Source organism: Ceratotherium simum, chromosome 8 (assembly GCF_057802395.1).
Source record: "Ceratotherium simum simum isolate JZ-2026a chromosome 8, ASM5780239v1, whole genome shotgun sequence".
Taxonomy (NCBI): Eukaryota; Metazoa; Chordata; class Mammalia; order Perissodactyla; family Rhinocerotidae; genus Ceratotherium; species Ceratotherium simum.
The window spans coordinates 75,677,592-75,749,680 of NC_141907.1; positions in this window are offsets into that span (position 1 = coordinate 75,677,592).

Consider the following 72,089-nt stretch of genomic DNA (forward strand, 5'->3'; position numbering starts at 1 on the left):
ATCAGGGAAATGCAAATCAAGACTACAATGAGGTATCACCTCATGCCCGTCAGAATGGCTATAATTAACAAGACAGGAAACAACAAGTGTTTGAGAGGATGTGGAGAGAAGGGAACTCTCATACACTGCTGGTGGGAGTGCAAACTGGTGCAGCCACTATGGAAAACAGTATGGAGATTCCTCAAAAAATCAAGGATAGAACTACCATATGATCCAGCTATTCCACTGTTGGGTATTTATCCAAAGAACTTGAAAACACCAATTTGTAAAGGTACATGCACCCCTGTTCATTGCAGCGTTATTCACAATAGCCAAGACTTGGAAGCAGCGTAAGTGCCCATCAAGGGACGAATGGATAAAGAAGATGTGGTATATATACACAATGGAATACTACTCAGCCATAAGAAACGATGAAATCCAGCCATTTGTGACAACATGGATGGACATTGAGGGTATAATACAAAGTGAAATAAGTCAGCGGGAGAAGGTCAAATACCGTATGATTTCCTTCATTAAGTAGTAGATAATAACAACAATAAACAAACACATAGGGACAGAGATTGGATTGGTGGTTACCAGAGGGGAAGGGGGGAGGGAGGAGGGTGAAAGGGATAATTCGGTACATGTGTGTGGTGATGGGTTGTAATTAGTATTTTGGTGGTGAACATGATGTAATCTATGCAGAAATAGAAGTATAATGATGTACACCCGAAATTTTTACAATGTTATAAACCAATGTTACTGCAATAAACAAAAAATTAAAAAAAAAAAAAGTTCTGCTTACTGCTTATAACACCCTCTTGATGATTAGGCACATGTGTGTGGTGATGGATTGTAATGTCTTTGGGTGGTGAACACGATGTAATCTACACAGAAATTGAAATATAGTGATGTACACCTGAAATTTATACACTGTTATAAATCAATGTTACTACATAAAAAAATAACAAATTTTTTAAAAATTTTAAAAAACACCCTCTTGAATAATAAAACATGATTTTTATTAATATGTATTTAATGTTAATGTACAAAATATATATATTAACATATTAACAGCTTTGAAAGGTCATATTGCAAAATCACTATTTAACTTTGTTTAACCCAGCATTGTCCAAATTTATTTGACCATAGAGTGTTTTTATGATGTGTTTCAATTATTAACTCTGTGCAACACACTTTGGGAGATATTGTTCCCAAATTATTGTTTTTTATTATTTTTTCGAGTACATGGAATAGGATAACTTTCACCAAGGCTCAGTCTTAGAACATGGTTTTGTATCCTCCCTTTGGAGAAATGAACTAGTACAATTAAACTGTGTAATTTTTATTGATATAACTATTCTGAATTTAGAATCTTAATTTGTCTTTTGAGTATTCTGTTATACTGAGACATTCCTATATGAAATTGATCAAAATTCCCAAGACCGTAATTGTAGAAATTTTGCATTGCACAGCTGTTGGAAGAAACTGAATCCTCTACAAATGGAAGATGAGGTAAGCTTGTTTTTTTCCTAACATGTGACAGATAAAGATTCAGATTCAGCAATAGATTTAACAAGTAATTTGGGGGCACAAATTATGTGTAAAACATGATATTAGTAGGTTCCTCCATGCCTCCAATTATCAGAAATTATTATAACACAAAAGTAGCAGGAAACATTGTTCTAAGAAGCAAGTCACACCACATAACTGAATCTGACTTCCCAGTTTACTAGATTGTCCCAGAAAGAAAAGCGTGTGCTGCTTTCATTCCATTGTAACATCGTCTATAAGATGCCACATATATCTGTGGGTTTTTTTTTTTTGTCCCATCTTTCCAGGAAAATTCAATCCTTTAAATTATGGCCCCTCTCCTAACTTACATCGGTCACTAGCGAGAAGACCTCAAAGCTATAAATGACTATACTGAGAGATTTATACACTGGTATCCATAATCTAAGACCCGTTTTTAAAAACAAACATAGATTTATGCAGGTGGGTCCATTTAAATGTTCTTGATAAACATATCCTCCTAGAACTGAACCCCAGAGTAGAACAAAGAGCATACACATACAAATGGGCCTCTAAGTATGATATTGATAGGAAACAATCTGAAAAAGTTGGTGAAACTGGATTGATTGATTTGTCAAATAATGTTGAAATGTATCTGAGTGACAGTTATGGACAATGAGCTTTTTCTAAATTTCTATTTTTTCTCTCCTTTTGAGACGAGAAAAGCATGGTCATAATGTGTATATATGTATGTATATAATATACACACATACATACATAACGTATATATAATGTGTATGTAGATAGGTAGAGTGGGCAGTTAGATAAGTGATTCTGGAGTTGACGAGAGAGGTCTGAGATGTAGAGTGATATTTCAAGTTTCTCAATAGTATTTAAAGCTATAATCCATAGTTAGAGAAGGGGTTCAAGTACTAGGCTGTGGTCATTCTAACATTTAGATATAAGGAAAAATCAGAAAAGGACACTGAAAATAAACCGACCTACTTTTCAGTGTATTGTTTATTTTGTTTCACTTATTTCAGTACCTCTGTCTTTTACTTAATATTGTAAGTCATTATGCTTGATCACATTCGTTCCATTTTTTTTCCCCCAGGAATCCCCCTTAGAAGACTTCTTTTTTTTCACTAGAATTGCTATTTCTGCTGCCCAGCTAGCATTCTGATATTTTTCTTCATTTCTCTCCTGTGGTAGATCCTGTTTCTTAAATTCCATATATTCTTCTTACTTGGTTTACTCTCTGTTTTGCTGTATCACCTGAGAAAGTTTGCATGAGAACTAAATACTTTGAGAAATTTAATGTCTGAAAATTATTTCTTCTGCCTTCAACTTGATTAGTAGTTTGTTTCAGTATGGAATGTATATACATTAAAAAGCATTTTAATAGGATTTTGAAGGCCATATTACAATATTGCGAACAATGCCATTCTAAATCTGGATACTTTGTATATGACTTTTATTCTTTTCGCAAAATTTTGGAATTTTGCTTTTATATTTTGATTGTCTAAAATTTTATAACATTGTAACTTGCTGGTCCTTTTTTATTAACAGTGCTAGAGATTCAAAGAGACTTTAGAATCTGGAGATGCATGATGCTAAATTCTAATTTTTTTCTAGCATTATTTATTTGATAATTTTCCACTTCAATTTTTTCTTCTCCTTTTCTAGTATCCCTAGTACTGGACATTGTTTCCTGCACTAATACCCTGATTTTCTTGACATTTACTTCCTATTTTCCATAACATTTAATTTTGTTATACTTCAGTGAGATTTTTTTAACTTTATCATTAAAATGTTCTATTGATTTTCTTTGCTATTATATGTTCATTTCCCAAGAGCTTTTTCTTATTATTTGATTGATTTTATTTTATACTAGAATGTCATTTTTAAAAACTTTGAAAATTAAAGTATAGCATACATAAAGTGCACAAATCAAAGAAATTCTAAGAAACAAGAATATCTTTAGGTTCTTTTGAAGTTTTCATAAGTAGAATCATATTTATTTATACTTTTGTGTTTGTCTTATTTTACTCACTAGATTTTGTGACATATATCTATGTTGTTGTGTGTAGCTATAACTAATGCATTCTTATTGCTGTTATTTATCACCTGAATATACCACAGTTTACTTATTCATCTTAATATTATGGGCATTTGTTTCTTTCCAGTTTTTGGCTATTTTAAATAAAGCTGCAATGAACAGTCTTGTAGACGCCCTTTCGTGGACATATGCATTCATTTATTTTAGATATATATCCAAGAGTGGAATCACTGGGTTACAGGATTAACCATAATAAATACTGTCAAACAGTTTTCCAAAGTGATTATTCTAATTTGTACTCCCACCAGGACTATGTAAGAGTTCCAGTTTCCCTAATTTTTGTCATAACTTAGTGTCATCAGTAGTTTAAGTTTAGCTATGTTGGTGGGTGGTTTCTCATTAATTTAATTTATTCTCTGGAAAGTTTACAAAAAGATTATTGTCATTCCTTAGTTAAGGATGGGACTTGTTTTTCTGCCTGTACTTCGAAATGTACATTAAAAAAAGAATACATACTCTATGATTCCAATTTATAAAGTTTCATAAAATGCAAACTAATCTGTAGTAACAAAAAGCAGAGCAGTGACTTCCTGGAGATGGATGGAGGAGAAGGGTGGGAGGGAGATATTATAAATGCTCTTGAGGAAATTTATTGAGGGGTGTGCTGATGCATCCTGTTTATTTTTATCTTCAATGTGTTTGTTTGAATTATTTTTGGAGGACAATTTGCTAGGTATAGAAATCTAAGATGGCAGTTTTCTTTTTTTTTCTTTCAGCACTGTAAACATAAGATTCCACTGACTATTGCTCCCTTGTTCTTGTCTAACAATCTGCCATCTTGTTTTTGCTCCTTCAAAGATGATGTGTCTATTCTTCTTCAACTGCTTTCAAGATTTTCTCTTTTTATTTCTCACTAAAGCAATTTTACCCTGATGCACCAGAGGGTTTTCTGTGTGTTTTACCTGTCTGGGTTCATAGTGTTTATTAAGTTTGTGGCACAAAGGCAAAAGCATTCATCAGCTTTGGGAAATTATCAGTAATTATGTCTTCAACAATTAATTCTGTTCTTAAATATTTTTATTGAGGTATTTTCATATTTAATAAACTACATATATTTAAAATGTACAATTAAAAATATATATTTATACACTTATACATATGTACATGCCTGGAAAATTATGACCACAATCAAGATAAGGATTATATCTATTACTCCCTCAAATTTCCTCCTGCTCATTTGTAATCTCTCCCTCCCATCCTTTTCCCTCACATATATATATACAGTTATTTCAGCATCATTTGTTGAAAAGACTAACTTTGGCCCGTAAATGATCTTAAAAACTTTGGTGAAAATCAGTTGTATATTAGTGAATCTACTTTTGGACTCTCTTCTACTCCATTGATCCATTTACCTATCTTTTACACCAATCCCACACTGTTATGAAAATGGTAGCCTCATATTATTTTAAGTCTTGAAATAAAGAAATATTAGTCCTCCAAATATGTTCTCTTTAAAGTTGTTTTGGCTCTTTTAGGTCCTTTGTATTTCCATGTGAATTTTAGAGTCAGCTTGTTAATTTCTACAAAAAGAAATCTTTCTAGGGTTTGAGTGAGTTTACATTAAATCTATAAATCAATTTGGAGACACTTCACATCTTAATAACATTGAGTTTTCTGACACTTGAATACAGTATACCACTCTGTGTATTTAGGTCTTGATTTCTTTTTCACAATGTCTTCTAGTTTTCAGTGTACAGATCTTATACAGCTTTTATAACATTTATCTCTAAGTATTTCACAGTTTTTTATAATATTTATTTAATTTCAATTTCCAGTACTTTTTGCTATTTATAGCAATACACTTGATAATTTTATCTTGATCTGTGTCCTGCAACCTTGCTAAGATCACTTTATACTTCTGGTAGTTTTTTTTTTTTTTTTTTTTGGTATATTCCATATAGACACGTTTCATCTACAAATAAAGACAGATTTACTTCTTTTCCAATCTGGATGCCTTGTACTTTTTTTCATATTTTCTTTTACTGGCTAGAACCTCAAATATAAGGTTGAATATAAATCATGAGAGCAGGCAACATTTTTCCATATTCTTGATCTTGGAAGGAAGATAGTCAGTCTTTCTCCACTAAGTTGATGTTGACTGTAGGTTTTTCATTGGTGCCCTTTGTATGATTGAGGAAATTGCCTTTTATTCGTCATTTTCTGGGAGATTTTATGAGGATTGGATTTAGTTTCATAAGGTATAAGAAGTTATTTATTTGAGACCAATCTTTTTTCAGATATATAACGTTTTTTAGTGCTAAAATTTCCCTCAAGTACTACTTTAACAGAATCCCACAAATTTTGATACATGTGTTTTCATTTTCATTTGATTCAAAGCAGTTTCTAATTTCCCTTTTGATTTCAACCCATGAGTTATATAGAAGAGTTTATTTAGGAAATTTTATAGCTATATTTATATTTGGGGATTTTCTAGATTTTTTTTGTTGTTGTTATTATTCTCATAGTTCATTCCATTGTCAGGGAACATAACGTTTATGACTTGAATTCTTATTTTTGGCATCACATTCTACACATACCCAAGTTGTAGCTTCCTTGACTTTGTTACATTAGTAACCACACTTCCAATAATTTGATATCACTTAAATCCCTCACCAGTTGTTCTCTCTGTATGCGTGCATGTATGTGCACACACAAACATATGTATATTTAAATTATTTATTGCCATTTTAATGTAGGTTTAGCAGTAAGAGTAAATGAACACATTTAGTTAGTCTTCTGTTTGCAACCAGAAATCCTTTGCCCAATGTCAATTTAAGGCTACAGATAATCAGGCCCTAACCTATATTAAACTTTACTTTTATTTTGTATTTTACAGAATTTTGCTTTGTACCTCTTTGATCACATCATATTCATATTCACTTTTGTGCCTTTTCTCATATATTTTCTATATCTACAATTATTTTCCTTGACTATCTAAAGCCCATATATTCTCTAAATCTAAGTAACAAGTGCTCCAAATTTTATGAAGATTTTTTAATCTACAAAACTTCTTGTTGATATTCTTCTCTTGTAACTTTTGTGACTCATATAACCATAGGCAGGGGCCAAGGAAGTAGGGTAGTGGTGATGAATATAGTACAAGAATTGTGGTTCTCTTTGGGCATTACTATGTTGCATGGGATATTTTCAAAAATTTCCAGGTTTTCTTTTATAATTTTACAATAACGAGGGGGGCTATTGTCATTTAGTTGACAAGGGCCAGAGATGCTAGCAGTTAAGCAATATGTGGGATAGTCTCTAACCACAAAGAATTGTTATCTGGCCTGTATAAGAATCTAACATCCTAGAAAATATTCATGTAGTTGGTAATCAGTTTATAATTTCCTAAGTTTCATACTACCTGTGTTTTACACATTTTAGATGAATTTATAAACTATAAGTTTCAGGAATGTTAATATCATGTAAATCAGGGGAAGGTTAAATTTTTCTTAGAATTTATTAAGTTTTTTCACTATTTCAGAAAATTGCATTATCAATGGCACATAGTTTATTAAATTCATGTGGCCAATATAACACAACTATTCTAGTCTTCATTTATAGCTGTTGCATGCAAATATGCAATGAAGGAGATTTGAAAATTCTTTTAATTATTTGGAAGCAAAGAATATTTAAAGTGGAAAAACACAAAATGTAGAGACCTCAGTAAACATTTCACTTGCAAACGCTGTTTTATAATACTTTATATTACCATCCTAAATATGTTTGCGTGTATTAATTAGCACACTAGTAAATTTATGCTGTGAAGATTTCATAATAAAAACAGTTTTCTACTCTTAGATTGATAACAATCCCTAAGTTTCTAACACACAATTTCTCTATTGAGAGAATTTACTTTCTCAAATTATTCTCTTTTCCCTATTGTCTGTAAAGAATATGATTTTTTAAGCACTAGAGCCTAATGTATGTTTCAACATGGTATATTTCAAGAGAAGAGATATGTTTTCCATGATACTTCATTTCTATCCCACTCCATGTCCTGTAAACAGATATTATTTCGTCACCACATTATAGGCAGTATGGACCAAGAAAGGAAAGAATATATCAGTGTTCAATTCATGTAATTAGAGATAACACCATTTTGCAAAACTTTTTTTATTCATATAAAGACATATACTCATGAAAATATATTAGTATGCCTCGTCATGATGCAATATGTCATCTTACTGTAGTTATCAGTAATAAATATGTATATGTTTACAAACACACACAATAACGTTGAAAGCTGGAGTTCTGGAGAAGGATTCTGTGGGAGTAAAACTCCATTTACAATACAAGCAATATTTCACATTATTTGACAAATAATTAGCTCCCACAAGTTGATAGTTTATGTGATACCCTATTACTTGTTATGGGTTATGGTTCAACTTCATGTTTACAAGAGCCAGTGTTCAGATTTGGGGTGGGTGCTAGAACAAAGGAACCATTTGCTTTCAAATACATGGTCTAGTTTTACACATTATTACACAGAAAACCTGCTTATAGCTTTGAAATTGCAGCATGTTTAACTTCATTATTTTCCATAAATATCTCTAAATCTTAGGGACATTTTTTGTCATTTCTCAAACTTGAGATACCATTTTAGCCCTCCTGTAATAGAGGATCATATTCTCAAGGATATGGCCCAGTAATGGGTTTTAAGATATCTTTAAAAAGATGAAATTGGAAGCTCTATGTATCCTTCTTACTTTGTTGTCCAAGAACACAGGTCTTTTCCCTATATATTCTCTTTTATCTGTACCTAATGACTCCTTAGGTTTAGGTGTTAAATAAGTTACTACTGGGAAAAACAAGAATGAATATATCCATAGCCTCTGTCCTCATGATGTTCATGGGTTTAGGGAAGACACGACTAGTACTTGAAACTGGGGTGATCAAAATGATAAATTACGTATTAAAATGTCTTATACAGGTAAATGAAATAGGAATTCAGAGCAGAGAGGGAGAAGACAGAGGGTCTGGAGAGAAAATAGAGAGGCAACCAGTCTGATTATGAGAGAAAGGCCATTTTGTTAAATCACAGAATGAGAGGGATGGAGAAAGAAGCAGACATATAACAGAGTCCCTGGTACATAATCAACCTCATAAAAAGTACAATGTGAATCTGTGGCAAGAACAGATATTGCTTAAATGGCTCAGTGAAAATAGCTTTTCTGGTCTTAAAAAATGCTTACATAATTCCCTAACATCACCTTTGATGCACTAAAGATATTTTTCCTTCTCTCCTTTGTATGAAATTCCCCGATAAAAAAAATCATTGTTATTGAGGCAGAAAACTCTAAGAATTCTTTATAATATTTATTGTTTATTACTTAATTATTGGTATGTCTCTGACTTTGTATGTGTTTTGTTCCTATCGTAGGAGCCTTTTAATGTTCACGTTCTCTTTGTTAGTTATTCAATTTTTGTTCTTTCTATTTTCCTATTTCTCAAAAGACTCAGTATTAAGAATGTGTTTCTAACACTCATGGCACAAAATACAAAAAGTAGTCTAAAAATGCCAAAAAAAGTCTAAATAGGGCAGCACTAAATTCAGTGGAAAATATGACAAATATATAAGCATTACTATATTCATAAAAAGCTAATATATCTCTCACTCATTCACTCCCTGCTACTTCAAATGGTTGCTTTTGACAACCATATGTTGTTTTTGATGTTTTACGTGCTGAGTATTACTGGACGCTGAACAAGGCCTTTGCAGTTTAAAGCTGATAAATTGGTTGTATGTTACAGAGAAGTAATCTTTAAAATATGTCTCCTGTGTGTACCTGTTCATTGATCCAATACCTTGCCCTATGGTCATGTCCACATTCAATAATCGTCATTATGGAAACAACAATCCTTGCCTATTTCAACCAGTAGCATCAGCAGATGCTGAGAGCGCTAGAAATCACACAGGCTTTCGTGCATGCTTCTTGGACTGACTGACTGCTTTTGACTGGGGAATATATATATGAGTGTATTTTCATTCTTTTCCCCACCTGTTTTAAATCTTCAAAAAGCTCAAACTCCTGCTGCATAATTTTAGTGCTTCAATATGGTCTCCTTTATTGTCCTTTTCATTTATCTATTGCTCAGAAGAACTTGCCAAAAACTTTAGGAGAGGTGTCAAAGAGTTGTGAAAGCTCTGACATGCTCTGGGATGACACCATCCAAGAACTATTGAGTTGAAAAACATAAAAAACAAGCAAACAAAACATTTTGCCAAGTGACTTGACTTTTAGAGTTTTGATGATATTGGCTAACTAAATTCCTAAGTTTTAATTGTATCCATAGTTATTCAAATTGCATGTGGTTATATATTTAAAATTTTGAAGGAAAGAGAAGCACTAAAGACCTACCAACTTTGGGCAAATGTGTCATCCTTTTTCTCTCTCTAAAGATTAGTTTCCATTTAATAGAATTTATATAAATGGAATCATACAAATGTATTTTGGGGGGGGACCTGGCTTCTGTCACACAGCATAATTATTTTGAGATTATGTGTCCATTTTGTTTGTGTATCAATATTTTATTTGTCTTCATTGCTGATTAAAAATCAGTTGCATGAATATATCACAATTTGTGTATCCATTTGGGCTCTTTCCAGTTTTAAGCCATTACAAATAAAGCTGCCACGTATGTGCATGTACATGTCTTTGTACAGACATGCTTTCCTGTCTCTCAAGTAAATACTTTAAGTGGAATGGCTGACTAATATGGTAGGATTAGATTTAACTTAAGAGAAAGTTAACTGCTTTTTAACTTTTTAAAAGTTAATTGCCAACTGTTTTCCAAAGTGGTTGTACCATTTTACATTTCCATAAGCAGTGTATGAAATTTCTAAACGCTCCATGCTCTCACCAACACTTGACATAGTCAGTCTTTTAAAGTTTAGTCCTTCTAATAGGTTTATAGTAGTATATCAGTGTGATTTGAATTTGCATTTCCCTTATAACTAATGATGGAGAGTATCATTTCATGGGCTTCTTGGGTAAAGTGTCTGTTCATATTATTTCACTATTTTTAAAATTTAGGTTCTTCATTTTCTTATTATGCTTTGAGAGTTCCTTAAATATTCATATATAATAAAAGTCTTTTATGTATTATATAACTTGTAAATATTTTGTCCCCATCTATGGCTTGTCTTTTCATTCCTTTAATAGGGTCTTTCAAAGAGCAGAAACTTTTCAATTTTGGTAAAGTCAAATTTAACAATGTTTTTCTTTGGATCATGCTTTTATTATCATATCTAAGAAATTTTTGCCTAACTCAAGATCACAAATATTTTCTCCAACGTTTTTCCTAGATGTTTTATAGTTTTAAGTTTTACATTTATAAGGATGACACATTTTGAGTAAATTTTTGTATTGTTGCAAAGCATAAAGATTTGGGGAAGGGATGGATACACAATTGCTCCAACACCGTTTGTTGAAAAGTTTATCATTTTCCCCACTAAATTGTCTTTGTACTTTTGTCAAAAACCAGTTGTCCATATATGTGTAAGTCTATTTCTACACACTCTGTTCTGCTCCATTGGTACGTTTGTGTATATTTTGGCCAATACTACAGTTTCTTAATAACTGTAGCATTATAATGTGCTGAAATCAAGTGATTTTAGTCCACCAAATTTGTTTTTCTCTTTCAAAATTGGTTTGGCTATTTTGGATCCATTGCATTTCCACATGAATTTTAGAATTGTCTTGTCAATTTCTATGAAAAAAAACCTAAAGGGATTTTGATTATGGTTTTGTTAAATTTATGAATCAATGTTGAGTGCCCATTTGTGGTCTGAGGTGGTAAATCTAAAATGAGGGGTTTCATTCATTTTGGGTAGGCAGACTATTACAAAAGTGAATGCTATTGGAATAGCCATTTCTCCAAAGAAGGTATACTAATAGCCAATAAACACATGAAAAGATATTCAGCATCACTTGCCATCAGAGAAGTGCTAATCAAAACTACAATGAGCTATCACTTTACACTCAAAAGGATAGCTGTAATCTAAAAAGACAATAGAAATTGTTTTCAAGGATATGGAAAAATCAGACCCTTCATTCGCTGCTGCTGAGAATGTAAAATGCCACAGCCACTTGGAAAATAGCCAGGGCTTCCCTCAGAATGTTAAATGCAGAGTTACCATTTGACCCAGCAATTCTACTCCCAGGTACCCAACAGAAATGAAAATATATTCCACGCAAAGACTTGTAGATGAATGTTCATAGCAGCGTTATTCAAAATGCCCAAAAGGTATAAACAATCCAAATGTCTATTATTTGATGAATGGTTAAACAGATTATAGTTATGTCCATACAAATCACACATCTGATAAGGGCCATATATCCAGAATATTTAAAGACTACTTACAACTCAAAAATAAAAAGACAGATAACCCAATTAAAATGTGGGCAAAGCATTTGAATAGATACATCTCCAAAGAAGATGTACCAACGGCCAACACGCACATGAAAAGATGCTCAGCATCATCAGCTATTGGAGAAATGCAAATCAAAACCACAATAAGATACTTCTTCACACCCAGTAAGATGGCTAAACGAAAAAGACAGACAATAACAAGTGTTGATGAGGATGTGGAAAAATTGGAACCCTCACACACTGCTGGTGGGATTGTAAAATGATGCAGCCAATTTGGAAAACAGTTTATCAGTTCCTCAAAATGTCAAATATCAAGGTACCACAGGATCTAACAATTTCACTCCTAAGTATATATCCAAGAGAGAGAAATGAAAATATATGTTAAAAAAAATACCTTATTTATGAATGTTCACAGTAGCATTATTCATAATAGGCAAAAATAGGAAACAACCTAAATGTCTATTAACTGATAAACAAAATGTAGTATATCTGTATGATGGAATACTATTCAACCATAAAAAAGAATGGAGTACTGTAACATGCTATAATGTGACTGAACTTTGAAAACATTACTCTAAAGATGCCAGTCACAAAAGACTACATTTTATCTAATTAATTTATATGAAATTTCCAACATAGGCAAATCTGTGAGACAGAAAGTGAATCAGTGGTTGCCTAGAGCCAGTGGAGATTAGGGGGCTTGGGGGGTGATAAATAAAGTGTATGAGGTGTCTTTTTATAGTGATTAAAATGGTTTAAAGTTGATTATGGTGACGGTTGCACAACTCTGAGAATATAAGAAAAAACAATGTATTGTACACTTTAAATGGGTGAATTGTATGGCATGTGAATTTTATGTTAATAAAGCTGCTACAAAAAATATTTTTTAAAAGTGAGTGCCACAGAGTGAAATAAATTCTGTAATGGGAAATAGGTAGCATTGCACAGGCACTTGATAATCGGAAGTCTCTCTAGAGGAAATGACATCTAAGTGGTAACATGAGTATTAGCTCAGAATAGATAGGTGACAATAGGGCATGGGTAGATTTTTGTAAGGAAGGCAAGATAAAGGAGAAAAAATATTCCCTGTAGAGAAAACAGCAGGTTCTAGAACTCAGGAGTCATGACAAGTTTGGCAGATGAAGGAAATTGAAGATACCCCATATCTAGAGTGTTAGGGGCTGGTGGATGGAAGTAAGACAAGTGACAAATGAGGCTGGAGAAGACCATGGAGAGTCTTGTAAGCCCAATTAAGATATTTGGACTTTTTCTTACACTTATTGAGGTATTATTAAAAACCCTTTTACGGGCTGAATTTATCAAATATACCTGATCACACACTGGCTAATTTGAAAATAGAACTTATATATAGCCCTCAAGGAAGAAGACTCTTTATAAGAAAATTTACTTTTTTTGCTACCTATAACAGATTTTGGTCTTGATGTATTAAAATGAGAACATATTACTTTCTTACATCTATACCTATTATTTAAAATTCTGAGAATTTCCATGGTAGATGCCTTCCTAGTTCATGTGAAGACATCTAACCAGCTCAAAACTCCATGTAGTTTTCTCAATTAGTTTGAGCATCTTAAACATAAGGGGGAAGGCAACACTAGAATTTAGAAAGATGTTAATTTGATTTTTATTTGTTCTGTAACCTCTTTCACATTTCTTTATCAGCAAAATTAAAGATAAAAAACATCTACCTTTAATTTTGTTTGAATTTGGGAATATTGTTTTTTAAAATACTGGTTCATTGGGGCTGGCCTGGTATCATAGTGGTTAAACTCACGTGCTCTGCTTCGTTGGCTTGGGGTTTACAGGTCCAATCCCAGTCGTGGACCTACGCACTGCTCATCAAGCCATGCTGTGGTGGCATCCCACATACAAAATAGAGGAAGATTGGCACAGATGTTAGCTCAGGGCCAATCTTCCTCATCAAAAAATAAAAATAAAAAATACTGGTTCATTGAGTGTTAGATGATTGGCAGGAAATAAAAGGTAGCCATCATTAAGTATGACACAAATGTAGCAGGGTAATATTTTGAGGTATTGATTCGGCTTTTACCTTTTAGCGTGTGCTCAGGCTTTATTTATTTATTTTATTACAGCAAAAAGACAAGAAAAATCCTTTCACTTTAAAAGCCAAAACTTTTTAGTTTCAAAATCCTAAATGATTTAGGAATTAATATCTATGCCTAAATTATTTAGAAATTAAATTTATTAGTGATTTAGAAAACTAAACAGTTAGAATTAATTTTGGAGGGTACCTCTGCCACCTCATTTCTACCACCCCTGAGACTGGATAAAGCTGGTCCAAAAAAGTTAAAGAGAAAGAAATGAAACGAGAGTTTAAATGCTGATGATTCTCTAGACGGGACTTTTTCTCCCCAGGACAAATCTTGGGGTGAGGATGGCAACTACTGATGGATTGTAGTTTGGGCAACTCAAGAGCAGATGGGAGCCCCAACCGCCTTTTCAGGTAGGGCCCAGGAAGAATCAAGAATCAGAGTTCTCCCCTTTCCAGCCTGGTGTGAGAGCATGAGAGATACCTACATGAGCTCTCTAGGCAGTCAGTTCTGAGACAACTTGATAGAATCCCTGTTTGCACCCATCACGGATCAGACAACCACAAAGTGTTTTCCTCTGCGGCCAGGAGCAGAGGAATACGGCACCTCAAACTGGTAGGCCTGGAAGGCTACTGCAGCAAGGTGAAGCTATATATCAAAATGAACCAATGATCTTTGTGGACCCACAAAGATCAATGAGTGGACGTGAATGAGGACCATATGGCAGAAACCATCACAGCTATACGACCATGAGCTTTGTTAGGCATATCTTGCCTCCCAAGCATAGGCCTTGGTCTGAAGTCCTGAAGAAAAACAACTCTGCGAATTGAGGTGAAGATCAACTTGTTAAATTTAATATTTGGCACCTGGTAAATGGTGGCTCAAAAATTAAAATTAATCATAGAAAAAAATCATAATCCTTATTCTAGAATTATGGCCTGAGAACTGCAGCTATTAAACCAATAAAAATTGCTACTATTTACTGAGCACTTACAAGGTGGCAAGGATTGAATTAGCCACTTTACATAGGTTATCTCAATTTTATTAATAGTAAGGCATAGTCTAAAAATGTTTCCCCTTGAGTGAATGTTTTTAATGACAGATTCATTTCACTCTGATGATAAAAGTTGGGATTGGTACACCCTCTTATAGCTGCTTAACACAGTACACCTTAGGTAAATATTGGATTAATAGTTCTTATACCTGGCAGTTTTAGATCTAGCAATTTGAGGTTCCTGTTCAAACCATAATTAACTTAATATTCACTTCCCCTGTCTTTTAAAGCCACTTCCCATTAGCAAGACCTTTATTATTTTCCCAGCACAGTTGGCAACAGTTTTATTTCTATCAAGCAAAAGACAACAATATGTTAGAGGTATTCACTGTAAAATAAATAATAATGTTAAAGGCTTTACCTTGTCCTGGGGCTATCCTTAGCCTTCAAAAAAATTAATTGGCCCCATAGGCTTAGATAGATTTTAAATTTTTGAAGAGCGAATTAGACAGGGAAGATAGATGCTAAAATTATCACTTCTTCTTTCCCTAAGGCATCCCCTGAAAGGCCACTCAGAATGGGAAACGTGAGCTTGAGGCCTCGCCCCACAAGAACGAACAGGACCCACACCACATTCAGCCGCGACCTTTACAGTGTATTTCTAAAAAGTGAATTCAGCCTCCAGCCCTGCCAAAATGTGTAAATAAGCTTCACAGTTTTGACCCTAGCTAAGTAGGGAGCAACCAGATAAGCTGATGTGAAAGAATATTTGCTTTTATTTTTAAAACATTTCTTTCATGCTTGTAAAATCTAAAGGCAGGCTGAGTGAGAGTGGGGATGGGGCAGCAGAAAGGTGGGCTGGGTAGGTAAAGGGTGGTTTTTGTTCTCTTAACAAGCTAGTAAAACTACTAAGGAAAAATCACGTATTGAAAAAGGAAAACAATTGTTTCTATCGATCTAACTGTTGTGTACATTTTTCTGTCTCTTGAGTGTGTGCGTGTGTGTGTGTGTGTGTGTGTGTTTAAATCATTGCAGTAAGGCTAAGATTACAAAGAAGAAATATTAAACACTTCAGATATGAAAACAATCCCTAGGTATTTTTCTTGACCCTGCAAAAGTAAAAAAGCATGAAATAGTTTTGCCAAGAGGAGCAGATGTTTCTGTTGTATATTTCTTACTCCCTGGGCATGTTGCAGAATTCTAAATATAAACGTTCAAACAGACAGGGTGCAAACACACAGGAAGTTTGGGGGAGTGTGAGGATTCATTTAGGCGATTCAATCTGATTCACAACTTTGCACATGAATCAAAAATCAGGAAAATTGGAAAAAGGACCATTTAGATATATTAACATGTGTATGGCATACATCTTAAAAAGAAAGCAAATTCAGAGAGTTAGCCAATCTCATGACTAACTTACACTACATAAAGAATAAATAGAAACAAGTTTCAAAGACACACATACTAACTTGATTTTGCATAATTATCTCATTGCCCTTCTATGATATTGAATGGGGTCACATACCTAAATATCCAAATTTCACTTATATTTATTACAGTTTTATATATTAAATTAAACAATGAAAATCTCTCTCTCAGCAGAAACGTTAGGGGAGTCAGAATGAATATTCTAACTAACTAACACATTACCTGGCACAGAGTCATCTAATATTCAATACAGGATAATAATCTAAGCTTGCTAATCAGGATGCTATAACCAAATTAAGCTCTGAGCCTCCAATGGATAGTGATCACAATTTTTATTTCCATATTTAGGTGAGCTCCCTGACATACAGAATAAATAGTAAACAGTCTCCTTCACAATGGTAACATAGTTTATTATAGTGAAAATAATGTTTCTGGGTGACGTCATCAGGTTGACAACATAGGTGGTTCCTGACTTCAATCCCTCTCATAAGAACAACCAGCACTTATCCATGGACAAGACACCACTGAGAACATCCCAGAACCCAGGAGTGAGGCCGCAGCACTCCCCTGGGCCACAGGGACCAAGAAGGACCACATCAAAAGGGCAGGAGGAACGGCTACCCTCTGACCAGATTGCCCTCCCCCAGCTGGCGCGGCACCACACCGAGAAACTACAGTTTCTCCAGTGGGAAAAAGAGAGCTCAAGGCTGACATCCAGCTCCCCCATATTGCGAGATGCTTCCCTGGAGGCCCACTCAGATCTGCTCTCACAAGGATCATGAGGAGACTGCGGGGCTTGACCACTGGAAATCAGAAAGAGACAGAAAAGGAGGCAGGTTTACAGCAAACAGAGCTCAGATCTCAGACTGCATTCTCCTTGCAAGGTGCTTCAGCAGAGATCCCAGCAAGCAGCTCTGCCCATCTGCAGAGTAGAGCCAGTGCCCGTATCTGGCCAGGGAGCTCAGTTGGCAGATCTGCCTGTTTCAGGTCCCAGCCAACAAGCCTTACTGGATCTGGAACACGTTCTACTTCCCACCCAGGCAGGGAAGCAAATTTGAAGCCCTGCTGGACTGCCAAGTATAGCCTCCAGTCCCACCTGACCAGTAGGCTGGAGCAGAGAATCCAGATAGCCTCAGAGTCCATTCTACAGCCGCCCTTGAGCAAGAAGCCAGGCTGGCAGTACTGCCCAACTGTTAAGTACAGCCTTTGGCTCCACGTGTCCAGGGAGCCTGAACAGTGCCCCTGAACGACCTCAGAATCCAAACCATGCTACCACCCAGCCTATAGCAGAGTCCAGCCTACAACTTTTCTAGATTGCTGAACACAGCTGGCGGCCTTGCCCAGGCAGGGGGCCCAGCCAGTGACCCCACCCAGTCACGGAGCATAGCCTGCAGCCCTACCTGACTAGGAAGCATAGACAATGACCCTGCCTGACCACGGAGAACAGTCTCTAGCACCACCTAGCTGCAGGATACAGCTGGAGGTGCCTCTAAACTAAAGATCCCAGCCAGCAAACTTGCCCAACAGCGGAGCACAGCCAGAGGCCTACCTGGCCAGGAAATCCACCCTGCAGCCCCACCCAACTTTGAGGCACAGTCTGCCTCCCTACCTGATCACAGAGCACAGCCTAATGACTTGTCCAACCTCAAAGCCCTGCCTGTGGCCCCACCTGAACAGAGTCCAGCCGGCGGCACCATCTGGTCAGGGAGTACAGCCTGAGGCCACAGCTGACTAGGAGCGACTGCAGAGCCCAGCTCATAGTCCTGCCTAATAGTGGAGTTCAATGAGTGGCACCACCCTGCAAGGGAACCCAGCCTGCGACCATACCTCACCAGAGGTGACGGCAGAGCCCAGCTAGTGCCCCAGCAGCCCAGCCTGATCAGGAAGACCACCCAGCAGTCCCTCTTGAATGCAGAGCCCAGCCAGCAGGCCCACCCAGACATGGAACCCAGCAAGTGTCAACCCCCTGACCTCAGAGCACATGAAGCAATTGATTTGGCAAATACTTTCCCAAATAAGCCCCTCAAATGGCTTAAGAAAGGAGGAACAGAACCAGGTTATATTCACAAAGGATAGGCAAGATTATAGATTTACTGTCATGGCCAAGACTGTGTCCATTCTCCTGCTCCTGCTCTTCCTGGACACCCTACAGAATATCACATTAGTCCACAATGTTGACAATGTCATGTTAATTGGAACCAAACGGCAAAAATTGGCGATTGCTCTGGATTACTTGTTAAGCCCATATAGGCACTGAAGAATGGGCGATAAGCCCTAAAAAGATTCAGAGGCCTTTCAAATAAGGGACATTTTTAGGGACTCTAGTGTCCTGGGGTTTACAAGGGCATCCCATCCAATGAAAAGAACAAGATCTTTACCTTGCACCACCTACCACTTAAAAGAAGCACAACACTTGACAGTTATCTTCAGATTTTGAAGTTAGCATATTCCACACTGCTCCAACCCATTTATCAGATGATTCTAAGATACTAGTTTTTTTGTTTGGTTTGGTTTGGTGAGGAAGATTGGCCCTGAGCTAACATCTCTGCCAGTCTTCCTCTGTTTTGTTTTGTTTTGTTTTTTGAAGAAGAAAGCCTTGAGCTAACATCTGTTGCCAATCCTCCTCTTTTTTTGCTGAGGAAGATTGGCCCTGGGCTAATATCTGTGTCCATCTTCCTCTACTTCATATGGGACGCCACCACAGCATGGCTTGATAAGCAGTGTGTAGGTCCACGCCTGGGATCCGAACCTGCAAACCCCAGGTCGCCAAAGCAGAGCACACGATCTTAACTGCTAGCCACCAGGTCGGCCCTTCTTCCTCTGTTTTTTGTATGCTGGATGCTGCCACAGCATGGCTTGACGAGTGGCAGGTAGGTCCACACCCAGGATCCTAACCTGCGAATCCCGGGCCGCCAAAGCAGAGCACACAAACTTTAACCACTATGCCACCGAGCCATCCCCTCTAATACACTAGTTTTTTTTGTTGTGTTTTTTTTTTTTAATTTTTTTCCCCCCAAAGCCCCAGTAGATAGTTGTATGTCATAGTTGCACAGCCTTCCAGTTGCTGTATGTGGGACGCAGCCTCAGCATGGCCGGAGAAGCGGTGCATTGGTGCGCGCCGGGGATCCGAACCCGGGCCGCCAGCAGTGGTACATGCGTACTTAACCGCTAAGCCACGGGGCCGGCCCATCTAATACACTAGTTTGGATTGCACCCCAAAGGGAGAGAAAGGCATTCTAATAGCAAGTCCATACTGTGAACAAGCAGCATTGACACTAAGACGTGGCAGATCACATAATGCTAGAGGCATGGTGTGTTTGGTAGAGAAAAACATGCCACGATGCTATGTAGAACATCTGGAAAGATTTAATGTGAATGTTGCAGGTTGGAGCACATACCCCTATGGCTCTGGAGAAAGGATTTATGCAATCTACCAGAAAGGACTTAATCCTTTCCAAAAGCAGTTCCTGAGAGAAACCTAGAATGATTAATGTGGTAATCCGTTAGAGTTGGAGACATCAGAACGTACTCAACTTTAGCTTACTATGGATAGACCTACATATAGAAATATCTGTAGATACTCTGTCTTGTGTTTATACTCTGGTTGGTACACACACATATATTCCCTTGCTCAGTCAGCCGAGAGGGCCTAGAAGCAATGACACCTCAGTAGCAATTGGCACACCTAGAGTACAGATGTTGGCTTCTAACACCATTCTCCAATAAAAGGAACTAGGATTCCTTGGAGAAATGGTTGTTTCTAGGGCTCGGACGAGAAGTAAATACACAAAATAATGTTGGAGTATCTTCTTGTGCCTGAAAATAAGTAAATCCCTAAAAAAAAAAAAAAACCACAATGATGGGAGTGTGTCAAAAAGATACAGGGGCAAATGAAAGAGCTTCTAATGGCCAAAGCTGCAAGAATACTTGCAATAAAATAAAGTAATTATAACCCAAAGTATAAAAAACATATACATGAGTCCATACTGATAGAAATACATGATTGAATAAATAAATAAATGAGGGAGAAGAGGCAAATCTCCCATACAAAAGAATTCAAATAATTTATGTAGATAATTCTTCCAGGAGATAGACCTTCCAGGAGATGGAGTATATTTCCATACTCCTTAGCATGAAATGTACATAGTGTTTTCCTTCCAAAGACTAAAGTATGGAAAGAGGGATAAAGCTTAAGTTTCCAGTGGAGAAACCAGACAAACACTACCTCAGCCAGGTTATCAAGGCTAACATCATCAGTGATATCATGTTGATAATATATACCTTTGATATGATGTGATGAAATTAGCACTTTCCCTCTGTGGTCTCCCTTCCAAAAATACATAAGTTCTATCTAATCATGAGAAAAATAACAGAAAAATCCCCACTGAGATAAGTTTTACAACTTATCTGACCACCACTCTTCAAAACTGTCAAGACCACCAAAAACAAGTAAAATCTGAGAAACTGCCGCAGCCGAGAGAAGCCTCAGGAGACGTGATTATTAAATGTAATATGGTATTCTGGATGTGATTCTGGAACAGAAAAATGATATAAGGTAAAAACTAAGGAAAATCTGAATAAATGATGCACTTTAGTTAATAATAACGTATAGAAGATGGCAGCATAGGCAGACTCTGAACTCACCTCCTCCCATGGACACAGCCAATTTACAACTACTTGAGGAAAAATTACCCCTGAGACAGAACTGAAAACTGGATAAGAAGAACTCCTGCAACAACGGACAATCCTAACTGAGGTAGAAGAGGCAGAAACTGCCTACTGGAGAGGAAAAACACCACCTTCACAAGCCACAGCGCCTCACAGCCGCCCGGGAGCAGCCCACAGGTACGCAGCCTCCCTGGAGGAGCGGGGCCCTGAGCCAGGGAGCGCCCCCGCTGTGGGCATTTCGTGGACCCAACACAATCGAAATGAGTGGCATAATATCTGACTTTGCCTGCAACTAAAGCATTGGGGAGTACCCCCAGAAGAGCTGGTTCACAAAGAAATTAAAACCGGCTCATAAAGGGCCCACGAGCAAACTCACCCGTTTCAGAAAGCAACCTAAAATCACCAGAAAGAAAGGTGCACAGTTCTTTGGTGAAACGAGACTCACCTGATAGGCCCTGAGTGCATCTCAGTGAGAGGTGAGACCTCTCCAGGGACTGGGATATTGGCAGCGGCCATTTTTGTGGCCTGGTGTGGGCGTGCTGACACGGACGCCATTGGAGTTCTCCCTGAGGCCTGCTAGCCCAGGTCTGCCCCACCCGCTACAGCACCGATGTAATCCAGCTCAGCCAGGGCAGGCAGCCCACCCTAGAGACTGGCCCCACCCAACAACAAGCCCTCAGGCAAGTTGTGGGCCTGCATAGATTGGTGACTGGATTCTCTGCAGCCTGGCAACTGAGCAGACTTCAGTGGAGCAGGGCGTGCACAAGGAGCAGGTGGAGAGAGTGGGGCAGTGGTGGACTTTGGGGGCACCCATCGTGGAGAGACTGGGTCTGCTTCAAGAGGTCGGGGCGCGCACACGGGGCAGGACTGTGTTGACTGTGTGTGTGGACCTGTGGGCAGCGGGACTTGCCAGCTGCAGAGGACTTGTGCTTCTCAGAGACCCAGATGGGGGGTTTGCCCCACCTTCCTAAGCCTGAGACAATTGGGTGCTCCCATGCCGGAGGCCAGCCCCACACAGCTGCAATCCTCAGACAGCTGACAAGAGACCTAAAGGCTGGAGGCTTATAGCGATTGTAAGGCTCTGAGCCTAACAACCTGCCGTGCTGGGAGCCTACACACTTAAAAGAAATACTGCAACACAAATGTGCTATTAGAACTTGTAGCCAACTGAGCTGGGGCTCCCCACACCTGATAAAGAGACTGAAGGGTCCACAACAACTACAAACAGCTGAGCATTACAACAGCTGGCCAGGAGCATAACTCAGCCTCCCTGGGTGCCTACAGGGAGAGCAAACAGGCCACAACAGAAGGACACAAGTAGCCCACATAGGGGTCACCCCTGGAACATTGAGAACTGAGGGAAGCACACTGCAGGCCTCCTAAGCCATCACTTACATAAGGTCACCTATCCAAGAGCAGGAGACGTAGCCAACCTACCTAATACGTAGACACAAGCACAGGGAAAGAGGCAAAATGAGGCGGCAAAGGAATACATTCCAAGTAAGGGAACAGGACAAAACCCCAGAAAAGGAACTAAGTGAAACAGAAATGAGCAACCTACCTGACAGAGAGTTCAAACAAAGAGTGTTAAGGATGCTCACTGATCTGGGGAGAAGAATAGATGAACTCAGTGAGAAAGTGAACAAAGAAATGGAAGATATAAAAAAGAACCAATCAGAAATTAAGAATACAATACTGGAAATGAAAAATTCACTAGAGGAACTCAAAAGCAGAGTAGAGGATACAGAAGAACGGATCTGTGAGCTGGACGAAAGACTAGAAGAAATCATCCAAGCTGAACAGGTAAAAGAGAAAAGAATTAAAAAGAGTGAGGACAGTCTAAGGGACCTCTGGGACAACATCAAGCGCACTAACATCTGTGTTATAGGTGTCCCAGAAGGAAAAGAGCGAGACAAAGGGGCAGAGAATCTATTTCAAGAAATAATAGATGAAAACTTCCCTAACCTAAGGAAGGAAACAGACATCCAGGTACAGGAAGCACAGGGAGCCCCAAACAAGATAAACCCAAAGAGGCCCACACCAAGACACATCATAATCAAAATGTCCAGAATTAAAGATAAAGAGAGAATCCTAAAAGCCGCAAGAGAAAGTCAAGTTACATACAAAGGAAACCCCATAAGGCTATCAGCTGACTTCTCAGCAGAAACCTTACAGGCTAGAAGAGAATGGCATGATATATTTAAAGTGCTAAAAGGAAAAACTTACAGCCAAGAATACTCTACCCAGCAAGGTTATCATTCAAAATGGAAGGAGAGATCAAAAATTTCCCAGACAAAAAAAAATTAAAGGAATTTGTCACCAAGAAACCAGTGCTACAAGAAATGTTAAAGGGACTGATTTAAGGAGAAAAGAGAAGACCACAAATAGGAAAAATTATCTATTTCCATGATAAGAGGGTAATGGATACAAATGCACAAAAAAGAGGTTAGATATGATATCAAAAACATAAAATGAGGGAGGAGGGGAGTTAAAGAGTAGAGCTTTGAGACAGATGTCAAACTAAAGAGACCATCCATTCTGTATAGAAGAAGAAAGGAACAGAGAAGGACTACTAAAACACTGAGGAAAAAAAAGTTAAAAAATGGCAGTAAGTACATACTTATCAATAGCTACTTTAAATGTCAATGGACTAAATGCTCCAATTAAAAGGCATAGGGTGGCTGATTGGATAAAAAAACAAGACCCATATATACTCTGCATACAACAGACACAATTCACACCTAAAGACACTCACAAACTGAAAATGAAGGGATGGAAAAAGATACTCCACTCAAATGGCAATGAAAAGAAAACTGAGGTAGCAGTACTCATATCAGAAAAAATAGACTTTAAAACAAAAACTGTAAAAAGAGACAAAGAAGGGCATTACATAATGATCAAGGGAACAATCCAACAAGAAGATATAACACTTGTAAATAACTACGCACCCAATATAGGTGCACCTAAATATATAAAGCAATTATCAACAGACATAAAAACAGAAATAGACAGTAACACAATAATAGTAGGGGACATTAACACTCCACTTACACCATCGGATAGATCATCCAAACAGAAGATCAATAAGGAAACATTGGCCTTAAATGACACACTAGAACAGATGGACCTAGTAGATATATACAGAACATTCCATCCAAAAACCGAAGAATACACATTCTTTTCAAATGCACATGGAATATTTCCAGGATTGATCACATATTAGGCCAGAAAACAAGTCTCCATAAATTTAAGAAGATTGAAATAATACCAAAGCATCTTTTCTGACCACAACGGTATGAAATTAGAAATCAACTACAGGAAGAAAATCAGAAAAGCCACAAATACGTGGAGACTAAACAAAATGCAACTGAACAACGACTGGGTCAATGAAGAAATCAAAGAAGAAATCAAAAAATACGTGGAGACAAATGAAAATGAAAATACGACATGCCAGAATTTATGGGATACACCAAAAGCAGTTCGAAGAGGGAAGTTTATAGCAATACCGGCCTATCTCAACAATCAAGAAAAATCCCAAATAAACAATCTAACAATGCACCTAAAGGAACTGGAAAAAGAAGAACAAACAAAATCCAAAATCAGTAGAAGGGAAATAATAAAAATCAGAGCAGAAATAAATGAAATAGAGACCAAAAAACAATAGAAAAAATTAATAAAACCAAGAGCTGGTTCTTTGAAAAGATAAACAAAATTGATAAACCTTTAGCTAGACTCACCAAGAAAAAAAGAGAGAAGGCTCAAATAAGTAAAATCAGAAATGAAAGAGGAGAAATTACAACAGACACCTCAGAAATACAAAGGATTATAAGAGAATACTATGAAAAGCTATATGCCAACAAATTCGACAATCTGGAAGAAATGGATCAATTCTTAGAATCATACAAACTTCCAAAACTGGATCAAGAAGAAGTAGAGAATTTGAATAGACCAATCACCAGTAAGGTTATCGAAACAGTAATCACAAACCTCCCCAAAAATAAAAGTCCAGGACCAGACAGCGTCCCTGGTGAATTCTACCAAACATTCAAAGAAGACTTAATACCTATCCTTCTCAAACTCTTCCAAAAAATTGAGGAGAGGGGGAAGCTCCCTAACTCATTCTACGAAGCCAACATTACCCTGATACCAAAACCAGACAAGGACAACACAAAAAAAGAAAATTACAGGCCAATATCACTGATGAACATCGATGCAAAAATCCTCAACAAAATACTAGCAAATCGCATACAACAATACATTAAAAAGATTATACACCATGATCAAGTGGGATTTATTCCAGGTATGCAGGGATGGTTTAACATTCCCAAATCAATCAACGTGATACACCATTTAATAAAATGAAGAATAAAAATCACATGATCATCTCAATAGATGCAGAGAAAGCATTTGACAATTTATGACAGCATCCATTTATGACAAACACTCTGAATAAAATGGGTATAGAAGGAAAGTACCTCAACCTAATAAAGACCATATATGAGAAACCCACAGCTAATATCATCCTCAATGGTGAAAAACTGAAAGCTATCCCTCTAAGAACAGGAACCAGACAAAGACGCCCCCTCTCACCACTCCTATTTAACATAGTACTGGAAGTCCTAGCCAGAGCAATCAGGTAAGAGAAAGAAGGAAAAGGGATCCAAATTGGAAAGGAAGAAGTGAAACTGTCACTATTTGCAGATGACATGATTTTATATATAGAAAACCCTAAAGAATCCACCAGAAAACTTTTAGAAGTAATAAACGAATATGGTAAAGTTGCAGGATACAAATTCAACATACAAAAATCAGTTGCATTTCTATACACTAACAATGAAGTAGGAGAAAGAGAAATTAAGAATACCATCCCATTTACAATTGCAACAAAAAGAATAAAATACCTAGGAATAAACTTAACCAAAGAGGTGAAAGATCTGTACATGGAAAACTACAAAACATTGCTGAAAGAAGTTGAAGAAGACACAAAGAAATGCAAAGATATTCTGTGCTATTGGATTGGAAGAATTAACATAGTTAAGATGTCCATACTTCCTAAAGCCATCTATAGATTCAATGCAATCCCTATCAAAGTTCCAACAACATTTTTCACAGAAATAGAACAAAGAATCCTAAAATTTATATGGAACAACAAAAGACTCTGAATAGCTAAAGGAATCCTGAGAAAAATGAACAAAGCTGGAGGTATCACACTCCCCGATTTCAAAATATACTACAAAACTATAGTAACCAAAACAGCATGGTACTGGCACAAAAACAGACACACAGAGCAATGGAATAGTATTGAAAACCCAGAAATAAACCCACACATCTATGGACAGCTCATCTTTGACAAAGGAGCCAAGAGCATAGAATGGAGAAAAGAAAGTCTCTTCAACAAATGGTGTTGGGAAAATTGGACAGCCACATGCAAAAAAATGAAGGTAGACCCTTACCTTACACCATACACAAAAATTAACTCCAAGTGGATTAAAGACTTGAATGTAAGACCTGAAACTGTGAAACTTCTAGAAGAAAACATAGGCAGTACACTCTTCGACATCGGTCTTAGCAACATATTTTCAAGCACCATGTCTGACCGGGCAAGAGAAACAATAGAAAAAATAAACAAATGGGACTACATCAAACTAAAAAGCTTCTGCACAGCAAAGGAAACCATCAACAAAACGAAAAGACAACCTAACAATTGGGAGAAGATATTTGCAAACCATACATCTGATAAGGGCTTAATCTCCAAAATATATAAAGAACTCATGCATCTCAACAACAAAAACCTACCAACCCAATTAAAAAATGGGCAAAAGACCTGAACAGACATTTCTCCAAAGAAGATAGACAGATGGTCAACAGCCACATGAAAAGATGTTCAGCATCACTAACTATCAGGGAAATGCAAATCAAAACTACAATGAGATATCACCTCACGCCCATCAGAATGGCTATAATTAACAAGACAGGAAACAACATGTGTTGGAGAGGATGTGGAGAGAAGGGAACTCTCATACACTGCTGGTGGGAGTGCAAACTGATGCAGCCACTATGGAAAACAGTATGGAGATTCCTCAAAAAATCAAGGATAGAACTACCATATGATCCAGCTATTCCACTGCTGGGTATTTATCCAAAGAACTTGAAAACATCAATGCATAAAGATACATGCACCCCTGTGTTCATTGCAGTGTTATTCACAATAGCCAAGACTTAGAAGCAACCTAAGTGCCCATCAAGGGACGAATGAATAAAGAAGCTGTGGTATATATACACAATGGAATACTACTCAGCCATAAGAAACGATGAAATCCAGCCATTTGTGACAACATGGGTGGACATTGAGGGTATTATGCAAAGTGAAATAAGTCAGAGGGAGAAGGTCAAATACCGTATGATTTCCTTCATTAAGTAGTAGATAATAACAACAATAAACAAACACATAGAGACAGAGATTGGATTGGTGGTTACCAGAGGGGAAGGGGGGAGAGAGGAGGGCAAAAGGGATAATTCGGCACATGTGTGTGGTGATAGGTTGTAATTAGTATTTGGGTGGTGAACATGATGTAATCTATGCAGAAATAGAAGTATAATGATGTACACCTGAAATTTATACAATGTTATAAACCAATGTTACTGCAATAAACAAAAAATTATAAAAAAATATGTTTCCAACTAAAAAAAAAAATAATAATAATGTATAAGTATTGTTTCATTAATTGTAACAAATTTACCATACTAATGTAAGATTTTAATAAGGAAACCTGGGTATGGGGTACATGAGAGTTTCCTGTGCTATCTTCTCAATTTCTCTGTAAATCTAAAACTTTCCTAAAACAAAAAGCTTATTTTTTAAAAAGCAGTTTCTTGGGGGGGCCGGCCCAGTGGCATAACGGTTAAGTGCCCGTGCTCCACTGCAGTGGGTTCGGATCCCAGGTGCGCACCGACGCCATCAAGCCATGCTGTGGCAGTGTCCCATATAAAGTGGAGGAAGATGGGCACGGATGTTGGGCCAAGGGCCAATCTTCCTCAGCAAAAAGGGGAGGATTGGAGACAGGTGTTAGCTCAGGGCTAATCTTCCTCACAAAAAAATAAAAATAAAAAGCAGTTTCTTGAACGCTCCTGAGCCCAAGGAAGGAAGGAGGGAGCCCTTTTGTCCCCTTCTCCCAACTTTCCTGCCTGAAACAAGGATACAATGTCTGAACATGCAGCAGGCATCCTATCACTCTGAGGCAGAAAAGTCAAGATGCTAAGCCCTAATGGAGCAGAAATCAGAAAGAACCTGAGGTCCAGATGATGTATTTGAGTCAAGTGAAAGCACTAAATGCTTACTTCTGGACTTCTTGATATTTGAGTAAGATAAAGCACTATTTTTCCTTAAGCCACTACTTTTTGGTTCAGTGTGTTATTATTTAGATGTATGCATTTCTACTTGATAAAAAGCATATATTTTCTAATTGACAAATTTAGTCTATCACATAGACCACATTTTTTATTTTCTGTTTTATACTGTAATAACTGCAAGCCCCTCCTGATCAAAATAATGAAAAATCCAATCTTTCTATTGTGTTGCCTTCTTTAGGTTTTCCCAGGGATTTCTAGGATTGCTTAATTTGTTCACTGAAACTGTTCTCATGCTCACCTGCTGCAGCATAGCAAATCCTTTTAGAAAATTGTACAAATTAATAACCAACAGACAATTAGATGGAAACACTGAAAAGGCATTAAACAAAATGGTAATCCAAACTGCCAAAAACATAAGAAATTGTTCTCAACCTCCTCTTCCTTCCTGAATTTGGTAATTTTGGTTTCTCTTCATCATTAGTCTTTCTAGGTGTTTAACAATTTTATTAATCAATTTAAAGAATCAATTTCTAGGTTTGCTACTTTTCTCTATTTTGGGTTTACTAAATCATCAGTTTCTTCTATTATTCTCTTTCTTTTTCTTTTTCTTTTTGTTTCAAGTTTTGTAGTTTAGCTATCCCTACCTATTTCCTCAACCACTTTTCTATTCTCTGTTTCTATGAGTTTGGCTTCTTTTTTTGGTGGTGGGGGGAGGAAGGGAGAAATTCCTCATGTAAGGGACACCATGCAGTATTTGTCTTTCTCTTTCTCTCTCCGGCTTCTTTTACTTTTCACCCAAGGTCCATCTGTGTAGTTGCAAATGGCAGGATTTCATTTTTTCTCAGGGCTGAATATATATATATTTTTTAATGTGAGGAGGATCGGCCCTGAGCTAACATCTGCCAATCCTCCTCTTTTTGCTGAGGAAGACTGGCCCTGGACTAACATCCATGCCCATCTTCCTCTACTTTATATGGGACGCCGCCACAGCATGGCTTGACAAGTGGTGCGTCGGTGCGCGCTCGGGATCCAAACCGGCAAACCCCGGGCCGCCGCAGCAGAGCACGAGCACTTAACTGTTTGTGCCACTAGGCGGGCCCCATGAATAATTTTTTTGTTGTAAAAATGTACCACATCTTCTTTATCCATTCATCCACTGATGGACACTTATGTTGTTTCCATTTCTTGGCTATTGTGAATAATGCTGCAATGAACACGCATTGCAGATATCTATTTGATATCCTGTTTTTATTTCCTTTGACTAGATACTCAGAAGTGGGATTGCTGGATTGATATTTTTATCTATTTTTAATTTTTCGAGAAACCTCCTTATTGTTTTCCATAGTGGCTGTACCAGCTTACATTCCCAACATCAGTGCACAAGTGTCCCCTTTTCTCTACATCCTCACCAGCACTTATCTCTTATCTTTTTTATTCTAACAGGTGTAAGGTGATACTTCATTGTGGTTTTGATTTGCATTTCTCTGATGGCTAGTGATGTTGAACATTTTTTCATATACCTGTTGGTCAATTATAAGTCTTCTTTGGAAAAATATCTACACAGTTCCTCTGCCCATTTTTCAATTGGATTATTTATTCTTTTGCTATTCAGTTGTATGAGTTCCTTATATATTTTGAATATTAACCCCTTATTAGATACGTAGTTTGCAAATATTTTCTCTCATTCCATAGGTTGCCTTTTCACTTTGCTGATGGTTTCCTTTGCTGTGCAGAAGCTTTTTAGTTTGATATAGTCCCATTTGTTTATTTTTGCTTTTGTTGCCTTTGATATTGGTGTAAATCCAAAATATCATTGCCAAGACCAATGTAAAGGAGATTACCTCCTAATTTTTCTTCTAGGAGTTTTATAATTTCAGGTCTTACCTTCAAGTCTTTAATCCATTTTGAGTTGACTTTTGTGTATGGTGTAAGACAGGGGTCCAATTTCATTCTTTTGCAGGTAGCTATCCAGTTTTCCCAACACCATTTATTGAAGAGACTGTCCTTTCCCCTTTGTAAATTCTTGGCTCCTTTGTTATAAACTAATTGACCATATTTGCATTGGTTTATTTCTGGGCTCTCTATTCTGTTCCATCAATCTACGCGTCTGTTTTTATGCCAATACCATGCTGTTTTGATTACTATAGCTTTGTAATGTAGTTTGAAATCAGGAGCATGATGCCTCCAGCTTTGTTCTTCTTTCTCAAGATTACTTTGGATATTCAGTGTCCTTTGTGGTTCCATATAAATTTTAGAATTGTTTTTTCATTTCTGTGAAAAATGCCATTGGAATTTCGATAGGGATTGCATTGAGTCTGCAGATTGCTTTGGGTAGTATGGACATTTTTTTTTTTTTTCGTTTAATTCTTTGAATGCATTTATTATTCCTGCTTTGAGGTATTTTTTTTTAATTTTTTGTTTATTGCAGTAACATTGGTATATAACATTGTATAAATTTCAGGTTGTATGGACATTTTAACAATATTAATTCTTCCTGTCTATGAGCATGGAATATATTTCCATTTGTGTCTTCTTCAATTTCTTTCATCAATGTTTTATTATTCTTACCATATCTTCTTTCCCTTATTTTGCATTTAATTTTGCTTATCTTTTATAGCTTCTGAAGGTATAAACTTAGATTATTTACTTTACATTTCTTTATTTTCTAATATAAATATTTTACTAATTTCCATTAAACATTGCTTTATTTGCATACCACAAATTTTTTGTTTTATTTTCATTATCATTCAGCTTTAAATATTTTATAATTTCATTATTGATCTCTCCTTTGATATATGATTTGAAAATGTGTTGTTTAATTTCCAAATGTTTAGTCCTTTTTATATATAATTGATAATTTATCAATTTCTAATTTAATCCATCAGAGTCAGAGACTATACGCTGTATATTTCCAATATTTTGACTTTTGAAATTTATTTATTGTTTTATGACCCAGCATAAGATCTCTCTGGGTGAATGTTCCTTGGTCACTGGAAAGAATGAGTATTCCCCAGTTACCATATATGGTCTTCCATGGTTTCAATCAGGCCAATACGGTTGATAGTACTCTTCAGAGACTCTACATCCTGACTAATGTTTTTGTCTATCTGTTCCAGGAATTACTGAGGGAGGAGTGTTAAAATCTCCAATATTATTGTGAATTTGTCCCTTTCCTCCTTCATTTTGTCAGCTATTATTTCATATATTTTGAAGCCCTCTTATCTGGTGCATACATTTATAACTGTTTTGTCTTCCTGAATAAGTGACACTTTTATTTTTATGGAACTTGCCTCTTTTTCTTTAGTAATACATTCCTTGCCTCGAAGTCTATTTTGTTTGATATTAATAGAGCCACTCTAGCTTTGTAATGGTTAGTGTTCATCCAACATTTCATTTACATTCCATTATCTTAAGTCCATTATGCCTTTTTATTTAAAGTTCATGTCTTGTTGACAGAATATATTTTGCATTTTGATCCAGTCTGACAAATTATACATTTGATTGGAGTGTCAGCTCATTTATTTTCAATATAATTTTTTAAATGATTATATGTCTACCATTTTGCTATTTTTTCTATAAATCTCATCTATTTTTTTCCTATATTACTTCTTTCTTTCTTATTTTTGTGTTAATAATATAGTTTGATATTACATTTTGCTGTCTGTATTGTCTTTTCAGCTATACCTCTTTGCATTATTTTAAATGTTTGCTCTGGCGATTACCATTTATATTTTAACATATCACAGTTGATTTAAGATCAGCATTGTACTGTATCAAATAAAATGTAGAAACTTGCAACAGTATAATTTCATTTGCCAACCCCACTGTGTTACCATTCATTCCATTCTGGTGATTTTTCCTTTAGCATTTTTGGGAGTGCTTTTCTGCTATCAAAATTTTTCTCAGCTTTTGATTCACTGAAGGATGCTTTCATTTCACTTTAATTTTTAAATGATATTTTTGCTGTATATTGATTTCTGCATTGACAATTTTTTTTTATTTTAACTCTCTAAAAATGCTTTACCACAGTTACCTGGCCTCCGTTGTTTCTGATTAGAAGTCACCTGTAAGTTCATTATTTTCACCATGTATATAAGGCATCATTTTTCTATGCTGCATTCAGGATTTTTTTCTTATCTTGGTTTTCAATAGTTTCAACTATAACGTGCCTAGGTGTGGTTGTCTTTGTTTTCATACTTCTTCAGGATTTTTCAGCTTCTGGAATCTGTCAGTTCATATTTGTCATCATATTTGGGAAATTTTTATTATTTACTCCATTTTTTAAACAATTATTATTTTCTCAACTTCTGAAATTTCAATTAATTTCAATTCAATTCACTGATGTCATGTTTTCTCTCTTTTTTAAATTCTTTTTAACTCTGATATTCATATTGATCAATTTCTATTGATATATTTTCAACTTCATTGACTATTTCCTATACAGTCTACAATGTGACTTTAATTGCATCAGGTGAATTTTTTCTTTTCAACTTTTGTACTTTCCAATTCTAGATTTTGCTTTGTTTTTTTCTGTTTCCAAGTCTCTGCTTAGATTGCACAAACCTTTAATAATTATAACCATATTCTCTATTAAAACTAAGAGCATATTCATAAAATCTACTTAAAACCCTTGCCTGCTGATTCTAACATCTAGGATATCTCAGGGTTGGTTTCTATTGATTACTTTTTCTCTTGACTCTGGGTCATATTTCTCTGTTTCTACTTATGACAAGTGATTTTTTCTTGCATAATGGACATCGTGGATTACATATTGTAAGAGATATTTTTCATTTATCTTCTTCTTAAAAGCTACAATTTTGTTGTGTCAAGGAGTTAACTTGGCTGGAACAGTATCTAACCCCTGTCTCCCCTTGTGGGAAGCAACTGAAATCTCTGCTCAGTTCCCTCAGATTTCCATCTCTCCCTTACTTTGAGCTCCTTAGAATCTCCCTTAGAAAGTGCAATTCTGGGGTCATCCAAGAACTTGCGTGTAATTCACATACATGTTTTCGGACTTCCCCAACTATGAGTCTCTATTTAAGGGGTATGTCCCCTCACATTGCTGCTGCTCTGGAAGGCTCAAACTCTATCCCCTAACTTTTCAAGCCAGAGAGACTACATCTTTATAATCCAGCTTCAGCTGCTTTGCTTCACAGGAAGTAGGGTGTGTCTCAGTCTCTATAAATAAAACAAATATAAAATTGCAAATCTCATCCAGCTTTTACCTTTTTGTTTGTTTGTTGGCTTTTTATTTATTTATTTATTTGTGTGTGTGAGGAAGATCAGCCCTGAGCTAACATCCATGCTAATCCTCTTCTTTTTGCTGAGGAAGACCGGCTCTGAGCTAACATCTATTGCCAATCCTCCTCCTTTTTTTTTTTTCCCCAAAGCCCCAGTAGATAGTTGTATGTCATAGCTGCACATCCTTCTAGTTGCTGTATGTGGGACGCGGCCTCAGCATGGCAGGAGAAGCGGTGCGTCGGTGCGCGCCCGGGATCCGAACCCAGGCCTCCAGTAGCAGAGCTTGTGCACTTAACCGCTAAGCCATGGGGCCGGCCCCAGCTTTTACCTTTTAAAAACTGGCTCTCCAATTTTTTTTCATAATTCTGGGAACTCTCTAGTACTTTCAAATGCTTTCTTTTCTTTAATTTTGTGTCCAGAGCTTATAATTAACATCTCTTGGAGTGTTAGTTCAATACATCATTTATATATACCAGTTAACTTCAAAGATAATGTGAAATAAAGACATTATTAGACAAACAAAAGGTGAGAGAATATGACACCAGTATGTCTGCACTAAAAGTAATAATAAAGAGTATTCCTCAGTTAAAAAGAAAATTGCTACAAATAGAAAACACAGAAATGTGGGAAGGAATGAAGAACAATAGAAAGGAGAAATATGAATATAGAAAAATAAAACAATTGTGTAAAACAATTGTGACAGTCTAGGGATCACAAAATATGTGTAAAATTAAAACATATGATAACAATAACACAACAGACAGGAGGAAACTAAATGGAGTTAGTATTCCTAGAATTGTATAGAGAGTCTTGAAAAATCTAACTGGTTTGGAAATACTAATAAGTCAGGAATTAACAGATTCATAATCAGAATGGGAAATTTAGCAAATTTCTTTCAGTGATGGACAGAATAAGTGGATCAGGACAAAAAGTGTAATATAGAAGTTCTGCTCAAGATTAACAAACCTGATCTAATTGACCTATATAGAACAATGTAACTAATAAAAATAGAATAAACATTATTTTCAAGTGCCTATGGAGCACCTATCCAAATAGACTGCATGTTAGGCCCTAAGTCATATCTCAGAAAATTTCCAGGGAATGAAATTGTATGAAATGTATAATATGATCATGGTAAAATTAAGCTAGAAATTAATAACAAAAAAAGTTAATTAGGAAATTGCCCAATGTTTTGAACTTAGGCTTTATGTTTATAAATCATAATGGAAATTAGAAAATATTTTAACTGTGTCATTATGGGAATTCAATATATCCAAATGTTGTACAGTTGTCATTAGAAGGAAATCAATAGCCTTTAGTGCGTATATTAGGAAGAACACCTAGAAAGCAGTGAACTCACTAACCATCTTATAAGTTAGAAAAATAAAAGCAATTAAACCCAAAGAAAGTAGAAAGATGAAAATTATACTATAAATTAATAAAATAGAAAACAAATAATTTTTAAAAATCAATAAATCCACATTGAGGGACCATTCTTGGTGGGTCCTTTGTGGTTTGTTTGGTTGGTTATCCCAAGAAGTACAAGCACAGGAATTCAGAGGGTGATACAGGAAAGGAGAAAAGCCAAAGATAAGGATGCATAATTGAGGTTAGGGTTGTTTGGTAACAATAGAGCTTCCATTATGCTGCAAACTCCTGGGAAGCTTAAAAAATATAGGTAAAAATTGCGTGTCTTAAAGATAGAAGTCCAGAGCATTTATAAACCAGCTCTTAACCCCATTTGGTGAGGGATGCTCCTGGTGCCTTAACCACCCTCTACTTTAGGACTGTGCTTATGTGGAGGTGGCGTTCCCACAGCATCAGTTTAGGCTCTGGGGCAGAATGTGGAAAGGTGCACAGTGTGTGCTCCAGAGGAGATACTGCAGCACATGTGGCCCAAGTAGCAGGACGACGTGGACTGCAGCTGTACTTCAAAGTGCTCTCTTGCTCTAGGCTCCACTCAAAACTAATAGTATGCTGAGTCACTCAATAAATGAGTAGCAGCAGTATTTTCAAGTATGTTACATGCTGCCTCAGAAACTGAGAGAAGCACCCATAGCTCAGTTTATCTTTCTAAGTGGTATAGAATAAGAAAATGCAATCAATTTTCTTATACTTTAGAGAGGTATCCTGAAATGCCCCAGGCCGTTGAACCTTATTTGTGGCTGGACTCTGAATCTTTATAGTGTTTATCTCCCAATCTCTGCACATGTGTGTCATGCTATAAGATCCAAAGTACTTGCTTCTTCTTGTTAACCATGTCGTGTTAGGATGACTCATCAAATTAACAAGCCAGCATGAGACAAGAAAAGCAAGGTTCCTGTGAACTAAAATGCAACGGAGAAGAATTAACATTATCCTGGGGCAAGAAGTTAACGTGTACTGCTATCCCTCCCAGGTGAATGTGAATACTTTTGCTCCCTTTTCCTAAAGGTCATTAAAATAAATTATTTCCCAATTCAGTAGCCACAATCCAAGAAACAGAGGCTGTGTTGATCAGTTCCAGTAAAGGTACCACATCCAGCATAGCAGCTAAGATTGGGGCTACCATTTAATAGGCCATCATTTGCCACAATTCATTTGCTTTTTCTCCTACAGAAAGTACAGGTGAATTAAACTGGGATATAATGGGAATCACCACGTCTGCATTCTTTGAGTTTTTGAGGGTAGCATTATTCATTATAAATTATCTCAGAATCCAGTATTGTTTCTGATTTACCATCTTGGGCTGAAATAGGAGCAGTTTCTGGGGCTTTTGTTTGGCCCTTCTTGATATAGACTCTTAGTAGCCATAGTAGACTCCATTCTAGCCAATCTGCCATTTGTTTAGTATATCATTCCTAAATATGCATTCTTGGAAACCAAGAAATGGTTTGGTTAGATCATTGACCTTACTTTGTAGGAACGACTTGGACCAGGATTTCTGGAATTCCATCAGCTCCCACACTCACTAGAGGACGCTGATGGTATTTCTGTTATTCTGATACCAGAATCAATTAAGGGCTAGTATCTAATAGCACATGAAAGAACGCTGCATATTCTTTATTCCAAGTGTACAGTTATTCTACTAAACAGCAGCAGATTTCTTTGAGGAGAGTTTACAGTGTGGTGTTACAAGGTCCTTCACCAAAGGGATCCTAGCCTCCACTTCATGTGCTCAGGGTTTGAGATGTAGCTCAGGTATGAAAAGTGGGTGAGTAAAATAATTTTCCAATTGGGGAGCTAACATCAGCCTTGTGCTTGTCAGTTTTGTTTTGTTTTTTTAGGTTGCATATATTGACACCCTATTCAGCAGCCCTGCTATCAGAAAAGAGCACGATCTATTAACCATCACCACAGATCCCTGTGGGATAAGGCACCTAGAGGTCATCTGACAATGCTGTCAGTTAGGATAATTACTTTTTTTTAAAAATGTAATTCCAGGGCTGGCCCCGTGGCTTAGCAGTTAAGTGCGTGCGCTTCGCTGCTGGCGGTCTGGGTTCGGATCCCGGGCACGCACCAACGCACCGCTTCTCCCGCCATGCTGAGGCCACGTCCCACGTACAGCAACTAGAAGGATGTTAAACTATGATGTACAACTACCTACTGGGGTTTTGGGGGAAAATAAATAAATAAAAATTTAAAAAAAAAATGCAATTCCACCGAAAAACTTGGAGAAACATGCCTCTTTCAGCAAAGGCAGGAGAGCTGGGTTTTTTATTCAGATTCCTTCAATCACGGCATAGGTATGCTCTCGAGGAGTGTTAATTATCCTGATATTCAAACCTGTTACCTGTGCAAAGTAACTTCCAGGTCTTCAGTAAAAACAAACCAACAAAAAACTTTTAGGTGAAGAGATGTAAGTACTGTGAGTAGGAAATGGTCTGGAGTTCATTGACAGGACGTAGATGGGGCACCAGTATTTGCTACATTGCACCCTTTACACTATTCAGATCCCCTTACCTCTCTGAGAGGTGGAGATATCCCTTGAGATGTAAAGCTGTATACACGAGTCTCATCTTCCCCTAGTAACATTTATTTAGGTTCCAAAGTGCAAGGACCCAGGATCCTTTCCATTATACTTCCAAAGAGACTCTTAGAAGGAGAGGAGGGACAGCCACCTCTTTCTTCTCTATAAATGCCAAATTGATTTTTTGTGATCCTCACCTACAGTAAATCCTTTTACATACAGCATGATATCTGGTTCTCCCACATCACCCGGGGATAAGAATTGGGGCAAAGAAAGGCCCGAGCAGTTATTACTATATATAAGTAATAATAATCTATCCTGTTCCAGAATCCTCATGTTGGCATTCAGGATAGTATTAATGAATGTAGACATTAAAGACCTAACAAACTCCTTTTTCCTGCCTGTTTGTCTACTGGCAAGAGGAGTCCAAAATGACAAAGCAGCAGTCATAATCCTACCAAGGGTCAGGATTAGTGGACCCTTTCTATGTTTCCTGATAGAAGCATATTTCCCATCCAAATTTGCCCCCAAGCCACCACTCCACACACTTTAGGAATCAGTTTCTTTATTCCAGAAATGCCTAAACCATGCACATAGAAACATAAATTCCCAAGGGGGTCATGGGAAATTACAATGAGAGAAGCAAATCTTATTTCCATGCAATAGTTTCCCAGACCAGTGAATTCTACCTATCAGGAATATAGAGCCACAAAATGGCCATCAGGTCAAATTATATATTTTATCTCGAAATATAGCAGCCCAACTTCACAGGATGTCATGTCTAATTTTGTACATTAGGTGAGCACTTACCTAGTCATTACAATGTTTTCCCATTCGGGTCTCAGGCATAATTGTTAGGAAATATTTTCCTCCAGCCATAGGAGATGAGAGTCTGCATTTCACTGTGTACCATGAGTTGTTATTAGCTAAAATATGCCTGTCATTTTCTTCTTTCATTGCATTTCTTCTTTCATTGCACTATTTGAATAGGGAATATCCAAATACACATCCATTTTAATTGCCAACGCCATCATGTCTCTCATGCACATCATGTCTCTCATGCAATGGCATAAACCAGTGTTTCCTGGAGTGGTCTGAAGCATCTAAGGGTAATCTCAACCCCTTAGAATAGACTAGTTCATAAATGAGGCCTAAGCTAATTAGCAGACTTCCTAGCCCTGGGAATAGATACATAAATAGTCTGGGATTTCTAGGAGGGGATCACACTCAAGAAAAAGCAAATATAAAAGATGGCCTCCATTGTTCCTTGGACATCATGGTATAAGATGTAAAGCCAGCAAACAAAAAGAATGTACATGACAGAATCACAATGAAATGGAACCACCTAACTATGCTGATCCTGAGACACATACTCCTCTGGATCCCTAGTTGCAAGCTAAAAAAGTCCTCATTCATTAGACCAGTTTAAGTCAGATTTTCAATTTCTTCCAGCAGAAGTAATCTTAACTGATATATGCGGTAGGACTGAATGCTATCTGTCTAGAGATGAACAAATTTTATCCATCATTAGTAAATTCAAGGGAAAAACATAGAATAGAATCACATTTAAGATTAGACAGTAATTATTATCTTTAACATAATTTTCCAGCTTAATCGAGATAAAATTGACAGACAACATTGTGTAAGGTGTACAACATGATGATTTGATACACATATATATTGTGAAATGATTACTACAATAGGGTTAGTTAACACCTCTATCTCCTCACATAATTACCATTTTTGTGTGTGTGTAGGGAGATTTAAGATCTACTCTCCTAGCAACATTCAAATATACAATATGGTATTGTTAACTATATTCACCATGCTTTACATTAGCTCCCCAGAATGTATTATAATTTATAACTGGAAGTTTGCACCCTTTGTGGTATTATGATTTATAATAAGAAATATGTATTTGGTCTTCATCCCCATATCTAGCACAGAGCTCCTAAAATCCTTGGAATTTCCTAAGTGATGAGAGAGATAAAGGTATCTCTTGTGTTAATGAGGTGACTTTTGGATCTCACCTAAGAATGGGGGCTGGTTGCCAGGAGAACCAACCATGTGATTAGAAGGTTGGAACTTACAGTCCCATCCCCACCCCAACTTCTGACCTCCAGGGAGGGGAAAGGGTCTGAAGGTTGAATCTAGTGCCAATGGCCAATGATTTAGTTAATCATGCCTATGTAATGAAGCCTTCATAAAAGCCCAAAAAGACAGGGTTCCAAGAGCTTCCAGGTGGGTGAACATGTGGAAATTTAGGAAGTGTGGCATGTCTGGAGAGGGCATGGAAGCTCCTTTCCCCACACCTTACCCTAAGCATCTCTTCCATCTGGCTGTTTCTGAGTTATATTCTTTTATAATAAACTGGTGATCTAGTAAGTAAAATGTTTTTCTGAGTTCTGTGAGCCACTGTAGGAAATTAACTGAACCCAAGGAGGGGGTCATGGAAACCTGTGATTTATAGCCAGTTGGTCAGAAGTCCAGGTAACAGCCTGGGCTTGCAACTGGCATCTGAAGTGCATGAGGGGGCTATCTTGTAGGACTAAACCCTTAACCTGTGGAATCTGATTCTATCTCCAGGTAGACAGTATCAAAATTGAGTTGAATTCTCAGACACTTTGCTGGCGATGTGTGGGAAAACCCTGCTTCCACCACACATGTTGGAACTGGGTCCAGGAACCCACAAGACCCTTTGACCACCATCTCCCTGTTTCCTCCACCCTCTGCCCCTGGCAACCACCATTCTACTCTCTGTTTTTATGAGTTCGGCTTTTTTAGATTCCACATATAAGTGAGATCATACAGTATTTGTTTTTCTTTGTCTGACATATTTCACTTAGCATAATGCCCTCAAGGTCCATCCATGTTATTATAAAAGAAGTGACTTTCTTCTTTCTTATGGCTGAATAATATTTGTGTATGTGTGTGTGTGTGTGTGTGTGTGTGTGACATTTTCTTTATCCATTCATCCTTTGATGGACATTTAGGTTGTTTCCATATCTTGGCTATTGTGAATAATGCTACAGTGAACATGGGGGCACAGGTACTTTAAGGTAATGATAATCGAATTCACTGTTTCCAAAATAAATCCTGAACTGGGGTCAAATTCCACTTGTTCTATGAATTGATGTCTGATCTTTTACCTATTCCAGACATAATTATATTAAGTTGGATCACATGAAATTCCTTTTTAGAAAGTCAAAAATTGTCAAATATTAACAATTTTATATGAAACAACCACTTCGTAATCTCAAAGATATATGTATAATACTATAATACGGCATTGTATTATATTTTTCTATTTTTATATCTGTTTTCCTATATAGCCAACATGATAGAAATTAGACAGACAAAAATTAATAAGATCTAGTCCCTTCCCTTAAATAGTTTATAGCTGATACCTGATAAGTGTGAAATAAAGTAAATGAAGTTATAGATGAATGAATATACACAGAATGCAAGCGGCCGACACTGGGCAGATCTAGGAGTAAATAAAACACTGAACATGAAAAGGAGGATCATAGGAAGTGAATAAAACAGCCATTTATTACCTGGAGATTACTAAGTAAATGCTTTGTAAATAACAATAGTGATCATCATGCTTTCAGTATATTATTCCCCACCTTATAATTAGGATCACATAATTTCAGATAGTAAATTTTTGTATCTTCCTGGGTAAACCATGTAGGGCTTTTTTCTCTTAATTTTGTACAAGAAAAAGATAAAATATGGTGGCAAAGAGATATATAGCAGTACATCCTGGTTACAAGGCAATCTAACAGTTTTCTTTTATGGGGAACACATAGGTTCTTTTTTCCAGATATAAGTTAAGCAGATAATGTTTAGATGCAGACTTGTTTACAAGCAGGAGCATCTGGAAGTTCTGTAATTTGGTAGTTATATAAAGAAAATACATAATCCACAATGCTGAGCATCAGTTTACATATAGAATTGAGCTACAACACTTGTTCATCATAGAGGACACATTATTCTTGTATTAAAGAAAGTAGAAATTAAACTGCAAAGAAATATTCTGAACAAGTTCCAGATCTCGAAAGCAACTTAAAACAAAATTCAAACTAAAGAACATGCCGTTCATTTTGTTTTCACATTATGTGATATATTCTTTTCCAGACTACAAGAAAAATTAGGGGCTTCTGTTAGATTCACAGCCACAGTAAATTCACTCTTGAATTTAGTGAACCAGGATAGTGTGATATATTTGATTTTGATTTCTCCCTCTCTAGATATTTATTTGCTTAAGAGCCTAAGTGCTAAGAATATTGAAGTGACCATTAGACCTGTGGATGGAAATGTATTTGGAGAAGAAGCACTTCAGGAAGGGCAGAGCAAGACCTCTGAAAAGCTGCTCTTCCGTAAAAGCAATGAGAATGCTGGTAAAAACTGGCAAAATCAACTCTTTCAGAACTCTATAAAATTAACCAAAGGCTTGAAACAACCTTAGGAGACATTATTCAAGAAAAAAAGACTGAATCTCAGTAAGAAAAGTGAGGTCTGAAGTGTTATAACAGGCCCGATGCCCATCCCTTTATCCCCATTGCACCGTAGTCTTGCAACACAAGAGCCTGGCTAGCAGTAACTGTGTAAAACAACAGCCTAACAGCCGCTGGAGGGGGCAGAACGGATTAAGAACTCCCCGTAAAGTTCTATCCCAGAGAACTGTCACTATTTACCTGTCTGTATGGTTTCTAAAAAGCTTAATTCTCAGGATTTGTCTTTATTTGACTTGGCTCAGAGCATTTTTGTGGCAAACCGCCCTTCCGTGGGCCTTCATCTAAAACAATGAGTGGCAATTGTTTAAAATCTTGCTTGCCTGAGGTGACTATAATAATTGGGACTAAAAAGAGGGTGACCAAAAAATTAAAAGCAAAAAATGGAAAATGAGATTAATAGGGGACTTTGAAAGCTCTAACATGTTCCTGGAAATCAAGAAGATAATGCCCATGTGCAGAGTTGTGTGCATGCCAAAATAAAACAAAAGAAGACCTAATCTCTCAGCTCTGTCTGACCTTGAAGCTCTGACAGGAGGAAGTGAAAGCTAAGGCAGAGTTGTAAACTGCCTGCCAGAGCTCTGAAAACAGCACAGAGCTCTTCTGCTAAGACTTGGAGACTTATAGATTCAAGGGATTTAAGGAAATCTCTTTTGAATCTTTAACCGACAATGAAGCTAACCAAGCAGAGACTTCAGTGGCCGCACAAGACAAAGAATGTAGACTTTACAGAATTAGTCCAGGAAAGACACAAAACATACAAATAGCAACAAGAACGACAAAAACAACTCAACAATCAATAATAACAACAAACCATAGGGGAAGGAGGGATCTGAGTTGCCAGATCCCATATTATACCATTTAAAATGTGTAGGTTTAAATAAAATATTATGAGACACACCAAAAAAAAAAACAAAAAACAAAAAAGCATGACCCATGCACAGGGGAAAAAAAGCAGACAACAGAAACTCTTCCTGAGAAAGTCCAACCATTGGATTTAATATTCAAAGAGTTTAAGACAGCTGACATAAATATGTTCACAGAGCTAAAGGAAACTATGTCTGAAGAATTAAGGAGACTGTGGTAACAATGTCTCACCAAACAGATATTAATCAAGAGATAGAAACTATCGATAAACAGAAGAAATTCTGTGGGTGAAAAGTATAATAACTGAAATAAAAAATTCACTAGAGGAGATAATCATCAGATTGGGATGGATAGGGGAAAAAAAAGAAACAGTGACCTTGAAGACAGGTCAACTAAGGTTATCCATTCTGAGGAACAGAAAGAAAAAAGAATGAAGAAAAATGAATAGAGCCTCAGAATATTGTGACATACCATCAAGCATACTAACGTGCATAATCGGAGTCTCAAGAGAGGAGTGATAAAGGAACAGAAAGAACATGTGAATAAATAACAATTTAAAAAACAACTGTCCAGATTTGATGAAAAACATTATCTGCCCATCCAAGAAGCTCAATTAACTCCAAGAAGGGTAAATGAGAGAGATCCACATCTAGATACATCACAGTGCAACTGACAAAAGCCAAAGACAAAAACGATGCTGAAAGCAGCAAGAGCACGGCAACTCATCACATATGAGGAATTCTCAATAAAATTAGCAGCTGACTCTTTGCCAGATAATGGATGCCAGATGGCAGTGGGATGACATATTTAAAGTGCTTAAAGAAAAAGAATGGCAACCAAGAATTCTGTATTCAGCAGAACTATCTTTTAAAACTGAAAGAGAAATGAAGACGCCCCCTAATAAACAAAAACTGAGAAATTTCATCACTAGCAGACCTGCCCTATAAGAAATATTAAAATGAGTCCTTCAGGAAAAGACACCATACAATAACTCAAATCCATGGGAAGAAACGAAGAGTGCTGGTAAAAGTCATTCCATAGGTAAATATAAAAGACATTATAAAAGTATTTTTCTTTGCAATGCTTCACTTCGTACAAAGAAATAATTATAAAACTGTGTGGATGGACTTATAATACATAAAAGTGCTTATTTATATGAAAATAGGACAAAGAGGGGAGGATGGAGCTATATTGGGGCAAACTTTTTGTACATTATATCAATTGTTTGCCTTAATATAAGCTAGACTGTTTTAGTGCAGATGTTAGTTGTAATCCCTTGGGGATCTACCAAGAAAATAACCAAAAAAATATCATAAAGGAAACAAAAGAGAATTAAAGTAATAGCCGAGAAAACATCTATTTCGCAAAAGAAGTAGTAAAAAAATGAACAGTTGTACAAAAAAAATACTTTAAAATATATAGAAAATAAATAGCAAAAATGTCAGACAAATTGCATCTTTTTCAGTAACTACATTAAACCTAAGTGGATGTAATGCTCAAAAACAAAGAAACAAAGAAGCCTGACTGGCAGAAGGGATTAAGAAACATTAACCACTGTTTGCAAGTGATACACTTTAGATTCAAAGACATGAACAGGTTGACAGTGAGAGGAAGGAAACATGGATACCATAAAAAGACCTGTAGCTGCTATGTTATTATCAGACAAAACAGACTAAAGACAAAAATTATAACTTGAGACAAAGAAGGGCATTTTATAATGATAAAAGGTCAATCCATCAGGAAGATATAAAAATTATATTCACATGTGCTTAAAACAATGCCTAAAATACATGAAGCAAAAACTGACGGAATTGAACAGGGAAAACAATTCAACAATAATCACCAGAGACCTCAGTATTCCACTTTAGATAATGGATAGAAAAACTAGACAGAAGATGAACACAAAAATAGAAGACTTAGTAAAAAATCAAGTACACTTAGACATCTATAGAACAATTTATCCAACAACAGAGTATACACTTCAGAGTATTCTTAAGTGCATGTGGAATATTCACCAGGACAGACCATTTGTTAGGCCATAAAATAATCCTCAATAAATTTTAAATGATTTAAATCATACAAAGTATAATTTCTAACCACAAGGGAACCAAATCAGATATCAATAAAGGAAGGAAATTTGGGAATTTCACAAATATGTGGAAATTAAATAATACACTCTTAAATAATCAGTGGCTCAAAAAAGAAATCACAAGGGAAATTTGAAAATGCTTTGTGATCAATAAAAGCACAAAATACTAAAACTTATGGGATTCAGTTAAAGCAGTTCTTAGAGAGAATTATAGCTGTAATCACCTGTATTAAAAAAGAAGGATCTCAAATGAGCACCCTAACTTTCCACCTGAAGAAACCAAAAGGCAGAGCAATCAAAACCCAAAAGAGGCAGAAGGAAATAAATAATAAAGAATAGAGCAGAAATAAAGAATATAGGAACTGAAAAACAAATAGAGAAAACCAAAAAAATCAAAAGTTTTTTCTTTGAAAATATTTAAAGAAAATTGATAAAACTTTAGCTAGAGTAACCAAGAAAGAAGAAACAAGATTCAAATTAGTAAAATCAGAAAGGAACAAGGGACATCATCATCCTCTTTCCAGAATAAAAAAGGATTATAAGATGATACCATTAGGTAACATAAGGTACCACACTTGTATGCCAAAAAATGTGATAACAGATGAAATGGACAAGTTCTCAGGAAGACACAACTACTGAAATCAACTCAAAAAGAAATAAAAAATCTGAATAGACTTATAAAAGTAGAGAGATTCAATTAGTAATCAAAAAACAAAGGAAATCCCATGTGCAGATCACTTTGTTGGTTTATTCTAACAAATGTTCAAAGAGGAATTAACACCAAATCTTCAGAGACTGTTCTAAAAAATAGAGGAGTGAATATTTCCCAAATCACTCAATGAGGCCAAAATCACCCTATTACCAAAACCAGGCAAAGACATCACAAGAGAAAAAACATCATACTAATATCCCTTATGAATACAGATGCAAAACTACTCAACCAAATACTAACAAATTGAATCTAGCAACAAATAAAAAAATTATATGCCATGTTCAAGTTGGATTTATCTCTGTAAGGCAAGGTTGGTTCAAAATACAAAAAAACAATCCATATATACACCATACTATTTAGAAGACCAAAATCACATGATCATCTTAATAGATGTAGAAAAAGTATTTGACAAAATCCCATACCCTTTCATTATAAAAACACCTAACAATCTAGCAGCAGAAAGGAATTCCCTCAAACAATAAGGCATATCTATGAAAAATCTCTAGTTAATACTTAACGTTAAAAGCTTTCCACCTAAGATCAAGAACAAGAAAAGGATATGTACTCTCTCCACTTCTCTCTAACATTGAAATGGGGGTCCTAACCTGGGCATTTAGGCAATAAAAAGAAATACAAAACAGCAAGATTAGAAAAAAAGAAATAAAACTATCTCTATTTGCAGATGACATGATCTTGGGTATAGAAAATCATAAGGAATCCATTAAGAAAAAACTATAGAGCTAAAAAATGAGTTCAATTAATAAACAAAATCAATTGTATTTCTATACGTTAGCAATGAACAATCTGAAAATGAAATTAAGGAAACAATCCCATTTATAGCAGCACCAACAAGAAATAATAAAATAGGAATAAATTTAACAAAGGAAGCACAAGACTTGAACACTTAAAACTACAAAACATGGTCAAAAGAAATTAAAGAGGTCCTAAATAAATGCAAAGACATCCCATATTCGTGGATTGAAGATTAGTACTTTGAGGAAACACTCTCCAAATTGATTTGCAGATTCAACACAATCACTATCAAAATACCAGCTGTCTTTCTAGCAGAAACTGAGAAGCTGCTCCTAAAATTCATATAAAAATACATGACAGAATAGCTGAAACATTCTTGGAGCAAGAAGAACAAAGTTGGAGGATTCACACTTCCTGATTTCAAAACTTACTAAAAGCTTAAACTAATCAAGACATATGGTACTGTCACAAGGACAGACATATAGATCAATGGAATAGAATAAAGAGTATAGAAACAAACTCTTACATTATGGTCAATTTATTTTTGACAAGGTTACCAAGAAAATTCAATGAGAAACTAATAGCTGTTTCAGCAAATGGTGCTGGGTCAACTAGATATTCACACGTAAAAGAATAAAGTTGGGCCCATACTTCACACCACATATAAAAATTAACTCAAAATGGATTACAGACTTAAATATAAGAACTAAAAAGATACAACTCTGAGGAAAATATAGGAGTAAATCTTTGTGACCTTGGGCTAGGCAATTGTCTCTTAGATATAACACCAAATGCACAAGTAATAAAAGAAAAAAAAAGTTAAAATAAACTTCATTAAAATGAAAAACATTTATTATTCAAACAACACCATCAAGAAAATGAAAGATAACTCACAGTATGGGAGAAAATGTTTGCAATCATTTATCTGATAATGGTATGTACGCACAATGTGTAAAGAAGTCTCAGAACTCAAAATGACAAATAACCCAAGTAAAAATGGGCCAAATATTTGAATAGACATTTCTCCAAAGAAACTGTACAAATGGCCAATAAGCACATGAAAAGATGTTCAACATAAGTAGTCAGTAGGGAAATGCTAATCAAAACTACAACACGATACCACCTCACATGTACACAAATGGCCAAAATAAGAGAGACAGGCAATAAATAACAAGCATTGGTGAGGATGTGGAGACTCAGAACACTTAGAATTTGCTAGTGAGAATGTAAAAATGTGAAGCACTTTTGAAAACACTTTGAGAGTTCCTCAAAAAGTTAAACATTGATAACACTGAGTTATCATATGACTCAGCAATTCCAATCCTAGGTAAAAGCCCAAGAGACTGGAAAATACATGCCCACACAAAAACTTGTACACGAATGTCCGTAACAGCATAATTCCTAATAACCAAAAAGTAGAAACCATACAAATGTCTATCACCTGATGAATGGATAAACAAAGGTAATGTACTCATACAATGGAATATTATTTGGCCATAAAAACGAACATAGTACTGATTCATGATTCAACACGAAAGAACCTTAAATACACTATGCGAAGAGAAAGGAACCAGTCACAAAAAACTGCGTATCATATGATCCCATTTATATGAAGTGTCCAGAATAGGCAAATCCATGTATGCAAGAAGGAGATTAGTGGCTTCCAGAAGCTGGGGGAAAGAAAAAAGAGGGAGTGACTACTAATGGGTATGAGGTTTCCCTTTGGGGTGATGAAAATGTTCAAAATTAAGTAATGGTGATAACTACACAAGCGTGTGAATAGACTAAAGACCAATAAATTGTACTTTAAAATGGTAAATTTTACGGTATGTGAATTACATCTTAAATCTGTTAGTATAAAAGAAAATATAATTGGGAACAAGAAATCTACAAGAACATTTTTATATTTTAAAAGATTGAAGTTGGTGGAGTGCAGAGTCAAAGTCTTAGTCTGCATTCCTCAGAAAGTAAGAAATTGACTCTATACTTCAAGACAAAGATGCAGAAAAATGTATATAAATGTGCCTTATAGGGTATGTGAGGATGCAATAAAGGGGCAACAGATGTTTGATTCTTCCAGGACAATCATAAAAATGTCTCTCAAAATTGCCCACCTCGCTCCTACTCCCACCTTGCTGCCCCCAGGGATGCTAATTCCCCTGTACTTTCTGGCTACACATATATGGCCAAGCAGGCAACCATGGAGAAAGTGGACTTGCAAGGCCACATTATGGCTGTGGTGGGCCCCTCCCACCATGAAAAGAATTAAATTGTTCATTTTATGACTGTATAGATATAAAGACAAATGTATTACTATTATATACTAAAACATTTATTATTTTTTCTAATTTTAAAAGAAATTTAAACATTTTTGTGGACTCCTAAAAGTAGTGTGGGCCTAGGCACCGTACCTAATGGATAAGTCATCCCTGAAAACGTGAGATCGGTGCACGGAATGGAAGGCTTAGCCCAAGGTGAGTCTAAGCGCACAGAACTGTGGGAGGAAGGGATGTGACATGCAGGCATCAGAGGCATCTACTATCACCAGTCATATGAAGAAATATTTTTACTTAAGTCAAATATCATATCTTCTTATAACATCTTTCATAGAAAATCATTTCTAAAATATTTGGTCTACTACTCTAAATCACCAGCTATATTTTATAACTGGGACAATATGTAATAGGATAAGGTTATGTTACAAGACAAAATGATGCTTGATGTTATTTTTTGACATTGTCTATCTACCAGTCGTTGAAAATTGTATAGAAAGTAATTTTTTATACCTAGCAACATGAATCAATGCAATAAAAGAGACTGCTGTAATAACACTGATGTTGGAGGATAAGATAAAACCTACCTTGTAGGCTCCTTCCATGTTATATTAAGAGAAATGCACAATGTACACAGTGGTCATAGTGTGACCCAAGGTATAATCGAATCAGTGAAATAGCGAAGTGCTTTGTAATAGAGTTTTACTGTAATTGCTTTGTCAGGTTATCAATCTTACAGCTCTAGCCTAAAGAGAAAGTTTGTCCTGCTGCTTGCAGGTATAGAGAATTGTGGAAGACCACGTATATGTCACCTAAGGTGGCACTGACCCAGGGGAGGCTGGAACACTGAATAGATTAATGAAGAATCCTTCTGATTACAAGCTAGTGCGGGCACAATATGAATTAATCAGGTAAACGGTGTTGATGGGGTGGGGAAAGGGATTAAAAGGAGAAAAGTAACATAAAAAGTTGGTCCTATACCAGAAGTTTTGAACTGAAAAGAAATGAACTTAAGGTGCTTTTGTTAAATTTTCCACCAGTTGCTATAAAGTCATGAGAAGCCTCTGAGAGTAAGGGAGGCAACCCCCAGAAAATATTTATAGATTTAGAAAGAGAATGAGGTTAAGTTTCCTTGGAGACATAGTTCTTTCAGGCCAGATCTAAGTTGGTCTGAAGTAACTTGAATATTAGGAGAATTTAACTGAATGTTGTCTGCTTCCTTTTCCTAAATCAACCAAAAATATTAGCAATTCACAAATTTTAGATAAGAAAGGGACTTTTGAGAATAATGAGCCCTGCCTCCATGCTTTAGACATTATTTCCACTGAGACATTTATAAAGATAATTATGTGTATGATGAATATAATTTACATTGCAAGTAAGATAAATAGTGAAAATATAATTTAACCTACCTTAGAAATAAAAGGTAAGTTTCTTTAAAATTTTGTAGCCATTCACATTTAGAATCATTAAAATTGCTCTAGAGGAGATCCTTAATTGCTCTCTTATTATAGAAACATCAAGAGAATCACAACTTTTCAAGAATAATCTAGAAAACTATTCTTATAAAATCATCATTTTGCACTTTATACCAAAACATTTAATTGTTTTTCACATTTCTGAAATGTATTTTTAAGTTCTATAATACCATGTCTAAAGCAATTATAGTAATTTTGTTAAATTTGATAAACAATATTAAATATTCAAGTATATATTGATGTGTATGTGTTAGTGTACATATGACTAGGCTTTTGCTTCCAGACTCCGTTCCACATTTAGTTCTTCATTTAGAACTTGAGACGTATATTTATGAAATATATAATAACTTGATTCTCCTAGGGTAGTGATTCTTAAAATCTAGTATGAATAAGGATAGTATGCTTAACAGTATAGATTCTTGGTTCTATTGGGGATATACTAGGATTCTGCATTCTAACAAGCTCCCTAGTCTCTTTTACCTGAGGAAAGGGGAAGAAGAGTGTCATATGTGATTATGGTTTAGGCAATATAGATAACGTCTACTTGTATTCAGCAATATACCCAACACTCTAAGTTGTCTCCAGTATATCTGAGGTAAGAAGTGTTCATTTTCCAGACTAACTTCCTAGCTGAGTTCTAGTTTAGATTCTGTCAAGGCAAGGCAATTTCACAAGATGTTACAGATAGATGAGAACTTGAATTCATTTCTGTCCTGCTAACAGCAGTGGGCAGGCGCATTGGCTTTGGCTGAGAGTAAGATTATGCTGTCTTCCAGATATCCTCCTCTGAATCGATTAATTAGGTACTATACGTCGCTGAAATTAGCCCCGCTGGTTTCCTATAATTTCTGCAACTTAAAAATGTCCCAAGATCATCATGAGCTTTCTCTGACATTTGTTCCCCCACCCTTCCAAGGGTATTGAAAGCACCCAGTTAGACTTCTTGCCTGAAATATTTTCCTGGCAAGACGTTGACACATATAGCCTGGAAAAATACAAGTTTACTATATGCCTAATTCCTGGTGACTTTTAACCTATGCCTGTATGTAGGCAAGTCCCCTGCCTTTATTCATGGGTGTCCCTCTGGAACTTAGTATACTGTATTCTAAGAGTATCTCCCCAGCCCCTGCTGATTAGAACCTTTATTCTCAGGCACCGAACTCTTCTTGTTACTGTACCAGAGAATTCTCTCTAAACCCAGGGCAAGGGTGAAAGAGTCTATGTACCTGGTCTTCGGAGTTAGAATTCAGAAGACATATCTTGGTCACAATGTTATAAATCATGGTGAAATAGAATTTAACCAGGACTGTTACAACTTTTATCATACTATAGAACAAGACAGAGGCTTCTGAGTGTTATAGAAGATATGCATTTTTTTCATGCAGCCAATGTGGGAGTCCATTATCTAATAAACCAATGGTTCTCTAATATTATTACTAGGTATAAGAATCACCCAAAATTTATATTAGAAATAAAGACTGACATCAGCAAGATGGGGAAATAGATGGTTTCCGACTTCAGTTCCCTGCACAGAAGGAACAACTAGCAACTATCCATAGACAAGACACCTTTGTGAAGATCCCAGGACCTGGGGGAGAGGCGAAAGCACACTCTTGGACCACAAATGTTGTGAAAATCTGCCGCAGAAGGGTGAAAGTAGCAGTTTCACTCTGACCGCGTCACCCCTCCCCCAGGCTGACGCAGCAGCGCACTGACGACCCGCGATTTCTCCGGTGGGCAAAGCAGAGTCCAAGGTGGGCAGCAGCTTTCCCGGCATTACAGGATGCTTTCGGGAGGCCTACTCAGGTGTGGCCTCATGGGAGTCACTGGAGGAATCAGCCAGAGACAGAGAAAGTGGCAGGGCTCACAGCAACAAACGCACAAGATCTTGGCAGACTGCTTTCCTGCTGGCAGCGGCGTGGAGCCGAGATCCCAACCAGTGCTTCTCTTCACATGCAGAGTCAAGCTGGTGGCCCCATCTGGCCGGTAAGTTCCATCAGCAGTTCTGCTCAGTTTTACTCACCAGCTAGCAGGCCATCCCAGTCGTGGAGCCACTCTAGAGCCCTGCCTGGGCAGGGAAGCAAGTCACCAGCAGGTCCAGCCAGGAAGCCTGGCCAAAGATGCAATGTGTATTTTTTTAGATAAATATTGTAGATAACTCTGATGAATATATTTCAACAAAGATGATTTTTAAAAAGTTGCCTTAAATCACTGATGGAAGAACAGAACTTTTCTTAAAAATCTAAGATCATCTCAAACTAAACAAAGAGCTTTGAGAAGAACATGTTGATAGGAAATACTCACTTTGCCCTTCAGAGAGTTCAAATTTAACCTGGTGAGCAGAAAGATGGCATATTGTAGGCCAAGGATATTCCCAGCTTTAATCTGGACCAGTTATCCTATAAGAAGGTATATTTTGTGTTTAATTAGTCAACAAGTGATGTATCATGACTATAATGGCCTCCAATGAATTACAGGCCCTATGTCATGATTCCTTTGCAATGTGATGTCACTACTCTTCCCATCAAGAGGTGGAGCCTATTTCTCTAGCACCTCCAATGTGGGGCTGCCTTCATCACTTGCTGTGACCAATAGAATGTGCCCATTTTAGAGAAGAGGAAGCAAACCAGGTTAAGCAACTTGCCCAAGGTTCCATGGCCTGTAAGTGGCAGAGCCAGTAGTTAATCCCTGGCAGTCTAGGTCAAAAGTTCATGCTCTAAATAAGTATACTATATTGTCGTTAATGGATTGAATTATCATAAAAAACACCTAAACTAGATGATAAAAATTTCCAATAAGAAAAAAAAGAAACAAAGCTTCAGTGAAGGAAAAACAATGTGCTGTTTTTCACCTCTAATTCAAAGTTGTTAATATATTATCACCACCATCTGGTGAGGATGAGATTTTCAAAACCTTTTATCCTTGGTTTGCTATTATTCTCTAAGCTAAGAAATTGTGGATTGTATAAATGGATTCCAACACTGGTAATCAAATTGACAAAAATGAAGAGTTAGCACAAGTTAACCTAGTGGCTTAAACTGGATTAGAAGTCATCTACGTATTACTGAGAAACCACTAGGGGAAACTTAATATATGAGACCTGAAGCAAAGGGGAACAGGGGAAGGATAAGGTAATAACTGTCTACAAAATTGGAGAGTCAATGAATACAATGAAGTAGGTTTTTCAGTAAGAGTGTGGTAACTAGGAAGAGTAAGAATAACAAGAAAAAAAGATTTACATTCAAACAAATTATTACCAGTCAGAGAATTTTATCCAGAGAATGATTCTTAAAGTGAATATTTTTTAAAGGCACATTATTATAAAATCATCATTTACCATCTTTTTCAAATATAGTAGCTATATGCGTGATGACCCTAAACAGTATGCAAAATAAGATCTCTGTGTTGCAGAATCCTCACGATAAGTAGCACAAATATAAATACTTGGAAAAAACAATCTCTATAATATGCTACCATATTTTTTCCTGAAAAGTTTCCTCAGTATTATTTCATTAAAATTTGTTGACCAATGACAGTGCACTAGGCTGTACATAGTCTATGCAAACGTTTACATAAAAATATATGATATCTGGTCCCTATTTCTAGTCATTTACAATTTATAGTGGGAAGAAAGATCAAACTTACAAATGTTGTCACAAATGTTTAAAGTGAGTCAGAGCATCACTGAGATACACTCATAAAGGATTTTTGAAGAATGGTTACTGATGATAGGGCTGGAGAGACCTTGCAGTTTGCTTCTTCCCAGCAATAATGTACGGTTTGAAAACTCAGCAAACATCTTTGAGAATGTTTGACTAGGTACCAAATTAAGAATGGAGAAAAAGAATACTCCCCATTCTATATCTGATATTTTTAACTTTCAACTCTTGCATTGTGAAAAATAAAATGAAATAAAAAACTAAAGTAATTAAAACAAAAATAGGAAGCACGGATTTCTTATTGACTGTCAGTAGTCTGAGCAGCTAAAGCTGAAGAAGACCCTGAGTCCGCAAGTCCTTTCCTCTCTCAGGAGTGTCATATTCTGTTGCTAGATGGCAACAAGGATTAATATGACATGATTTAGATGGAAAAAAAGAGAAACTAAAAGAAAATGGAGCAAAAATCAGGCGCCAGAGGCAATTTCTGATGAACAAACAAGTTCAATTCAATCACCAGTGGAAAATCAATGAAGTGAAAATGGACCGCTAAATCACACTCCGGCCATTTCAGATGTCCCAACAACACTGGGAATCCCTATCCATTATCTCCATCTGTCCAGGGAATCTCTCTCTTCCTCCCTACTGATTTGGTGCTACAATATAGTATGTTACAGTGTCTGAAGGACTACGAAGGTTTTATGGTTCATGTTGATACATTAGACCTGCGCATGCTCTAGAAGACTTCTAAAATGACCCAGCACTGCTCCCTTCTATAAAAAAAGAAAAAAAATCCTCAAAGCCCTTCTCAAATAACATCTGACTTCCCGGCATTTACCTGAGTACTCAGTCCTGAAACATCCTCATAGTCACAAGCAGAACATTTTTACCTCTAAATTTAACCTGATTCGTAACCATTTTTTGATCGGTGGATCACTCTGGCAGTCTTGTGAAGCCTGGACTCTTTTTCAGAATAATGTTTTTAAATGAATAAACTAAAGTGCATAACATTAAATATAAGCCAATTATACTGAAATATAGTTGTGAAAATATTAAAACTTATTATTGTTTCTTTATTAATGCCTAAAAGAATAAGTTCCAGTAGTATGCCTAATAACTATAATAATTTTGAAGTGTTAATGAGCATGAACTGTATTTCAAAATATCTGCCATAAGTGTTTTGTAACATATAAAATCTCTAATTTCTATTAGTGACAAGGTCACGTGTACTGCTGATTACTATGATATATGTAATTTTTTCCCTTTCACAGTGCATGGCCCTCTGTGTATGGACCCCTGAATCGTATCCACACACCTTTGAGAGTCCATGGACCTCAGGTTAAGAATCCCTCTCTTATTAGAGAAGCATAAACTGTCACCTTAAAGAGCTACTTTGCATTTTTTTTCTATCGGAGAGCTCACAGTGATTTGAACATCATCTGGTATTATTCTGCAAATTAATATCCAAATACTCCCACAGGCTACCTCTTCTCTGTAAACACTAATGTCACACACTATTTATGATATCTTTGAAAAAGTCTGGAAAGAGAGACTATCACTGTTGCATTCCCGTTCTCACTTTGTTTGGAATATGGCCTAAATACGTTGTTTTGTGTGCTCAAGGTGTGCTTTTAATAGAAATAATGTGTTTGTTCATTTTTATTATCTCCCTCACAAGCCACTACCCACATATATAGAATTTGATTGGCATCATGTTATTAGTAACAAGCAGGAGACTAGTGGTTCTTATGACCCAGCGCTTATAACTATTATGTAAAAGCATTACTATAATTGACTCTCTGGTAATTTGTGCCTCCCTCTGCATCCTAAAAGTGTCTTTGTGGAAAAAATCTCGCCTAAAATATTTAAATTTGTGGCGTAAAGATGCTACAAAATGTAGTTCCTTTCACTGCAAGCAGACAGCTGCCAGAAGTATAACAATGATAGAAATAGGTGCACACACTAAGTACACTCTTCTGTATACCCTTATTATTCATATAGCAATTAATTTTTGCAAAGCATTAAATGGAAACATATTCATGGAAAATACCTATATGAAACAGTTAAATAGGATTATATTAGAGGATTCTGGCTGCATTGGAAACAGAATGTGGAGAGTTAAGAAAGGCATCCTTGCTTATTACTCTTTTTTAAAGTAGTTCTTCAGTCATTAACTAGATAAACAGTGCACGATCACTTGATTATGGAAAACAAAATGGAAGAATGCTGTTATGACATTGCTACAGTGAGACTCCCATGAACAAATTGTCCTGAGTTTTGGTCTCTTCCTTACTTCAGGATTCCTCATCGAGGAATAAAAAGGAGTGATCGGAAGAAGTACTTGCCATTCATTCCTTCTCTGCTTCCTTCACTTTCTTTTAGGTGATATAAGTAAATGGACTATATATTTTGCTATACTTGTTTTTAAATTTATTCCATTTTAAATTAAATAAATACATGTCAGTCTCAAAAATCAAATAGTTTTATAATCTTCAAAAAACACACAGAGTAGTTATATGCCCCGCTCTTTCACTTTCTTTAGTTGTCAATCTCAGGAAATAATAATTTGAAATACTTTAGGCTGATTCTTCTGATGTCTCTGCATTTAAGCTAACATATATTTGCTGCCGTTTCCTGATGTTTGAATTTTGAATATAACATTTCCACAATTGGAGGATGAGGATTTAGGCTCTCATACGTATTCTCTACTCATACGTACACCTCCCTTCTTCATTCCCTTCTCATATAGAAGCCTCCTAATTTCAAGGATGGGTATTCAGTGCACATAATATTGTAACTTATCACCACTGAGGATTTAATGTTCAATTAATAAATATTAATGGCTGTACAACTTTTCATTTTACCGCAACAATTAAACCTTTTTGGTTTGCTTGATTTTCCATTTTTCCATTCAGTGCCAACAGAAATGTAACCCTTCCTCCCTGTTGAGGTATATGTATACACGTATATGTCAATCTATTTATTGTTTTTTGTTCCTGAGAAAATCCCTCCCAGACTAATTTTCCTCCTGTTCCAATGTTCCAGTCTGGCTGGTTGCTCTCTTGGTGTGCTGCTTAGCTGTCATCCTGGGATTTCTCTTCATGTTTATCCAGAGTATCACTTTTATCTATAAAGTATGTCCTATCTTCTATTTTCTGAATTCTATATTATCCTATTTCTTGGTTTAGTCATCATTTTGTGGAGCCACTCCTCTAGTAGCTTCTGGAGAAATAGTGAATTTTAAAGATACTTCATGTCCAAAAATATCATTATTGTCTCCATCATACTCATATTTTGATTGAGTACAGAATTCTAGATTAGAAGTTTGGGGCCAGAAATTTTGAATACTAAACACCAGTGTCTAGTGTTACTGTAGGGAAGTAATTCTAGTCCTTTTTGTGATGTGTTTTCATTTTTCAATGATTTTAAGAATCTCTTTATCTTCACTCCTCTGAAATTTCATAATGAATTTAACTTCATACCGATATTTTTTTCATTAATTGTACTGATCATTTCATGAAATCTTTAATTCTGGAAGCTTATTTTCTCATTATTTATTTGATAAGTTTTTCACCTCTTTTTTCAGTTTATTTCTTTGTGTAATTACTTTTGTAGGACTTCCTAGACAGACCCTCCAATTTTATATCTTTTTGTCTTCTGTTGTGCTTTTCGCGATATTCTCAAAATATTTCTTCAGCTACTTCTGAAAATTTCTATCAATTTACATATATAAGAATTTCAAAGAAAATATTTAATATAGTACCAGGGTATTTAGATTTTGCTGATTTTAAAGTATCTATGATTCCATGCCTTTTTGTTAATGTTTACCAACCTAATTAGAGACTGAAATTTTTTATACAGCCTTACTGTAAAATATGCTCATATATAATACTTGGGCATGTATGTTTTGCACAACACCAAAAATACTGATTTTCTCATGAATAAAATTTTAAAACATTGTAAAGTGAGTTACTGTTACTAAAAGAAGCAATTTATCACTTAAGTATGTGGTCATCATTTTTATCAGAAATTTTGAGTCTACAGATAGGACCTGGAGTAACTACTAACCACATGATCACTGTTCATAGTCAGCTCTTCTTCTCTCCCAGTCCTAACATCTAACCTAGAGAACCCCTTCAATGAACTCTCTCCCACCCAGTACACACACAGACACATACACAAATGTGTGTAAATGTGCATACAGCAGTGTTTTTCTGGGGAAAAAACAAAATTCTTTAAAAATAATTTACTTCTTATTTTTAAAAGTAAATATGAAGGAGAAGCACTTCTGGAATGGCAGAGTCAATGTCCACCAAATAATGAATGAATAAATAAAATGTGGAATATTATTTGACCATAAAAAGGAATGAAGTACTGATACACAAACAGCATGAATGACCTTTAAGAACATTATTCTAAATGAAAGAAACCAGTCACAAAAAGAACACATATTGTATGATTCCATTTATTTAATGTGCAGAATAGGCAAATCTACAAAGACAGAGAGTAAATAAGTGGTTTGCCAGGGCTATGAGGTGGAGAGCTGACAACAAGTGACTGCTAGTGGGTATAGGGTTTGTTTTGGGTGTGATAGAAATACTCTAAAATTAGATTGTAATAATGGTTCCACAACTTTGTGAATATACTGAAAACCATCAAATCATAGACTTTAAATACATGAATATTATGGTATGTGAATTATTTCTCAAAAAGCTTTTTAAAAAAGTAAATATGTGTTTATTATAGAAAATGAAGAAATCACAAAGCTGAAGGGAAAAAAAGTCCCTTAGCCCCTTACACAATATAGCACTGTTAACATGTTTAAATATTTATATCTTTCTTCTAATTTATATTTGTGTTCACACTGTGTTAATTTTGTATTCTAATTTTACATCACAGATTACACAGTAAATATTTTTTCCATCTGAAGAATGTTTGTTAATATAATGTATTGGCTCTTAATATTCCATGGATTAAACATTTTGTAATTTGCCTAACCAATTTATTAATGTTTGGCATTTAGTGCTTGGCTCTTCACACTGATTACAGAAGACACCCTAGAACTTCAGGATGAGAGTCATATGTTATTCATTGGTAAGAGTCATATGAGATTCATATGTTTTTTGGAAATTCACTATGTGAATTCAAGAATTATTTGACACTGAAGTTAACTGAATGAAATAGATTCAGCTTTTTTCTTGGTCAATTTCTCCATTTTTTTAAGAGTCCATCTTTTTACAGTTATTTCTAGAGGACAATTTGTTCTCATTTCACACTTCACAAGTGCCAGTCAATTTACACAAATCTATTCTGTCACATATATATTATTCTTAGTTCTCTAGGAAATCTTCCTTTCTTAGTTATCAAAAAGACATTTTAGCCTAGTATAGTAAAGACAAAACAGTCAAAAAAAAAAAACTACAGTTGTCAAGACAGTGTGATATTGGCTAAAGAACAGACAAATAGATCAATGGAACAGAATAGAGAACCAGAAATAGAGCCAAATGGATATATTCAACTGATCTTTAATGAAGGAGCAAAGATAAATAGAGAATGGAAATCTTTTTAACAAATGGAACAACTGACATCTAGGTGAAACAACTGGACATTTAGTTTCAAAAAAAATGAATCTAGACACTTCCACAGAAATTAACTCAAAATAGATCATAGACCTAAATATAAAATTATAAAACTTCTATAAGATAATATAGGAGAAAATCTAGATCATGTTGAGTTTGGCAATGAGTTTTTAGATACAACACCATTATCACGGTCCATGAAAGAAAAAATTGATAGGTTGAACTTCACGAAAATTTTAAAATTTGATCTGTGAAAGATACTGTTCAGAGAATGAAAAAGCAAGGCACAGACTTTGAGAAAATATTTGTAAAACACATATCTGATGAAAGACTTATATCCTAAATATACAAAGAACTCTTAAAACTCAACATTAAGTAAACAAACAATCCAGTGAAAAAGTGGGAAGAAGATCTGGACACCTCAGCAAAGAAGATACAGGAATAGCAAATAAGCATATAAAATGATGCTCAACATTATATGCCATTAAGGAATTACTAGTTAAAATAAAAATGAAATATCACTACATACCTGTTAGAATGGCTAAAATCCAAAACATGGACAAGACCAAATGCTGGCAAGGACATGGAGCAACAGGAAATCTCATCATTGCTGGTGGGAATGCAAAATAGTATAGCCGCTTTGGAAATAATGTGTCAGTTTCTTACAAAACTAAGCACACTCTTACCATGTGATCCAGCAATCACATTCCTTGGTACTTACCCAAAAGACTTGAAAACATATTCACACAAAAACCTGCACACAAATGTTTATAGCAGATTTTTCATAATTGACAAAAATTGTAAGAAACCAAGATGTCTTTCTATAGGTGAATAGATTAAAAACAACAGCAACAACTGTGGTACATGTATCTGATGGAATATTATTCAGCAATAAAAAGAAATGAGCTGTCATCCAGCCACAAAAGGACATGGAGGAACCTTACATGCATATTGTTAAGTGGAAGAAGCCAGTCTAATAGACTACATACTCTATAATTCCAACTATATTACTTTCTGGAAAAGGCAAAACTTCAGAGTGAAAAAAAACAGTGGTTGGGGGGTTTACGGGCTTGGGGGGCAAAGCAGTGGAGGAGGGATAAATAGATGAAGCACAGGGCATTTTTAAGGCAGTGAAACTATCCTGTATGATACTGCAATGGTGGATACCTGACAGTATGCATTTGGCAGAACCTGTAGCACTGTACAACACAGAGAGTAAACCTTAATGTAAACTATGGGTGTTAGCAAATATTATTGTACCAATATTTATTCATCAATTTGAACAAATATACCACAGCAATGAAAACGTTAAATTATAGGGAAAATAGAGGAATGGGGAGAGGAAGTCTATGGGAACTCTGTACTTCCTGCTCAATTTTTCTGTAACTCTGAACTGTTCTGAAAAATAGTCTATTACTTTTTAAAAATCGAATCATAAATTATTTTTTTTGGCACTTAAAATTATCTTTATGATTTCCCAGAGGACTCCTGGAAAATAACAAAGGATTTGTTCTTTCATTTTGTAAAAAGAGGGGTGCCAGAAATAATTAGGTTTATTTGATATGTTACTATTGATGAATTGCATGGTAAGCAGTGTCAAATCAGACGGGATACTTAGATTTCCTTGGGTTAAATTTGTATTGATAACATGTTATTAATATACCTGTTATTGAAAATATATGCTTATGGGAAGTTCTTAGAGATGTGTCATTGCGCTTGCTGTCCATGATACATTTCTATTTATCAGAGTCTTGTGGCTGCTCTGTCTCGTATTAAACAAACTATAGTGTTTTCAGTTATAAATTCAGTTAATTTTAAAATGTTAACTTGGTTGTTACTTAACTGCTTTAATTTAGATATAGCATCTTCTCTACCATTTGTTCTCAATTGAAGATTCACATCACTTAACTGTGGAGTTTTATTAATACACAGATGTTTAGGACATCTCCAGACTTACTGAATTTCTTTACTTTATAGTCTTCGTATATTCTTTGTATATTCTAACTATATGCTTGGTATATTCATGGTTCATTATGTCAGTATATTCATATGTTATATCTGAAGATTTTTCTCTGTAAATATTATGTTTTTTCATTTTTATAAATTAAATGTAATATCTACTATTTTTGAAAATAGGCTTAATTATTATGTTTATAAATATTTTGTCTAGAAAATTTTGGGGGTTGACTTTTATCTTGTTTTGCCTACCACAAAAACAACCAGATTTCTTTTTCTGTTGCATTATCCTTGTAATGAATTCTCATCAGATCTTTCAGTTTTGAAAATTATCAGTATTAAGTTAAGCACATTTTAAGTCTTTCATCATCTACAGATAGTTTTTGCTTTATTTTGATGTTGACCTGAAGGCACTTGCATTCAGCTATAAGCCAGAATGCTTCATCTTTAACTAAGGACTGTTTCCATGTCAGAGATTCATGGAAAAGGACTATGCAAGGTACTTTTTGGTACAGGCTTCTGGTAGCAGTGTTTAAAGAGGGTTAGGACCATTCTGTTGGAATGAGTCAAAATTTCCAGAACTGTAAGTAAGAAACAAATGAGTTCATGAGATGCTAACCCAAGACAGAGCACAAAAAGGATTGATTACATAAGACTGAGTGAATTGATGAGGGATGATTATGGATTATATTTGAAATATTTTTGTTGGTTTAATGTGCTAGCTTTCTGCATATGTAAGGAATCTTTTTATCTTTTCTCTTAAGCTATCCATAATTCAGAACAATTTAGTAAATTATGCTTCTGTAAACTGAAATGAAACATTTGTAAATGATATACTTTTCTCCCTGCTTGACCTTCTAGAATTCAGAAAATCTTATTGAATATTCTTATTTTTGTGGAAATATGATTATTTCAATAGACTCAATAAGAATCTCTCTTCCTTGTTAGTAGGACATAATTAGAAACATATGCGACCTAGGCCTTGCCTGGGATATCGTATTTGATATGCTCGATTAATCAGATGAAACCAGACAATCTTAAAGAACTAAAGTTGACTTTGTGGAGCCAATGATGACAAAGCCCATTTGGGAAAACTGCCCTGGCACCTGGCTTACAGGATTCCCAACCATTAAGGTGAGTAAGGCAGGTCACTTCCTCTCAAGCCTAGGAAGCCTGGAACATTTGAGGGACCCTAAGAGGAGAGGCATTCACTCAAATTCACAGATATTCCAGGTAATGGCCAGTTGTGTGAGTTTTTATTGCTGCTGTAACGATTACCATGAATTTGGGGGTTTAATACAACACAGATTTATTACCTTATAATTCTGTATATAGTTCAGAAGAAGTCTAAAATGGGTTTTCCTAGGCTAAAATCAAGGGATCAGCTGGTCTACATTCCTTTCTGAAGGCTCTAGGGGAAAATTCATTTCCTTACCATTTTGAGCTTCTCAAAGCACCCACACTCCTTCATTCCTTGGCTGATGACCACATTCTTCTATCCACAGAGTCAGCAAGTGCAGGTTGATTTCTTTCTTTCTATTTTAAATTTTAAAAAAACATTAATTGTAGTAAAATACCTATGACAGAAAATTTACCAAATTACCATTTTTAGTGTACAGTTCAGTTAAGTATGTTCGCATTGTTGTGCAGCCAATCTCCAGAACAATATATGGCTTTAAAGCCAAGGGTATACAAGCTTTATTATAAGTGTGATTTTACCCTAGAATTTTAACAATATTTTGTTTTTTTAAGTTTTTCCATTGCTTTCAACAAGTTTATTCTAATTCATGCTTGTGGGAGTTTTTGTTTGTTTGTTTTTCTTTTTTCCAGCTTTATTGAGATATAATTGACAAATAGAAATATATATTTAAAGTGCACACTGTGCTGATGTGATATGCATATACGTTGCGAAACGGTTACCACAATCAACTTAATTTACATATTCATCACTTCACATAGTTACCTTTTTTATATGTATATAGTGAGAAGGCTTAAGATCTACTCTCTTAGCAAATTTAAAGTATACAATACAGCATTATCTATGGTCACTGTGCTGTACATTAGATCTTCAATATTTATTCTTCTTCTAACTGAAAGTTGTATTGTGAAGTGTTTACCAGAATAAGGTTACTTAACATATCCTTCACCTCACATAATTACCACTTTGTTGTTGTCGTTGCTATGGTAAAATATTAAAGCTCTACTCTCATAGCAACTTTCAAGCATAAAATACAGTATTATTAACTATAGTCACCATGCTGTATGTTAGAGCCCCAGAACTTATTCTTCTATAACGGGAAGTTTGTATATATTTTGTATATATGTCACTCAGCAGGCTGATTTCTTATCGTATGTGGACTCTCTTTTTCTGCCTCCTTCTGCCACATATAAGGACCCTTATGATTACATTGATCCCCTCTGGATAATTCAGGATAACCTCACCATTTTAGGGTCAGTTGATTAGCAACTTTAATTCCATCTGAAATCATAATTCCTCTTTTTCAGCTAAGGCGACAGATTCACAGATTCCAGGGATTAGGATGTAGACATCTTGGCCAGGGCAGGGCATTATTCTTCCTACCATACCAGTTCTTGGTTTGACTTCTAGCTTTATGAGGCTTTTAAAAGTGCAATCTGAGATTTTTTTTCTGAAAACGTGCAGCAAAGCAAATTTAAGACCAGTATGGTACATTACTGTTCTTGCTTCCCCTGTGTAAATAACCAATCCAAATCTAATTGAGACTAGTCTTATTTTGTGATCAAGAATAATCTTTATTTGAGATTTTTTGATCAAAGAGGGGTTACTCTAGAGAAAAATTTTGTATTTCAATGATAAACTATGTGTTATCTACAGCATACTCTTGTGGGTTATCAGATTCTAGCCCTGTTCATTGTCTTTTGAGCTATTTTGCACTTCCTTGTAAATTGCAGGTAGCTGATGGATATGCAAATTGTATTGCCTGGAGGAGATTCAATTGATTTCAGTCAGTTTTGGTATCTACTGGTAAATTGGACCAGATCCGATTACATTATTGAAATTGTCAATGTCTAACAAATTTTCAATTTTACCAGTTTTCTCTAATATCTGTCTACAATCCTCCAAACTTACTGTTCCAATCTGTCTCCCTCCTGTCTGACTTGGTGTCCCAGAGAAGTAAAACACGACTGTTATCTCTATCATAACTCTGAATTGCCTTGGGGCTGGCCCTTTTCCTCAGGATCTAAAGAAGTTCTGCAAGCTGAAGGCTGGCTACGTGATATAAAGCTTGAAGGACTCAGCACTGCAGCAGACCGTGCATGGGCCAGAATTCTTCCTGGACAAGCTGCTGTCTGGACCATTAAGGAAGTCTGGCCAAATACTTGGGTCATGCATACAAGAGGTAACCAAGGCTGCAGTCAACATCACTAAGAACATCAATTTCCTAGCTCAAGAGCTTCAAGAACTCAATTAACAGTGCTGCATAATCTGTTACAACCTCATGGAATCTACTAGACTGGTTAACCTCAGAGTTCAACAGCCTCTTTAATATAGTCTTATATTAATATTTCTCTTTTTCGTTTTAGGCATCCCTCTTGTGAGATGCCTGATCTCCAGGACAACAAACCTTTGTCACCACAAAGGCTCTCAACACTTAACTACTCACCAGGTGGTTGAACTAGTTTTACAGGAAAAGACACCAGCAAGAATCCTCCAGAGACTATTTCTTACATGCTGCTTCACCTCACTTAGGAGGTTTATGATCAACTCAGAGTTTTTCATCAGTGAACATTTGTCTTAAATAAAAAGGGGGACTGATGTGTTGAACTTTATCATGATCCCTAGAAAACTCACAGATGACTTGCTTGTGCATTTGCCTCTATAAACGCCAGCTCCCCCTCATTTCATTTGAGATATTCCTCATAAATGGATATTTCCCTGATGCGGTAGCCTCAATAAAATCATCTCCTTGACTGGCTGCTGCACTTTGTCTTCACAATCTAGACTCTTTCAAGTACACTGCTTCATCAATGGATTAATGTTTATGTAATAATATAAATATGATGATGATGATGATGATGGTATTGTCAGGGTAAGTGGGAGAATCTCCCTCTGCCCTTTTCCTTAAGGTTCTTATGGCTGGCCAAATAATTAACAAGACAGGTTAGCAAGAGAAAATAATACCAAGTTTAATAACATGTATACATGGGAGAAAGCAGGAACACTGCGTTTCTCAACACAATAGCAGAAATTCTCGTCTTAAATACCGTGTTCAGCCAACGACAAAGGAGGATGTTGGGGGTGGGGTGAGTCAGTTACAGGAGATTACCACTAAAGCACAGTAAACACGTGTAAGGTTATTATGCAGATTTAAGGCCTCACCTTCCACATTGATAAGCTTCTAGAAATGAGGCCATCCCCTCTTCCCAAAACAGAGAGGGAGATACCTTTACAAATAGAGATTTCCCTTATAAATGTAAATGATTGTCTGGCAACTCCTTGCAGGGCCATCCAGAGAATGTGACCAGAGAGACAGAACTTCTGATAAGATGGGCTTGTTGGTGCCTTTCCTATTATAACAATTATCCTACATTATCTTTACAGCCATCATGATAGATCTGTTCCAGGAAGGAGCCACCATGTCAAATTCTTTAGGCAGTTAGTGGGGGAGGTCAAATGTCCCTCAGAGAAAACAATCAAGGTAAATATATTTTAGGATGGTCAAATCTTGATCTCCCACAGTCTCGTCTTTGAAACTAGAAGTTTCACTGTCCTTTTGAAACTTAAAGAAGTTTCATAGTCCAGAAGCTGAGTTGGTAGGCTGTTTCATCTCACTGAACACATTTCTTAGTCCTGATAATAGATCACTTCAATTAAGTTCATTTCAGAAGGTGGTGATGCAGGTGGGCTCTCAAGGTTATGCCTATATTGTGGAAGCAAGCAATCAAGTATTTAATAGAAGCATTTCCATGTAGACAAAAGAAAAACAAGGTTAATGGTTGGAGCAAATTGGAAACGAGTTTGAGTTAAGAGGACAGCCAGTTAAGAAGATTTTTAGATGTCAGCGTCAAAGTATCTTTTGCAGTTTAAAATGTCTCTGATGGTGTCATCGGGTCATCTCTTAAGTTTATATCAAGTCCATCAGCTTCAGTTTGTAAGGCTAGGAAAAAGGGCAGGTTCAGTTTTCAGTGATTTCAAAAGAAAATGATGGAAAAAATCAAAAACATTAATTTGGATATCTGTAGCCAGATATTTCAGGAGACTAGAAGAAATCAAGATGCAGTCCAGTCAACAGATATAAAACAAAAGACTTAAAAGACAATTAACAAAACTAGGATCTAATATCCGCAAATGTATACTATAGTTTTTACTGAAATATAATTTTTCTCTCTAAAATCACCCTCATTTTTATTAAGATAGCCAAATTAAAACTAGTTTGCAAAATAAGTCTAGTTCCAAAAGAGTTGGCCCAATTATTTACATACGTACAGCAAGAATAGCAGTTGATCACATAGGCTCTTTTAAATCTGCTTTGCTGGAACTTTTTATAAGGAATCTCACATTGAACTTCAAAGGCCTCTCGAGGCCAGGAAAGCCAAGCCAAGGATTTTGTCATCAGACTTTGCCTGCAATACCTACAGATTTGGGTGAATTCCTCTCTTTCAAGGTTCCCCCAAAATATTTCAAGGTTCCTTGTACCTGCCAGGTAAGTGACATTCTTTACTTATCCTGGTAAGTGTTGCTTGGAACATAAGGTACCAGGCCAATATTTCCACATGGCTTTATTCCATAAAGTCCAATCTTCATTCCTCAAAAGCTGTATGGTTATATCGCAAATATGATGTTCCAGTCACAGCCTTGGTAATATAACCAGTGTCTCCAATTGTGTCCTGTTATAAGGAGAACAGATTCTTATTGAACTTATGCAAATAACTATATTGCCATGAAAACAACAATACTCACTCACTAAGAGTTTCCAAATTCGAGGGATCAGATAGAGAGAAAAAGATAAATATTTCAATTTTACTTACAAAAGTATCATTTACCAAATTGCTATAAGTCATAGCTAGCTCGGGAGAAAAGAGAAAAAGTTTTCCTTAACTCTGAAAAAACAAAACATTAAAAATTCAGCAATACTTCAAATGAAAAATCATAAAAATTATAATCATCCTTATCAGTTCATTTAGTCCTGTGTAATCCATTCTTGATCCCAATCTTTTTGTTAGCAGCTTCATGAAGTTATCAGTTTCTCCATCAGATTTCTGTAATTTCTTACCCAGTTCAGTTTTATGTTCAGAAAGTTTATCAGAAGCCTGTACTTCAGTGTAAATGTCAGAGTCCTTTCCATGAATTTTTCTGAAGTTGAAACGTTTTGCAAAAGCATTAGAGCAAAGAAATAAGTCTGTAAACAGCAAGACCTCAAAATGGCAATTGACAGAGAAATTTGGTTAATTTTGTGACATACAACACTTTAAAATAATAATAACCAGAATTATGACTGATAACCAGGACAGATCAGAATCTCAGTAATGTTATACAATTTTAAAACACCTATATCAATAACATTTACCCACATAATACCACCTAAGCAGATTTATCATCACTTGTCTGACAATGCTTTCCATGTAATTTAACATACTGAATAAGCCTAATAAATTTAGTATCTTTCTCCTTATGGAGAGCAAATTTCTTTGAGAAGTTCCAGGGCCCTTTGAAAATTCTCAAAGAAAAAAAGTAAAAGAAAGACTTTATTTAAGATATGAATTTTGGGGGAGCTTGTCAAAAATATAAACAGTCAAGTCAATGCAAACAGAGCACTAACAGTCCAAAAAGCCTTAATAGAGAGACCTCAGTCTTTTGAACACAGGAAATTATTTTAACAAAACATAGATTTTCTGTCTTTTAGGTAGACTTACTCAAAGGTAAAGAAAAATCTTTGGTAACCTCTTTATCAAGTTTAAGCAAATTATCCTTTTAAGAGAAATAAGACCAAATTATAATTTTGCACCAGCTTACTTCTGCTATTAAAACTCATTTACTTAATTAAATTCATTTCAATCTTAGCCAACTTGACCATGCAAAAACTCCTTTTCCAGAATTCCTCTTCCACAAACCTATAACTTTCTTTTTACATTCAGAATTTGTCCCATGTCTTTCTTTTCCCTCCTAGTACTTGAGGACAAATTTATCTTTCTTAATCAACCAAACAAAATATTTCCATTCTTTGTTCCTTCTTTATACATCTTACTTTCCTTGTACACAGACATATTTTTCTTAATTTTTCTTAATTTTCAATCACATATACTAATTAGAAATTTTAACCCTTAGAAACCTTAATTTGTAAGTAAAAACTAAGTAAACAATTATAAACTTTCTTTTACATTGGTATCTTGTGGCATGGAAAATTTATAAACACTTCATAATTTCTAGAAATATGTTACTTTAGAGTACAATCTTTTAATAAAACACGTTTACCAATAGACCCAAAACACCTTTTAGTTTTCCTGTAATGAAAAGCTAAAAGTAGACAAACGTACATTTAACAATCAATGTCTAATATCTTATCTTATTTGGAAATGATGATACTCAGTGAATTTTTATCATAAAATTTAGCAAAAATCTAAAGTTTTAAGTCACCAAAAAGAGTTTGGAAGCTGTAACCACCATAACACATAATTATTGTTTAAACTTCACCCAACATTCATCTTTTTCACGACTATTTAGTTACTTATTCCCAATAATTATTTAGATTGCCTACAAGACTTCATAAGACTTCAGATAAAATTAGCCATCATTTAAATTACTATTTTTGTTAACCAGTTCTGTAATATAAATAACATCAGTTTTTTTCTACAAAATTTCGTGTAAATTTCATCACCTCTTATACCTCTAAACATAGTTATCATTAAGATTTTTATCAATAGGTCTTGGTCTTCTAATTTTGGACAAGGGAAGCATTCCCAGTCATACATTTTAAAACATACTCAGGCAAAGTTGATGTAACCTCTTTATATAAAATTAGCTCAAACATTCCAACCTTTATAATCTTATCAACACTTACACTTTTACATGTTCTCAATTCAATTGTAACCTGAGTCAAGGTCTTAAGGCTAGTCAAATTTTTCCCTTCCTTTTTCTGGCCTTTTCTTAGGTACCAAACAAATAATTACGTGAGAGCTCGCAAAACATTTTTTCCCCCCAATTTAGAAGTTTTTCCAATTCAAAGGATCTGTCGTCTGGCCATTGACGAGTGGGATCCTCATTTGTATATTTATTCCAATAGTGACTCGATCCAATAAGCCTTTTTAAGGAAAGACCCGGAGGTAACTTTCCACGCTTAGAATAAATCTTTACCATGGACACAAGAGGCATCCCTGGTGAGGGCGCAGATGATGTAGCCCCCATGATCCACAGAATTTAGTCCCAAAGATATTCAGAGAAAGTAAAGACCTTCATTGCACAGGCGGTAAGGATGGTGTCTCCGGTCTCCCACAATAGTGTGGGACACCTCCAGTCACAGACCTGCTAATCTGTGACACCAGGCAGGCGATACTGGAATGGGATTTTTTCCAGCACTAACAAGCAACGAAGGTTAAGACGACAAAAGCCCTTATGGACTGGGCCCTTTATGACAAACTCCCCTGAGAGCTTGGCACAGCCGGACAAAGAGACAGTTCGGAACCCCAGTCTACTTGACTGGCCACCAAGGTGCACCCCGGTAAATGCACCTTCCGTATGGTGGAGACCAAGGAGAATATTCTCACTGGTCACAAAGCCAAGTTTTCTCAGGACTCAGAACAAGACAGAGACTACTCTGGGAGGAAAAGGGATCAAGATCAAAACCAAGAGTACTCTACCAAATTTAAACCAAGAGTCACTAAAGCACAAGAAACTAGTTTCCCAAATATTTTCTCCCGCCAATCTAAATTTAGAAAGAGAAAAAATTCTCACCATTTCCTTCCGCCGGACTCCACAGATAGATTCCGGGAGGCTGACGTGGTAAGAAGTCTTACCTTTTTGCCGGCTTTCATCAGGCGTTCCCGTATCTCATCATCTGCAGTAGTCCAGGGAGAAGGCAGGTCTTCCAGCCAGAGAAGGCAACTTGCCAGCCAGTGTGGATCCTGCCGACTATGCCAAAACTGTCGGGGGAAGTGGGAGAATCTCCCTCTGCCCTTTTCCTTAAGGTTCTTATGGCTGGCCAAATAATTAACAAGACAGGTTAGCAGGAGAAAATAATACCAAGTTTAATAACATGTATACATGGGAGAAAGCAGGAACACTGCGTTTCTCAACACAATAGCAGAAATTCTCATCTTAAATACCATATTCAGCCAACGACAAAGGAGGATGTTGGGGGTTGGGGGAGTCAGTTACAGGAGATTACCACTAAAGCACAGTAAACACGAGTGAGGTTATTATGCAGATTTAAGGCCTCACCTTTCACATTGATAAGCCTCTAGAAATGAGGCCATCCCCCCCCCTTCCCAAAACAGAGAGGGAGATACCTTTACAAATGGAGATTTCCCTTATAAATGTAAATGATTGTCTGGCAACTCCTCGCAGGGCCATCCAGAGAATGTGGCCAGAGAGACAGAACTTCCGATAAGATGGGCTTGTTGGTGCCTTTCCTATTGTAACGTTTATCCTACATTATCTTTACAGCCATCATGATAGATCTGTTCCAGGAAGGAGCCACCATGTCAAATTCTTTAGGCAGTTAGTGGGGGAGGTCAAATGTCCCTCAGAGAAAACAATCAAGGTAAAGAGATATATTTTGGGATGGTCAAATCTTGATCTCCCATAGTATCTAACACCTATAATTGTGCTTATTCTTTTCCAGACACTATTCTCAGCATGTTATATATAACAATGATTTATTTTTTATTACAAGGCAATGAAATACATACTATTAATATCTCCATTTAATCAATAAAAAAACCAAGAACAAAGATGTTAAGTTACTAGCCCAAAGTCACAGAGCTAGTAAATTGTAGAGCCAGGTTTCAAACTCAGGCCATCTGGTTCCAAGTTCTGTGCTCCTAACACTCATGTCAACCACCTTACTGTTAAGCTTCTAAAGATAACTTTTCTTCATCTAGAAGCCTCCTCCAATATGGCACTGCTTCTCTGAATCCCTCTTGTGATTACTTTATCTTTCTTAAGGTGCTGCTATACAATTGCCCTAAGAATCCTGCTCACTGTGGTTATTTATAAGGGCACAAATGATATGTATTTAATCTTCCAAACAAATCCTTCATGATGTTATCTATTTTTTCTTAACTTACTTTCATGATGTATTTTTATTTCCATTATAGTCATATTTGGGGAAAAAAGAGTATAATTATCATGAACATTGTCTCTAGAGACTGGCTGCCAACATTTATCAGCGTGGTGCCACCTTGGGAATACTACTCAATCACTCTAAGCCTCAGCTCCATCATCTGTAAACTAGGGATAAAAATAGGGCAAATGCTATCTTGAGGGAGACAGTGACTATAAGGCACTTAGTACAGTGCTTGGAAAATAAAAAGCAGGCACTCTCATTA